The 65,659-nt window shown below is 41.7% G+C and overlaps 3 protein-coding genes and 1 pseudogene across 4 annotated transcripts; 3 read left to right on the forward strand and 1 right to left on the reverse strand.

The window, feature by feature from the left end:
• Positions 1-1,609: 1,609 nt before the first annotated feature.
• On the forward strand, positions 1,610-34,699 carry LOC122658806. 2 transcript variants are annotated; one of them, XM_043853927.1, is made up of 4 exons: positions 1,610-1,860; positions 1,940-2,173; positions 7,518-8,810; positions 33,947-34,699. In XM_043853927.1, the coding sequence occupies exons 1-4, from the start codon at positions 1,652-1,654 to the stop codon at positions 34,566-34,568; spliced, it is 2,358 nt and encodes a 785-aa protein (XP_043709862.1). In that variant the 5' UTR covers positions 1,610-1,651; the 3' UTR covers positions 34,569-34,699. The 2 variants fall into 2 exon arrangements, with proteins under 2 accessions (XP_043709862.1, XP_043709863.1); XM_043853928.1 differs by having other exon boundaries at positions 1,720-2,173; positions 7,541-8,810.
• LOC122658807 lies at positions 31,651-32,645 on the forward strand (annotated as a pseudogene).
• A 7,354-nt stretch (positions 34,700-42,053) lies between the features above and the next one.
• Positions 42,054-42,734, reverse strand: LOC122659339. Its single transcript, XM_043854461.1, has one exon. It carries the CDS (start codon positions 42,732-42,734, stop codon positions 42,054-42,056), a length of 681 nt encoding a protein of 226 aa, XP_043710396.1.
• A 14,445-nt stretch (positions 42,735-57,179) lies between these two features.
• On the forward strand, positions 57,180-58,022 carry LOC122659340. Its single transcript, XM_043854462.1, has one exon. It carries the CDS (start codon positions 57,180-57,182, stop codon positions 58,020-58,022), a length of 843 nt encoding a protein of 280 aa, XP_043710397.1.
• Positions 58,023-65,659: the final 7,637 nt, after the last annotated feature.

Here is a 65,659-nt window from a genome sequence, read left to right on the forward strand (position 1 = left end):
TGTGAGGGGCTTTCTTCACCGACTTCGCCTTAATGTGCGACTTCCTCCTAGTTGCCCTTGGAACATGGACCTTCTGATTGAACCATCTTGATTGGGTTCCACCGATTGGTGTGTCAGTGACACCCCACGTTTTGATCGGATCAACAGATCCACCGTTCTCCTGGGATGATGCGAAGGATCTCCTCGCTGGTGAGTTGAACTTGCGCGCCTTGCGGGTCTCTCCGATCTTTCACCCCCAGGGGGTGACCTCCTACGATTTTGCTCTTGTCGAGGGATTGACTCTGTCCTTGGTGGTGGCAACGCCCTCCTGCTGCAGGACATCGCCCGCTACCTCAGGTAGTCTCAGCAGAGTCTTTGGTCCTGGAGGATCTGCCACTGCAAGTCATTGATCTGACCTACAGTTGCTGGCGCGTTGGGGTCAGGTACTACCTGTACAGCTACTTCACCATTGAGGCTGACTATGTCGACGTGCTCGTTCTTCGGGTTCTCCATCTCGGGGAGTTCCTGGTTATTGGCTCTCCGACGAGAGCTCTCCGGTGATGATGACCCGTTCCTCTCCCTCGCAGCATTGGTAGAGGGAGCGGCCTTCTTACCCCGTGGTGCCATTGAATAGTTGAGGAAGCGAGTTAGTAGATACGTTGGCTAGCGTCGTTCCCATAGACCGCGCCAATCTGTTGCGTCAAGAAATCGCTGGTGGATCCTTCGGGTGCTGCAACCTGCAAAAGGACGTCAGGGATAAGGGAGAACCGGTGTGGCTCCGGCCTAGAAATCTCCAATGCCTAAGTTAGATCTCTCTGAGCAACAGCTGAATAACTGGAATTCAAGATGATTTAATGGGGTAGAATACCTGGGTATGGCGGTGTGGAGAGTCCAAGTAGTTAGTGATAGGTCTCCTTAGTAGTAGAGTCCATCACGTAGTAGATCACCTCCTCTTGGGAGGTAGAGTCCGGATAGGGAGGTTCACCTACTTTGGGATAAGGTTCCTTTGCCGGTAGGATGGTGTAGATCATTGTGGTGACGTCATGCTGACCTGTGTGGTGATCTTGGTCCTAGAGTGACCTATTGGGTCTCTTCCTCTTGGGCCAAGGATGAGTCTTGATGTAGCCGGCTTTGGGTTACCCCTCCTTCATGCCATGCCATGTGGCAGATTGGGGTTGGCCTGAGTATTTATGGTTTAGCAGGTCTCCAATGTCTCCCGATAATGTGTGAATCTCAAGAAACAAGGGTATTTATCAAGATCTCAAAGGTTTTTTCCTTTTTTTTTTGGTGCAATTGAAGGGCCGAATGGCCATCATGGCCCCACAAGGAGGCAAAGAGGGGACCCACAAGGGGGGTCAAATATGGTACCAACATGCTCCACTTCTCGAAAAGCAATTAAATGTGGACTAGGTGTTGCGGAGGAGACTTGAACCACCGATCAAGCTCCCGACGCTGTTTCTCCAATGGAACAACGAACCAACAGGGCAAGCCCTTGATCGACAGGTTTTTTCCTTTTACGTCTTGTAACAAAGCTTTCTTTGAGATTCCAAAATCTGTTGGCAAACCCATATATTTAGAGAATCATCTTTTTGAATTTAAAATGGGTATTTGAGCGGAAGGTGAGCCTTAGGTTCTTCAATATTGCTTAGCAACACTTCGGCAGCGCCCAAAAATGGCGAGGAAGCAGTGGAGAAATACGATTAAACTTCAAAACTTGTATCCATTGATGCTAGCAGCGCTTTCCAACATTGAGAGCTCCTCCTCTCTAACCCTTCTAAAGAAATGCCTAAAGAAACTCCATCTCTTCCTCCTCACGAGAAACCCCCAAATCTCAAACCCTTCTTCCTTCTTCTCTATCCTTCCGATCCTTCTCAGATCCAAGTAACTATCTTTCTTTCTCCCATTTCTCTTCCTTGTTAGATTCCTTTATAGTCGATTAATTCTTTGAATTCTTCAGCAGGTTCCCTGAGATTGCATCTCTCAGCGCTAAAATTGTTGGGGCTGCTTGCCTTTCATCGTTTGAAATGAATGAAGTGATTGCCTCTGATACTGCAATTGTTGAAAGTTTAGTGGCGGCTCTGTTGTGTAGGAAAAAATGGGTTTCGAAAGCTGCCTGCAATGCTGTCTTGGATCTTTCCACGACACCAATTGGGCGACAACGACTGTCTGAATTCTCCGTTGTGGAGAAGCTTATGTGAGTATCTTTTTTAATTTCTATGAGTTTCACTCTATTTCCTTTCACATGACTTTACATATTACGATTGCTTTTGCCTTCTATACTCAATTTGTTCTTACACTGTCAATAGAACTGTTTCCCATTATGGTTTGGTTTCTCATCTGAGTTGTTAATGAAAGAGCGATATGCTGATTCAACCAGTTAGTTCGCCTTCTATTGACATTTAAGATAGGTTGATGGATTTATGAGACATATGGAAGCAGCATATGATTATGCTATTCTGTTTCTACCAAAAAAAATAAAATTATGCAACTGTTATTCTTGAATTGCATGCCCACTGATCACTTTTGTTTATATTTATATTTAATTTGTGAGGGTCTTCTTCAATTCATCAAAGGCTTCATTTGAAGTGATGTCTGATAAATAATAATGTCATGTGGCATTTGAATTGCAAGTGCATCATTTGAAATGGAATAATTTCAGAGATCAAAATAGAAAATTTTCATTAGTTGAATATCTTGAAAGAATCATGTTTCAGATAATTTTATGTATATTAAATGGAAATTGGTGGCTGTCGTTTTTTCAATGAAACAGATCAAATGATTGTTGCTTAAGATGGGCATCAAAGTTTGTTACCGTGTAAAGGGCCATTACCTAGTGCTGGTCTCACCTTTGTCTTGGGAGGGCTGAGTTTAGAGTCAGTCCTAACTTTTGGTATTTTTGCACAAAGTGGCCACCCTTACTACTCAAACTTGGGCATTTTCCCTTGCAGCCAGAACCTTTTACCATTGCTCTAAGCAATGGCCCCTAAAGTTTGCTAATATGTATTTATGAATAACAACTGGTACAAAATTTTTAGCAGTATGAGTTTGTGATTATGGGGTGATAGTGAAAGAACAAATAGTGCACTGTTTATATCATCTTTAGATTGTGTGAATTAGGTCCAAATTACATCCGTCTCATTGGTGCCCTTCGAGATTTGTTTTTTAGATCCTGACTTCAGGATATTAGTGTGTTGACTGTACATATGATGCCGGGCTGTGGACTGGGTTCTCTTCTAACCACTTGCTTGAGTTTTCCTCTGGGAGCAGGTTAAAAGATGGATTGTCTATTTTCATGTGAGAGAAGTTCACTCTTATTGGTGAAAGCAAAGCTTTTGAGCCTCCCTACTAAATGGAAATAAGTTGAGTAGAAATGACCCAGAAGATTACATTATTCCACAAGACACCACACGTTATAGGTATGCACAAAAGATTACGGTGGCATAAGTAAATGAGTCCTTAAGAAAGATTAAAGCAGGCAAGACACCAGGCCCAGATGAGATTCCAATTGAAGTATGGAAAACCCTAGAAGGTTGTGGGGTTTATTGGTTAACCAAGCTGTTTAACAAGATTATGAACACAAGGAAGATGCCATATGAATGGAGGAGAAGCATTGTAGTCCCGATTTACAAAAATAAAGGTGATACCCAAAACTGTAATAACTATAGAAGCATAAAGCTAATGAGTCACACTATGAAACTGTAGGAGAAGGTTATTAAGGCTCGTTTGAGAAGAGAGACTCATATCTTGATGAACTAATTTTGCATTATGCCAGGTAGATCCACTGCAAAAGCTATCTACTTATTGAGGAGGCTCAAGGAAAGATTAAGAAATAGCAAAAAGGATCTCCATATGGCCATTATTGACCTAGAAAAAGCCTAAGACTGAGTCCCTAGAGATCTAATCCAACATGTTCTAGTGAAGAGAGGGGTATCAAGTAAATATGTGGATGCCATTAAAGATATGTATGAGGGTGTGGTGACTAGTGTGAGAGCTATGGGAGGTCAGGGCAAGGAAGTCCCAATTACGATTGGATTACATCAGAGTTCACCCTTAAGCCCTTACCTTTTTACGCTTATCATAGATGATATAATAAAGAGCTTTTAAGACGAGGTCTTATGGTGTATGCTCTTCGCCAATGATATCATTTTGGTGGACGAGACAAAAGGAGGGATTAACTCTAAGTTAGAGCTTTTGTTTCAAGCTAGAGATTTCTTTTTGCTATATGTGTACTCCAGCTTGAGGGGGAGTGTTGAGAAGGGGCCCTTGTGCCATGGGGGTACAAGGGTAGTTTGGGTAATTTACCATGAATAGGGGGTTTGTCCTTATCTTGGTTTCTTAGTTTGTTTCCACCGTTTTATGTTAGTTTCCTTGTTAGGGTTAGTTTCTTAGTTTTTTAAATTTCTTGGTTGTCAAGGAATGAGTTTCCTATTTTGATGTACTTGGATATTATTATAAATACAAACTGTGGGAGAGGAACTCAGTGCATCGAGTTCTCTTCTTTTCTTCCCCATCTCTTCTTCTTTTATCGTTTCTTCTCTAGTTTGTCCTTCTCTTCTCAGGATTCCTAACAATATTATAGTATTAATCTTCCGCTACAGTACTCTGATTCTCTTAATGATTAGTTTGATTATTAACTGTGAGGTAGGCCACAAAACTGAGATCCTGGTGGTTTTCGGGAATGTCAGTGGACATTTAGTCATAGAACCCGAGTTAGTTTGGGTGGGATGTGACAGATATCCCTTACTATCCTTTGAGCTCCAACTCCTGTCAGTACCAGGATTAGAACAGGTATATCAGGTCCCAAAGCACTGACGTGATGCAGATCTGCACGACCCGTACCAGAGCTATGTGATATCGGCAGGTCCAGGGGAGGATCAATAGCTAGTGTTGGGGGTATGAGTAGGTCGAGAGTCAGTATTGGGGCTGGTGGGTAAGGTCTCAAGAGTGGTGTGATGAGTAAAGTGCAAGGATGGTCAGGGTTTGACACAGCAAAAGAGTGAACACAGTTCCTGGAATAGGTGTACCTCAGAGGAGGGAGTAGAGAGGAAATCTGGGTTGGGGGATAGATGTTAGAGAGAGAGAATCGGGGGGAGGGGATCATGGGGTCGAGAGAGTAAAGAGAACGTCGTGGGAGAGTAGGGAGGTCGTGGAAGAGAGGTCGAGGAAGTGGAGAAAGGGATTTAGGGAAGGGCTTCTAGGGCTTTGATTCACTGGGCGGGGTAAGCAGGGGTTCCGCGAGTGGGAGAGGAATCAAGGTGCAAGGTGTTAAGGGAGTCCAAATCAGAAACCAGGTATAAACCTAGTGTGGTAACGCAATTGGAAGTTAAGCAAGTGGCAGGTAATGTCGTGAGAGAGGAATCAGAGTGCGCAGAGAGAAACTGAGGGGAGAGTGAGATATCGAGGGAAGTGAGAGAAAGATCAAGGGAGGAGGCAAAGAGATTGGGGGAAAGTTCGTGGGAAGAAGGGTGAATCGAAGGAGGAAGAGGATGGAGAAGGGGTTGAGGGAGAAGGAGAGAGGGGTATACCTACCTGGGAGCTGGGCTGTAGCTGCCACTGCTTGAGACGGTGTTGTAGCGCAGGTAAACCGACAGCTTAGAGAGGCGTTAGTGTTTTCGAGAGTAGATCAGAGTTGTTAGCGTTCTCTTTTCAGCAAAAGCTCCTGGGATTATCCAAAGAAAATTTATAGCAGTTCAAAATGCGATCCAGGTCCTGCATGCATTGGTAGATCGTTTGTACTTTTGTATCATGAGGAATCCAAGCTGTTAGTGTATTCAGGCCAATTGACATTAGTGAAGTGCAACTGTTGAAATCCATAATATCATAGGTTTAGACATCACAGCCAGTAGTTGGATGGGATGAGTTGATTATCGAAGGTGATGCTGTCTTGGCCCTCATTGAGAAATTTTCACCTCATTAAAAGGGCCAGATTTTCCTGCTTCTAGAAATATCTCTTACCAGTGGACATCTGCTTGTGGCCTGGCAGATGAGTCGGCTGAGATAGGGGTGGTCAGACCAAATCTGTATTTTGGGCCTTAACCTATCCTATAGTGTGTTGTTTTTCTGTTGTTCTGTAGCCTGGACTTCTTCTAGCTTTATCTTCCATTGTACTGCAATATCTTGCTTTGATCTCAATAAATTTGGTCATTTATTAAAAAAAAAAAAGTGTCTGTTGTACTAGGGCTAGTACCAACACTTGTTGTGCTATGCTTTTGCCCCAAGTGCAAAGACATATTACATATAAAAAGATATGTTTGTCTCGACGTTGAGCTAAATAAATTTCTTTTCATTTACAAGCTCTTCAAGAGAGTTAGGACCTTTGCTTAATAGTCAATGGCTGCGAAGACGAGGGCTGGATTATGTGCTGGAATATGCGTTTCTTAGTTCTTGATCTGTAGAACTCCTTCACAGATGAGCTTCATACCTAATCAAATCTTAGGAACTCTTAGTGTTGGTGAAGACGTGTGTTTCTTCTAATGGATCTTTTGGTGCTATTGGATGGGAAGAATGCTTGTTAGTCCAATTGTTAAGGGTCTTTACTAGACTTTTTCTTCTTTGTAGGGGATATGTTGTGAACGTGTAAAAGGTCCTTTATCTCAGAGTCATGGGCTTTTGTAGATTCCCAACCCCGAGTTAGTTGGTATCTCTACCTTTTTGTGGGTGATTGTCTTTTGTTCATTAATTAAGATATTTCCGTTGTGAATGATTTGATTTGCCTTTTTAACACTGTTGTTTATGTGGATATGCAGAAAACATGCATTTCCATGTGTATTGAATCTCTCCTTTTGTGATCATTTAGTAGAGTGGCTTGGTAGGTTCCCACTTCTTTTGATATATAGCTTAAATCAGACTTATATTGCCTGGATGTCTCAGGCAATAGATTGTGCAAGAACTTTGGCTTGGCCTTTGAGATAGATTATAAGCTTGTATTGCATTTTCCAAGCTTAACTGAAATCCATGTACTTTGTTTCATTTACTTCTAGTCCAGCTCTACTGCATTGGCAGACCAACTTTAAACTCTCTACAATCTGAACAAAAGAATTCTCTCTGTAACTTTCTGAACCTCTCTCACTGGATACGGTCTATTCTGTGGTATGGAGAGGCGAAGTAGAACATGCAAACTTGGTCATTTTTCCCTTCAACATGCAAACCTGGTCATTTTTCCTTCTGTATTGGTTGAGATGGGCAATCTGCATTGCTTATGGTATTTTACAGGGTTTTCATGTCTTCCTTTATTCTTTAATGAATGTTATGCCATAATTAATTGACTAGGGTTATTGACTATTCTAGAGAAAAATGAAATAAAAGGGCTTTATTTGGTTATATGTGTTTGCAGATCTATGTTTTTTTGTTTTAAACTTTGCGGTGACAGCTTTGTGGATTATCATCCTCTGGGGTGTGTGGTATAATCATCATGAACACTTTTTTCAGTCTTTTTTTTTTTTTGGGTATCAGAATTCATTTTATTGAAAAGTGTCAATTTTATTAAAAGATATGTTTTGTTGATCTTTTGTATTTTACTCTGATCTGACATCCAATAGGTCTGAATTTCTTCCGGTTGCAGACTGCCTTACAAGAACTGTTTCTCTGCACAGCACGGAAAAGGGATATGGTAACCATGGCAGAATAGGGTTCGTGATAGATGGACTTCCAGCATTACTTCTTGATGCATCAATAACCCACATCAACTCATGTGATATGGAGCAGTTGGAAATGATCCCAGTGAAGCTCTCTGAAACCTTCTTGAGTCATTTGAAACAGTTGTGGGTAAAAGCCCGAAATCAGATGTTGTGGGGTAGTGATGCAGGAGGCAGCCAAGATAGATATTACTATAGCAATGTAAAATTGCATGATCTAGCAGAAAGCATTTTCAGGCTTAGTATTGATCCTGGTCAACATTCTGCCACATGCTCATTGGAGGTGATTAAAAGAAACATATTTGGTCCAACCAATTCTTACTTTGAACATTTTGTGTTAAACTATTGGGAGGACTCACCCTATCTTTTGAGGGGGCCCTCAAATGGCTTCAATGATCATGGTGATTTTCTTAGTTTCTTTTTTGAGTCTTTGAGTTCTAAAGGATCAATTGATTCCATCCTTTTGTCCATGTTGCACACCTTTATTTCTTGCCCTCCTATTCTTTCTGACGAACTAGACATTCTTTCTTTCCTGAAAGAGGTCGAAGATGGAATGGGTTGTCCTATGGTATATGGGCAGGATGTCCGAGTCCTAAAGGCAGTGGATGTGACTTCTGACCCTAGGCAAGGGCAATTGAAAAGGGAAGTCCATTTTTTTGGGGACACCACAGATTCCAGCACTAATAATTCTCATTTTATTGATAGTTGCAACATCCAAAAATGTATGGAGGCATGTAAACAGGGCTACACAATAGCAATCCGCGGGATGGAGTTCCGCTCTGAGAAAATTGCTACTATTTCAGATGGGTTGGCAGTTCTGTTTGGTCAACCTTCAGTAGGTGCTAATCTGTACCTAACTCCACCCAGATCTCAGGGTTTGGCGAGGCATTATGATGATCATTGTGTGTTTGTTTGTCAACTTCTTGGAGTTAAGCTTTGGACAGTCTTCTCTAGAGTTGCAGTCCTATTGCCTCGATTATATGAACCTCTTGATAAGTTGCCAGGTGCAGAGGATGATAGTAATGCATCACAATACAAACAGTTCTTGCTGGGAGAAGGTGACATTTTGTATATTCCTCGAGGTTGTCCTCATGAGGCTCGGACAATCACAGATGATGGTGGACCCCTTGACAATGACTGTTCCACCGGATATTCCTTACACTTGACACTTGGGATTGAAGTTGAGCCTCCCTTTGAGTAAGTGATTCAGCACATTTTTCTTCATCAAGTTTTTAAGAATTAATTAGATAGTTCAGACTCTGTTCTCCTGTCTCTTAGAGGACAATGTTTTGTTTCATTGGTAATTGTGTTCCATTTTCTATTTTATGGTAAAAGTTGTTGCTGTTGCCACTTTTCCTTGCATCTGTAAATAGTGTTGCTCAAATAGTTGTTTCATTGAGGCTTACCATGATATAGGAAAGATGCGATAGCCCATGTGACTTGAAACATAATATTCAATAATGCTGAGCTGATAGGGCCCTGTTTTGGGTCATACCCTGCTATACTATTCGCATCTGTCTGGTCCAAGTGTCTTTTTGACTGAAATGTCTAGTTCAAAATGAAAACTGCAGATTTTTGTCTGACTAGGATCATTTGATTGATGTAATTTGTTGGGTCTTATTTAGTAGAATGGCCCATGAGTTACATTTTTTTTTTAAATTTCTAAAAGAATAATATATATTATTCATTATCTGGCTCAAAATTAGATTTACCTTTTCTAAAAAAAACTAAAATTTTTTACTAAAATATCCTATATATTGATGTCTATATGATAGACGTGGTTTATAACCCTCAAATGGTTTTTGTAACAGAATCAGAACAATATTAACAGCATCTAGAATGAAACAAGAGAAGAAAATGGAGGGGGAGAAGAGAGCAGGACTATTAGGGGAGAGAATACCCTGATCGGCTGCTAAGATTGTATTTGTAATAATGTAAATTTAAATATTACAAGAAGGTCCATGGCTTATGTATATTTACACATAAGTCCTTGAATGAAAAATATACAACAACAACAACAAACTAAGCCTTATCCCAACTTAATGGGGTCGGCTACATGGATCCAAACAAAACAAAATAGAGAAAACAAAGATATACTAAAAAGGACAAATGGAAAATGAGGAATAAAAAGGAAGATGAAAGATAGTAGGAAGAAAAAGGCACAACTAATACACTAATAAGTAATAACCACTCAAGATATAAACTATAGTCCCTTGAAGAAAAAATCAAGTTGAACACATTTCGAGCAACATAGTCTCAATCTATGACACCCAATAGATTCCACATAACATAGATCTTCCATAAATAGTGTCCATTCAGGCCTTTACATAGCATTTCAGACAAAACGGAGGAAAAAAAGAACCTGACGGTACCTGTCCAGCAGAGGGAAAAATGAGTTGTGCTCCCAAAGCACACACTTTCAGCAAAGGAGTCTCTAGGGACTGGAAAGCACACTCCTGGGCGATTCTAACAACCCTAGTTCCAGCCCAAATAGTGACTGAATGAGGGAGAATCGAGCCTGAGAAGAAAAAAAGCTGGCGGAAATTCTGTCTTTGGCTTCTAGGGTTCCAAACACATAAACAGCTCTCAAATCTCCTCCATTATATTTCGTTTTGGTGAATAAAACTCTAGTGAAGCTTCAATGTATAATATCTTCACATAGAGCAGCCTCTATTGAAACCCTTTACCTTTCTAGGGTTCCAAAAAGAGGTGTAGAGACACAGCGAGCTTAGTCGACTCTCAAACCAGCCCTAATACCAAGTTGGAAATCAGATGTAGGATGATTTAATCAATGGAGCAAGGAATGAAAGCTGGAAAAAAAGAAGAGGAAGAAGAAGAGAAGAAGAGAAGTATAGAGAATTGTGAGATAGGGAGAGAAGTCTCCTAACTCCTATTTACTTCACTAACAATTCTTAGGAATTACATAGGACTCCCTAAGGAGGTAAAAGATAAGAAAGAGAATAAAAATGTAAAATTACAACTCTATGACTTACAATAGAAACAGAGACAATTATACTCCTAACACATAAACTCTAACACAAAGAGCTGTCACAAATTGATCTGGATGAGGTTCCTAAAACTGCCGAAGTTTACTGGCACGATGAAATTCTTCTGTCACTGGCTAAAACATTGGGAAGACCGATCTCTACTGATAGAAGAACCAAAGGCTAGACCAAAGGTAATTGTAATCATGGAAGCCAAGAACTTGGAGAATGTGAGCATGGATGAAATGATGGGATCACTCCTTACACATGAAGTGTAACTAAACGAAGATGACAAGATCATAGAAATCAAGGAATCAAAGAAGAATTCAATAGCTCTCAAAGTTTCAAATGAAGCCGAGGAAGAGAGTGAAGACGATACCGATCTTGAGAAAGAAATGTCACTCATCACGAGGAAATTCCAGAAATTCTTAAAGAGAAGAGGAGGGAGAAAGCCCTATAGAAGTCAACAGTTTAAAGAATCCAAAGGTAAGAACTTTTCTAAAGAAAGATTCTACTACTAATTAAAAGGATGTGGTATGCTATGAATGTAGAAAGGCAGGACATTTCAAGAATGAATGTCCAAAGCTCAAAGAAAAGAAAGGGGCATACACAATAGAAACCACCTGAGATTCAAGCGATGATGAAGAGGACAAGGACGACTCCGAAGAAGAGACGACCAGCCTGGCCCTAATGGCTCATCTCAAAGAAACTTCTAAGGTAAGCTCTACTTATGGTAGTTCTAATTAAACAATAGACGACTTGGAAGATATAGATCTTGATGATGTTGATGAGGATGACATCGAAAAAGGATTTTAGAAGTTCTATTCAATACAAATTGTTGTCTAGAGGCTGCTAAAGTGACTAGGTAAGGAAGTCATTGTTTTAAATGATAAATTTAAGGACATGTCTTTTTTTTTTGGATGAATAATAATCTATACCAAAACCCCAAAGAGGGAAAGAGGAAGAAGAGAATACACAGGGAAGGGGAGGGGGGGGGGGAAGAAAACAAGCTTTAGACCCTAAGAAAGGGGCCCGAGAGAACGAAAAAGAGAATCACCTAAACCCTAAGAGACAACAAGAAGCCTATTCCTTGGGGAGTCAAAAAGCTTATTACATGGTAGTAAATGAAGCTTGGAGCTAACATCAAAGAAGATGACTTTCCAAGTCATGTCAATAGACCGAGAGTTGGAAGTCTATCTACAGAGATTCCGCCCCATCCAAATGTGAGATATAACCGCCCCAAACACAAGCTTTCCAGCAATATCGCAAATTATGCCACTATAGAAAGCATGTTACAACCATAAGGATTCCCTGGCAAAGGGGAGAGGTCTTCTACTACGAGGCCAAATGGAGGCTAAGACTTTATTCCAAATGCTGAGGGAAAGGGGGCTAGTGAAGAAAAGTGGTTGACATCCTCGATACCATTCCAACAAAGGACACAGAAGGGGGAAACGGGGATATGGCGATGAAGAAGAAATGGTTGGGTGGGGCGACAACAGTTAAGGGCTCTCCAAACATGAAGACTATGACGAGGAATGTGGCCTTTGAACCAGACTAGAGGGTGCCAAGGGACAGAGGGGACATGGGGACGGATGAAGTCCCAGGCAGATCTAGAACTAAAAGACCACTGGGAGAGGGAAGCCAAAAGACCTTGTCTGAGATTAAGGGGTTTGGGGGGGGGGGGGAAGGGGGTGGAGAGACTCCCAAACCTGAGTGAGTCAAGGGGGAAAGGGGAAGGGAGGGGACCAAGTACCTTGGGAAATGATATATGAGAGCGGGGCAAATTTGGGAACCAGAGGAGTAGATTGATCGGGCTCCTAAGAGATTGTAGAGAACTCCTAGGGGATGCCAAGGATCTAGCCAGAGGGAGGTGGAAGACCCATTGGCAATAGCAGAGGAGGTGGCAGAGAGAGCCGGAGAAGGAGGATTTTATGCCAAACCCCGGAAGGATCTACAGGGAGGGGGACAGTCCAAATGGGGTCATTTTTGAGGTGATAGGAGTAAATCCAGTTGACCCAAATGGAGTCATGTTTGGTGGAGATTTTCCAGATCAATTTGAGGATACCTACAATGTTATGGTCCCGGATCTTTCGGATACCAAAACCTCCTTCAGATTTCGGGATGCAGATAGAAGTCCAACTGATCCGGTGGAGGTAGTTAGAGGATTCCTTTCCTTTCCAAAGGAAAGAGCAGAAGAGAGATTCAATGGCTTTGATGGTAGACTTGGGAAGCCCGTAGATACCACACTAGTAGATATACGAGGATTGGAGCACAGAACGGATAAGCTCAATCTTGCCTGCAAATGAGAGAAATTTACCCTTCCAAAGCTGGAGCCTCTTATGGATAAAGTCAAACTTAATTTAGTGTGCGCGAATGCTGTCAAAATCGCCCTGGATGAAAATATTTTTTTGGACATCAACAAATGAATATTTTATCGCACTTTTGGTTTTTAGCAATGTTTTACATTAAGATTCATGGAATTTTTAAATTTGAGAAAAACCTCAACATTAGAAAGTTGAAAATTGCACCTACCGCAAAAAATCCAATTTTGTTCTTGAACTGGGGTTAACTTTTTATCCTTTTGGAATTTGATTTTTTAACTATTTTTATCGGATTCAAATAGGGGGTGTTTGCTTATTTATGAATAATATCTTAAGTAAATGAAATACAAATTCATTTACTTAAATGATATTAGGCATAAATTAGTGTATGCCCTAGTTTTTGGCATAAATAAGTGTCTGTATACCAATGTTTGCATAAATAGGTGTGTATACCAAGATTTCCCATTGAGATGACCAAAACCACTGAGATCTCGGCCAAGACATTGTAACTTTCCATTTTGACCTTCATCTTGTTTTAACATATTGAAATAGTGGGATCTCGTCGAGATCTCGCGAGTTCTTGTACCATGGTCCCGAATCTAAGTACACTATCTGCACTAACACCGAAATTTTTCTTTTTACCCTCTTGTACCTCCTTGGTTTTTACCAAGAATTGATCCTTGTTTTGTTTTGCCTTGATTTCATCCATTAAAGATGTCCGGACTATGATATTTGCTAACTGGGCTTATCATCACTGGTTATCACTTCTATGTTCATCCTCTTCAAGTCCTCAAGAAGTCATCAAGGATGTAGTTTTGAGCAGTCAACTTCATTGCTGCACAAGTTTGGGACTTTCTACTTGGTGTATCTGCAACCATATTTGCCTTGCCCGGGTGGTAATTGATTTCATAATCATAGTCTTTAATTAGTTCAAGCTACCTCCTCTGCCTCATGTTTAGCTCTTTCTGAGTAAAGAAGTACTTAAGACTTTTATGATCTTTTTCAATCTCATACATCTCACCATAAAGGTAGTCCCTCCAAATCTTCAATGCGAAAACTACTACCGCTAATTCCAGGTCATGTGTAGGGTAGTTGTGTTCGTAGTTCTCCAACTGCCTTCAAGCATAAGCCACTACTTCACCATTTTGCATCAACACACAACCAAGTCCTTCAGTGAAGCATCACTATAAATGACAAATCCTCCTGTATCAGTTGGGATTGTTAACACAGGAGCAATTACTAATCTCTTATGTTCTTAGAAGCTCCGTTCACATTCTTTGATCACAGAAATGGTACTCCCTTCCGTGTTAATTTGGTCATGGGTAAGTGTTAACAGGTCCGAATTTAGAGTTTGAATGGTTGGATGATCAAAGACTGATCCCAAGCTTTGTATTTATGACAAAGAATAAAGATTACATGGACAGAATTGCCCCTAACATAGCCGACTCTAATATAGAGTTGGCTGTACATAATAGAAAGCATAATAAAAAGGTAAAAAGTCTGGTATTCTGGCCCATACAATCCAACACTCCCCCTCAAGTTGGTGCATATATGTCACACATGCCCAACTTGAGTAGAATAGGATGAAACACTTTGCCACTCAGCCCCTTAGTGAACACAATGGCTAACTGATCTATAGACTTCACAAAGGGAATAGATGAGTCCGGCTTCAAGCTTCTCCTTGATGAAATGCCTGTCAACCTCCACTTGCTTAGTACGATCTGTTAGAGTTTATATGTTGTAGGGGTACTTTAGGAACTAGTTAGTTAACTAGTTGCCTTATATTGTATTTTTTCTGTTTTGCCTTTTACCTCTCTAGGGAGGTGTATGTAATTTCTTTTAGCTCATTAGTGAAATAATATAGGTCTGGTGGAGACTATTCTCTAACACACAACATTGCACCATTTTCTCTTCTTCTCCTTCTTCAACCTCCTACCTTCGTCTTTCCTTTGTTCACTTGCAGTCTTTAACTTCCAACTTGGTATCAGAGCTTAATTTGTTGGTTTGAGAGTCGATTCACCTTCTTTTTCTGTTTCTATCCTCTTTGGAACCCTAGGTTAGAAAGGGGTTCCAAGGAAGGAGTTATTATGTGAAAAGCTTGAAGATATGAAGACCATGGAGCCACAAAAGGAGGAGTTTACTTGAAGAAATAAGGGTTTGGAGCTCAACCTAGCTGTGCAGCAAGTTACCGTCAGCTTCTTGGTAATTTCTCCTCATCTCCTTCATTTGGTTGTCCTTGGAGCTGAGTTATAGCTCATTTGACTCGCCCTAGGGTCTACCTGAACCCCCCATGGTGTCGGTTCATATCCTCAAGAGTAGTTGCTTCAAAAATCTTCTTCTTGGATTTTAAGGTACCGCCAGGCTCTGTTTTCGTCTGTGCTGCTGGTGTCGATGAACTATGCTGCTTCTTGCTATTTGGTTTGGATGATTTATGTTGTTTGGGCTCTTCATGTTGATGGATGAGATCATTTTGCCTTGAGACATATATTTTGAGTTTTTCTTTTTGGAAGTATTGCCTGATTTGCTAGCTGGACTGTGGTTACCTATGTTTGATATCCTCTTTTTGGGTTGAGCAATGACTCCCCATTTCCTTTGGTAAAGAACTTGACCCTTAGAGGTCAAATCGATCACAACCAGCCAAGAAAGGATTATTTTTTGCCTGTAATATTGATGAGCAGTGTTGTTTGAGCTCTTGGTGTTGATGAGAAGTGTTGTTTGAGCTTCACTAGTGGCTGTGTGATGAAGATATGCCTTGACAGTCTTGTTGGAGTTGCTTTTCTTTGAGATGTTTATCTTGTTTAATTGCTGGACTGAAATTACCAGTGTTTGAAAAGCTTTGTTTTTTAGCTTGTTTGGGTAGAGTGTGTACTCCCCATTGGATTGGGTATCATTCCTATTTCTTGTGTATTCATACATTATGTCAGTTGTTAGAGGAAGAGGTCAACTTCCACCCCAAGGGAATGCCAGGAAAAGATTCAGCTGTGAGGACTGTGGGAAATATGGACACACTCAAGAGAGATGTTGGATACTTTAAGGCTATCCCCCTGATATGCATTGCTGTAGGAGAGGTGGAGCTAGAACATCTTTTATGAGGCTTGAGGTTGAGCCTATGGGTCTTCCATCTCGATTGCAGAAAGACACCATTCAGGATGATACTGCAGCCCTACACCGGATATTGCAGCCCCACCATTCTTCTTCTACTCCTGCAGAGTTCAATTCTTCGGCCTCTGCCGTACTTGTTTCTACATCTTCCCACTATTTGGTCATTGACTCTGGTGCCACAGACCATATGATTGGGATGTCTGAGTGTTTTGATTCCTACACCATTTGTTCTGGTAAGGATAAGGTTAGGATTGCTAATGATTCTCATTCTTCTATATTTGGTAAGGGTACTGTTCGAGTTATTTCTACTATTTCTCTTGACTCTATTCTTCATGTTCCTAACCTTGTCACTAACCTGTTATCTATAAAACATCTCTCCAAATCCTTGAATTGTTTGTGTTACATTCTTTCCTTCTCATTGTGTTTTTCGGAATTTGGTGGCAAAGAGAATTATTGGCAGTGGACGGGAGGAAAATGGACTCCACCTTCTTGATCTAGGATCATCACCCCTACCTACTGCTCAATCCTATGTATATGGGTGTAGCGACCATAGTACTGTTGTGTGATGTTATGGCATCAACGGTTGGGCCATCCTTCCTTTAGTGTTATGAGGCAAAAATTGCCGCATTTGTTTTCTTCCATTCCTTCCCATTTATTTTAGTGTGAACCATGTCTATTTGCTAAACAGTGTCGCTCTTCTTATACATACAATGGCAATAGATCCACGGTTCCCTTCCATATTGTGCATACTGATGTTTGGGGACCTTCTCCTACTACATTTTTATTTGGTTACCGTTATTTCGTTACATTTGTTGATGATTATTCTCGTTCCACTTGGATCTTCTTGATGAAACACAAAAGTGATGTTTATGCTGCTTTTACAAATTTCTATCAGATGGTTTTTACTCAGTTTGACACTAAAATCAAAATCGTTCATTCTGATAAATGAGGGGAGTACATGTATGGTGGCCTCCAAAACTTTTTCATTGATAATGACATCATCCATCAGGTAGCTTGTGTTGACACACCCCAACAGAATGGGGTGGCTGAGCGAAAAAATCACCATTTATTAGAGGTCACTAGGAGTCTTTTATTTGGCATGCATGTTCCTAAAACTTTTTGGTTCGAAGCCCTTCTCACTGCTGCCCTTTTAATTAACCGCATGCCCACTAAACTTCTTGGCTCCAAATCCCCTTTGGAAACATCGTCTCCCCAAACTTCTGCTTTCTCTCTTCCTCCCAAGGTCTTTGAGTGTGCGTGCTATGTCCATGTCAATAAATCTGCTAGGACTAAGCTTGGCCCCAATCATAGTTGTCAAGGCGTCGCCTAGGCGTCCAGGCGCCTTGGTCGCCTAGTTGGTGTCGCCTTGAACTTTAGCTCTCTCCACCGCCTTGGGTCGCCGAACTGCCGTGACAACTATGACCCCAATGCTCTCAAATGCATTTTCCTGGGATATTCCTCCTCTACCAAGGGGTGTAAGTGCTACCATCCCTCTTCCCGACGGCGCCTTCTATCTAAAGATATTACCTTCTTTGAGTCTATACCTTTCTTTACTTCTTCTCAACATCCTCTTCAGGGCGAGAATAGTGGTAATGAAGAGGCTGTTGATCTTCCCCTCCTACCACCTTTGCCTACTTCTCCATTTCTGTTTGATATTGGGAAACATATAAAGAAGGGACTGTTGGTGCTATTGATAGTTCTAGTTCAGGTGGTGGTTTTGGTTCTGGTAAAGAGAAGGATTACCATATTATGTACCATAGAGAGAAAACTAGTAAAAGAAGACCTGCCAAGAGTCCTCCTTGGATCCACATCTTGAGTTACATCCTCCTCAGTCAAGTGACATCCCTCCTCTTCCTTCTGATTTAGACCTTCCTATTGCTGTTAGAAAAGGAAAGAGAGCTTGCACTAATCCTGTAGCCCAGTTTGTTTCCTATAATGCTTTTTCTCCTATGGGTGTTGCCTTCATTGCTGCCCTCTCTTCTGTTTCCATTCCCAAAAATGTCACTGAAGCTATGTCTGACCCAAAGTGGAAGCAAGCCATGTCTGAGGAAATGATAGCTCTTGAGAAGAACTGTTCTTGGAAACTAGTTGACCTTCCTAAGGGGAGAGTGCCAGTTGGATGCAGGTGGGTCTATACAATCAAGTACCTATCAGATGGTACTATCGAGAGTTACAAGGCTAGGTTGGTGGCCAAAGGGTATAGTCAAGTGTATGGGATTGATTATCATGATACATTTGTTCTTGTGGCTAAGCATAATTCTATTCGAGTCCTCTTATCATTGGCAGCCAATAAAGATTGGCCTCTATTCTAGTTTGATGTGAAGAATGCTTTCCTCCATGGTGACTTAGAGGAGGAAGTGTACATGCAGCCCCCTCCTGGCTTCAAGTTCCCTTCAGCTGAAGGCAAGGTGTGTCTCCTAAAGAAGGCTTTATATGATCTCAAACAATCTCCAAGAGCATGGTTTGAGAGGTTCAGGCAGGCTATTCTGAAGAATGGGTACTCCCAGAGTCAAGCTGACCATACCTTATTTACCCGAAGAGGTAATGGTACCATCACAGCCCTTATTGTCTATGTTGATGACATTGTTGTGACTGGAAATGACAGAGCTGAGATAGCTAGGTTGAAGACCTACTTGGCACAATAGTTAGAGATTAAAGATTTGGGTCCCTTGAAGTATTTCTTGGGAATTGAAGTTTCAAGGTCCAAGAAAGGAATCAATATATGTCAAAGGAAGTTTGTCCTTGATTTGTTGAAAGAGACAGGGATGTTGGGCTGCAAACCAGCAAGTTTTCCTATTGAGTAGAATCACAAACTAGGAGAAGATTGTGGTACCTCTCTTTGTTTTTTGTTTCTCGATTTCTTATCTATTAATCCCATTTTCCTTAGTTCCCAATATTACCCTTTTCTTTTACTTTTATTCCCATCATCTATTATTTTCCATTTTGTTCCAAGTATACCCTTTACCCATTAAAAGTGCTATCCCACTTCCTGGTTTATTTTCTTTATTAAATTGATTTCCATTAATTATAGTTTTGCCACTCCTTCTTTACAACTTCAGATTAATTACAATTCTGTCATTGCTCTTATAAATCTTGATTTATCTACTAGTTTGCCATTCTACTTTGGATTTAATTACAATTCTGCCATGGTCGACATGATCGCCATGGCAATGCCATGGCGGGCGAAGTGTCGATATATCGATCAGACACCCCTCCACCCACTTGGATCGCCGTGACGCCGTGACAACTATGTTTGCAACCATTTGCTTAAATTCCTAAGCTTAGGCTGAGATGAGTTATAAACTAAGTAGTTGAAACCAAAGAAGAAAGGAGAAATGGGCAGATTCAAAATGGGTTTGATGGCCCACCAAGATGTGAGATGGAGGAGATGGTAGCAACGATTTGGTCCTTTCCCAGAACTTCTCTCTCTAAGAGCCAAGTTCTCCAAGTTTCCTCTCCTTTCTCTTCTTCTTCTCCAGAGTAAAATCAGAATTGTGTTTGAGTTAGAAATGAATTCTAAGGCTAAATCTTGTTTAAATAGATAAGGCTACTAAGGTCCGTTTGGTTTGGGCCATATTAGAATTAGTTTGTAAAAATAGATTCTATTAGCTATTTAAAAGGTAATTAACCCAAGAAAGACTTATAGTTAAGTCCTGGGAATGATATCCCGCGACATAAATGAGAGCCCGGCCGTGATGGTATACGGGCAGCTCAACCCAGACGGGGTATGTGGGTCCCACATGGGAAAAATTACATTTCAACCAATATTACACAAATAAGACATTAGTTTTATATAGCATTACAACGGGTTCTTACCTATGATCCAGCCTAAGAGATTGACAGGTTTTGCATATGCTCCACCCAGCATTTATTGCATGCAAAACTTATATGCGAGGTCCCGTCCGGTTCCTCAACTTCCAAAATAGCTACATCAGCCAATTCTTCGAAATCCATCATTGGGGAAATGGAAGATTGGTTCGAATCGTCAGCCGATAAAGCTCACAACATCGAGGCATATCTGGTTATTGAACCAGAACCTGAAATCATACACTTTCAGGTAGACCTGGTTTAGGGGTGGGTTTTACAACTTCGGCTTCTACAACCTGCTGATTCCTGCCAAAGAGAAATCCGACTTCTGGAATCCTGTGAGGGAAGAACAACAATGTCAAAGATACGTGAAAAATAAACCCAACCCTTGGAGGCCGTGCCACCAGAAACCAGGCAATGATCTGTTATCGCCCTCCTTGGATTCCTGCAATTGCTGCATTTGGAGGCTAGGGGAATACCAACCGACATCAAAGACTCATCTATGGGGATCCTTCCATTAAAGAGCTGCCAAGTAAAAAAGGCCACTTTTAAGGGCAAGGATTGATTCCAAATCCATTTCGCATAGGAAATCCTAGGCGACACACACCGCACTTCATTCCACGCCGATTTAGTTGTGAAACAACCATCGCTAGTAGGGGTCCAAACCAAAACATCATCTCTATCAGCAAGAGTAAAATTACCAAGAGATATGCAACTTCTTACCTCAGCTGAATCAATGAGACTCAAGATGCCCTGCCTCCAAGTGCCACCTTCCTCTAGTACATCGTTGACACACAGCGCCGTATCGACCTGTAGCCTGTTGTCAACATGGTCAATCAGAGGGCCAGCCCCAGCCCCAGCCCAATTATCAAGCCAAAAAGAAATATTGCCAGAGCCAATTAACCATCTTGACCTATCCAGCAAGAACTCCTTATACACCAGGGTACGTCTCCAAGACTTCGAACCAGCCCCAAGTGAACCAGCCAAGGCAATATTTAATATTTTTAAAGAAAGAAACGGGAATAGAGGACAACAGCCTACATAGGGCTGAGCTTGGACAGCAAGCCTGTGCAGGTCCGAGCTCCTCTTCCTTCCTTCCTTCTTCTTCTTCTTCTCCTTTCTTTCCTTCTTTCCTCTCCTTTTTCCGGTCCTTGGTTTGTAAGTTGTGTGATCTTAAGCTCCAACTTCTATTTATAGGCAAAGCCAACTAAAGCCTGTTTGCCTGGCCATTGCGTTTAACTGAAATCCATTAATTCCCTAGTTAAGCCATGTGGACTCACCACCTTAACCTCATATTAGGTATGCAGGTGAAGGTGAATATCGTAAGATGGGGGAACATGCGAAGGAAGATTGAATCCTAAGCACGGGCCCCACAGGCAGCAATCCCCCTTTTTGGGCCCCAAATAGTATCCGGATGAGGGTGGTCATTTGGAGATGCCCAATTTGCTGTATTTGACTGGTTTTCTCTCCAGTTCTTCAATCATTCTTGAAGGGGTCTATACACAGTAACAAGACACCACTTCTACCATGCATCCATTAATCAAGTAGTCAAGGTTGAAGTACTTGCTACCAAACATCCGGTTTGGTTATCTTTTCCTGCTTTCTTCAAACCATGATCAGGTACATGGAGGGTAGTCAACCATTTTACCACAATCCAAATACGTACCAGGTTTCTCAACAATAAATCTACGAGGCTCCTCGGCTGTTACAGCCCACAAGTCTTCGGTATCAACAGTTGCCGGAGTAGTACCTATGCACCAAGTTCAAATTAGACCTGGTTTGGGCACCGGTGTAACATGGATAATGTTGGAGACCATGGCAAGTCTATTTGAACCCAAACTATAGATGGTTCTATCGCCAACCAAATGAAGATGTTTTCCAAGAGTCCAACCAAAGTCTAGTGGAGGAGCCATCATCAATCAAAGAGGTAATAGAGTCGAAGGCAATAGGTCTTACGTTTTTTAAGTTTTCTCCAAACCTAAGAAGCATCTGAGGTGATGGGGGCTGTCCAGATAAAGTCATTATGAAGATGTCTTGAATAGACCCAGTCTACCCAAATACTTTTCTTTTTAGCAGCTAATTTCCAAATCAACTTAAGGATACCATCTGAGTTGAAATCTTTAATGCGCCTTAGATCCAATCATCCTTCCTTTTTTGGGAGGCAAAAAGTGGCCCAAGAGATGGGGTGGAGGAATCTAGAGCAATCAATTCCTTTCCAGAGAAAAGAGCACATAAGAGCTTCAAGCTTCACAATAACCTCCTTAAGAAGACCAAAGATATCGGACCAATAAATATGGGTGGACTGAAGGACCAATCTGATAAACTCTAGCTGACCTGCATAGGATAACAACTTGCCCTTTCAAAGCTGGAGTCTCTTGCGCATAAGGTCAAGCATAGGGGTACAATGGTGAGCGGTCAATTTGGAGGGGATCAAAGGCAGCCCAAGATATTTAACTGGGAGAAGGTCAAGAGAGAAACTAGTCAAGTCTTTAAGAAAGGCCTTGACCTCTGCAGCCCTAGAAATGTACAAGAAGGATTTGGAGATGTTGATACGGAGCCCAGACAAACGCTCAAACTGCGTCAAAATAGGACAAAGAAGATTCAAACTGAAAGAGGGTCGGCCTTGGAGAAGAGCATAAGGTCATCGGCAAATGCAAGGTGGGAAAGCTTTAAGGGCTTGCATTTAGGGAGGGGGAGATGAGCTGCTGGTCCATTGAAGATTGGATGCTCTTCGAAAGGACTTCAAGGGCTAAAGTGAAAATGCAAGGGAAAGGGGCAACCCTGGCGAATGCCAAAAGATGAGGTAAAGAAACCAACAAGATTCTCATTGACAAGCATAGAGGAATGGAGGAGTAAATGTTGTGGAAGATCCAATTGGTGAAGGCAGGGGGGAAGGACATCTTTCAGAAATGGAAGAAACACCCTCTTTTTGGGGAATAAGACAGACTTGGGGATCACTAAAAACTTCTCAGCAGAATTATCTACTCTTTTTATGATCGTAAAATAGCAAAGGATAAATGATATCGTAGATTGTGGATAGAAAGTGATTCTAATGCTCTGGTGCTGTGTACATGGATATCATACAGATGGTGGTGGAAATGCTTGCAAAAGAAGCATTTTTTTCTCGAAGTTCTTCTATATAGGAGTCCCCGAACTTTTGCACCTTGACATTAGTTGGGATGCCCAAGACAGACCACGGTATCAGTTCTGCTAATGGCCTCTTGTCTATTTCCATGTGGTTCTTTCTTTTGTTTGATTTGTTTCCTCTGCTGATGGCCATGCCGAAGGGGTAAATTCAAATTAAATGTGTATTTGTATTGGTCAATCCGGGTATGCCTGGACGTTAATCCTCTATTTTCTTTCCCATTTGATATAACCTTTTGCTAACCTTTATTCCCCCCCCCCCCCTAAAAATAAAAAAGGGTAAACATATCACCAGGCTGATTTGCAGAATTAACAAAAGGAGTAGAGAGCAACTGCCACATTCCAAGTTTCCAACATCTTGAACGAAATGACAATCAACCTCTATAGGTTGGTCCACTCGTGGAAAACTAGAATACTAGCAATATAAATAGCTGGTTGATTGTCATAGAACATATCAATAGGTCTATTAACTGAAAATTCAAGCTCCTAGATAAGGGATTTCAGCTAAATGAACTCAGCTGCAATAAGAGCCATAACTTTGTACTCAGCTTCTACACTAGAGCTAGCTATTGAATTAAGTTACTATATATTGTTGGAATATGTACTCCAGAATACCGTGGGGGTATTCTGGTCTTTTTGGAGTAGTTTTATTCTTCTTATATAATTAAGTTTATATCGGCTATGTGGGTTTTAGTCCCACATCGCCTAGTTTAGTCTCTTTGTAATTTCCCCTCTATTATAAATAGAGGGGCTTACTTATCAATGATGATATGACATTCTAAGCTATTATTTTGTCTCCTTCTCTCTTTCTAACCCACGATTCTGCCAACATGGTATTAGAGCTAGTCTGATCTAGGTTAGAAAAAGAGAAAGAAAACCCTAATCCATCTCTTCAATCGACTTCTCCCTTCTTCTCCCTTTCTCGGCTTCTCCTTCTTCTGTTTTTCTTCTTCTCAACCTTGTAAAGGGGCAGCACTAATGAGGTAAATACAGCATACCAATGATTTAGTTGCTGCCCCCTTCCCTTTTTACCTTCTTTTATTAAAAAATTCTGTTCGAAATCTACTGGAGCCATACCTGCGATATTGGAGCTGTCCAGAATTTTTTGGAGATCTGATTTCTACCTAATGAAGACTGATCCTCCATTGTTGGAGCCTCCTGTGCACCCTTTTCCAGCACCCTTCTACCCTATTCCATTGTCTTCCTTCCCTTTTTTCTCTCTCCATCTTTTATTAACTTTTCCAGCCCCCATACCCAAATCGATCTCAACTTGTCAGGGTTTTTCAAAACCTTGACGCCAATCAATTTTAGGGTTTCCTTTTTCAGATGCAGTTGATTTTTTGGGGGTGATTCCCTACTACTACAAGCCCTACTCGACCTAAGTTTGGACCCTTTCTGATGGCTGGATTTGTTTCTACAGCAAAAATTCCTTAACCTACTAATTTGGTTGCCTGCCAAAAACTCTGACTTTCAGGTTTCAGTTTTTGCTAATTTTTGGAGGGCTGATTACTCCCACTTCAAGGACCAATCGACCTCAATATTGCACCTATCCAAGTTTTTTGAAGACCCCTACCCCAATCGATCTCTTCCTTTTAGGGTTTTCCAAAACCCTGATAAAAATCGATTTGGGCTAGGGATGTTTGCTGTTGTTCGAGTGCTTTGGAGGTGGTTCTAAAGAGAACTCTCCTTCATCAGTTCAAGGCTTGAAGAAGGTCCTTTATGCTGGTGTAGTGCTGTAATACTGCTCTGCTCTACTTCTGCGATTTTTTAGAGTCTCTCCCCTTTGAAGATTAGGTCTCACTCTTACTGGAGATTGATTGTTCACCTTGGAGGTTCCATTCTAGCAGCCTTGGTCAGCATCTATTACATGTCTACATCAGCAATTACAACCCCCTTTCCCTAAATCGATCTCAATTTCAGGGTTTTCTAAAACCCTGACAACAATCGATTTTAGGGTTAGGGTTTTCCTATCAAGCTCATATTTTGAGGAGAGTTTTATACATATCAAAGGAGTATTCAAGCCATATTTCAGCATCATTCATCAGTTATTTTTGGAAAAAATTCAGGTTCATTCTTATGGCTCGATTTTTCCAATTATCAACCTATTTTCCTTGTTCTTATGTGGCTGGCTGCTTCAGCTACTTATGGATCTGTTGGGTTATTTAATCTATATTTGCTGGTTTTATTGAGCTTTACTACATATATTGCTGGTTTTATTGATTGACTTCTGTAAGCATGACTGGTTGACATGTTACTGTTACCTTTATGAGGACTACTGCTGCCTTGTTATTAAGACTGAGTATCCTACTATTGGAGATCGAATTTCTTTCATTATTGAAGACTCGAATCTACTACCCTGGAGATCAGCTTATTTGGGATTACAACAGTGTGTTCCAAGGTTATTGGTTGCAACTACGAACCTATTCAGTTATGTGAAGCTTTTCTGGTTCATATCCGGCTTACTTTGTGAGCTTGATCCTAGCATTGTTCACAAATTCAGATCTAATCCAAGTTTTTTGTTGAAGCTTCTTACATCCATTGCTGTCCAAATATCTTCGTCAATTCTATTTAGCATGTGGGAGTTTATAAATTGGAGTTTTGCACACTTGTTCTTCCTTGTGTAAAGATCGATCAAGTTTTTGAAGAATAGTGCCTTCTCCTTCTAAAATCAGACCTGTTTTTTTATAATTCAGATCTGATCATTGGAGATTGGTGTTTTGGACTTAGTTTGATCGATTGAATAAGGTTGAAGATTACTTTGTTGCATTGTTTTTGTCCATGGTTCATTATCCCGTTGTTCTTTTCACTTCACCACCTCCCAAAACATACCTTTGGCATATACCCATAACCACTTTGGACGATACTAATTTGCCATTTCTTCCTTTTCCATTACACTTAGCACCTCTTGGAAAATTCTGGAATATTAAGTTTTTGCCCTGTCTTTTACATCATCTCTGTTATATCCACGTGTACTACACGTGAGGGGGGGATTATGTATAGTACACCTGCAGACATTGTAGAAGCAGAACTTGCAGGAATACTTGGTGCAAAACATAGAAGATCAGAGTTTCCACCATTGCCATTGCCATCTACTTTGTTATTGGGTTGAGTTTGCTGTAAGGGGGAGATTGAAGTATTAAAGTATTGAAGATGTTTGGTTATTGCCTGCCTATATGAGGTTCTACAGTTGGGTTGATTTTTTCTACTGCTTGATCTTTTCTGCTGCTTGATTCATTTGCTCGCTATCCTAGTTACTTATCTTCAAGATTATCATTCAGAGATTCATCACTGGACAGCACTAGAAGATTGGTGAAAGCTGCTTTTTTTGGAAGACATTCCAGTCCCTGTTTGCTGATCAAGTCTGCCTAAGTTTTGAAGATCTATTTTTTCAAGTTCTTGAAGGTTTATTTGGGAGCTGCATTCATATGTTAAGCTAGATTCTACCGCAACTTAGTTATTTCCCATTTTGTTCAAGTTGGGCAATAGTACCTTGTATGTGCCAACTTGAGGGGGAGTGTTAGCATTATTAGGAGTTCTTTTTTTCTTTAGTTCAAGCTAGATCTTCTTTCTTTACTTATTTGTATAATCCAGCTTGAGGAGGAGTGTTGGAATATGTACTCTAGAATACCGTGGGGGTATTCTAGTTTTTTTGGAGTAGTTTTATTCTTCTTATATTATTAAGTTTATGTCGGCTATGTGGATTTTAGTCCCACATCGCCTAGTTTAGTCTCTTTGTAATTTCCCCTCTATTATAAATAGAGGGGCTTACCTATCAATGATGATATAACATTCTAAGCTATTATTTTGTCTCCTTCTCTCTTTCTAACCCACGATTCTGCCAACACATATATATATATATATATATATATATTTTAATGGTAACCAAGTGACTATATTACTCCCAATGGAAGTACATTAAACAATTGTAGGCCTCCTATCACCTTTAGCTCCAACCAGTCATCATCAGAATAACCAAAAATATCAATGTGATTATGAGGCTTATAAATAAGACCTTTCCCTTGATTACCCTTTAGATATCTCAAGATGCTGAACCTACTTGGACTAGCCTAACATGCCAATCTCAGCAAGAAGATATAATACATATTTCCTCTGAGATAAGCCAACACCCGAAATGCTTTGAACAAATTCCATTCCCAGATTCATCCAAAAAAAAAATTCCATTCCCAGAATATATCTGAGAGCTCCCAAATCCTTCATCTGAAAGTGCTGCTACAGATATGCTTTGGCATGTTTAGCAGTACCTACTAAATCGGTACCACGGATGATAATGTCACTAACATATACAACATACACTATCACCTTGGAATCCTGGTGACGAACAAAAGCAGAATGGTCAGAATAGCATTATGTAAACAGTAAACCCATAACAAGTTTCAACCAATAAGCCTTTACGCATCTCCAGGAGACGGCATGCGTTCACTGATGGACGTTAGCGCTTTACTTACACTAATTGGCGGGCCAAAGGCCCCTTTCTTTGTGTTGTAGTAGGGCCATTGTTTGTTGGATTGTTGGCTCAATAAAAGTTAGAATAATGAAAGCCCAACATGTCATTTTGGTCGTAGATCAGCTAGTAGCACCCCTTTGGAGCCTAAGTTACATCTTCAACAAGTTGTTGATCCTCTCTGTCTGCCTGTCAGTTTGTGGGTGGAAGCTAGTGGAGAAATGTAATGCTGATCCCATCAGCTTGAACAACTTCATCCAAATATCAAATCAGAACCAAACCAGAATCATATAGCAGAACCAGTGCCAAATCGTAGGAAGACACCATAACCATATCGCAAGAAAGTAACAGATCTGGTACCAAACAAGGTGTGATGACTCTGAAATTGAACTGGAAGAGCAATCCTGCAAAGTATGGATTGATTCTGAAAAAAGAAAGTAGTCTTTTTGAATAGTCCTACTTGTATAATGAATTTTAAATTACGGCATCAAAACAGATTTGATGGGTCTGAATTTAAGGTCAATTGACCTATCTTGTTAGTAGAACAAGTGATGTAGATTGAAGCGTGAAGAAGAGAACAGTCAAGAATTACTGTTCACGTGAACAGGTCACAGCCCATATTGCCTTGATGGAAATCCTTCTAGAAGACCCAACTTGAAGACTAAAACACTGTTGACATTACTGTTCATGTGAGCGGTGTCAAAGTCAAAATTTGCCTTGTTTGGGATTGACTTTTAGAAGATCTTGGGGGCCCATCAAGTGGAGGAATATTCTATCCTAATGTTGCCATAGTTCAGTTTCTATTTTCAGTTTATATTAGGTAGTTTGTAATTTATATTAGTTTCTAATTTGGTTATCTTTGCATGTTTAGAAGGCAGAGTTATAAAGCCTTTAGTGGTTTCTAATTTCATTCAGTTTCTCTGCCCATTAATTATGATTTTCATTCCACCATCATAACTTCACACCTATCCATCAGGACCTCACCAAACTTGCAGCAAAGTCTCCCTTAATAGGCCCTACACTCAATCCAAACTTGAGCCCCAACTGGTGGCTGGTTTGGCCTGCAGAATTTTAGCTTCTAATTTTGTGTTGCAGCCATATCTTCCAACTCAACCATCAGAATCAATTGAAACTTTCAGCAGTGCTGCTCTTCCATACAATCACCAATCAATCCAAGTTTGGTTACATTCTCATGGCTGGTTTGGGTGAAACCCTAACCTTCTAATTTTGTCCTTTGTTACTATTTTGGTTTTGTGGGTTATTAGGACTAGTATTCTAGTCTTACATTATTTGGTATCAGAGCCTACCGTGGCCAGCCATGAAGATGCTAAATTCTGTCATTGTAGGTATAGAAGTTGACCCCTATGTACAGATTTGTGAGCCTCAGTTCGATGATGATTGGGCAGTCAATGCAGCCCTTGATGGTGACAATGATGATGACCTCTTGGATGATGAAACTGAAGAGATCTATGAAGTCAATGTGGTGAATAAAATTTTGGTTACAGAAGCAAAAGATGATGATTGGTGCCGACATTGTAGTTTTTATACTTTAATGACTAGTGGACCTTTGACATCACAGGTGATCATGGATAGTGGAAGCTGTGTAAATGTTGTATCTCAAGCCTTTGTCACAACAGGAAAGTTGAAAATAAAGGCTTATCCACAATCTGATAAAGTTTTCCTCCTCAACAACACTTTGGAGGTAAATCAACGATGTTCGGTACCACTGAAATTGGGAGAATATGAAGAAGATGTTTGGTGCGACATCATACCCATGGTATTGACTGATGTCTTACTTCGACGACCAAGGATGTATGACAATAATATGCTGGTGGGAGCTAACAAGAACCAATGTTTCTTTGATTTCATGGGAAAACCATTGGTACTTAATCCACTCAACGTGCCAGCCATGAAACTAAAATTGAAGGTTGCCCAAGCCAAGCGTCAACAACTATTGAAGCCTATTCTTGAGAAGCCACCAGCAAAGGAGGAAAGTAAACATCTTCCACAGCATACAAGTGCAATCACGAGTAATGGGAAGCATGTTGCAAAGCCATTACTAGTAGTATCTCACACGGAGTTCTTGAGAGCTAGTAAGGAATCAGATGTAGCACCTTTGTAGGAAGAGTCCAAGTCTGAATCAGAAATGGTTGACGACACATATATGGATGATCCCATGGATATGTCTGAGGATGTTGAAGTTGAACATGTGGAATTTGTTATTCCACCAAAGTACACTGAAGAACGAACTCCACATTGTGTAGACTACATTCATATCTTCAAAGAACTACCTGAGTTCTGCTACGGGCTGAAGACAGATGTGCACAACACGAAGATCAGCCCCTACTCTTCTCAAAATTCGATGTCGAATTTTTTTTAAGAGGGGGAGGGTTGATGTAGATCGAAGTGTGAAGAAGACAACAGTCAGGAATTACTGTTCATGTGAACAGTGTCACATCCCATATTGTCTTGATGGAAATCCTTCTAGAAGACCCAAGTTGAAAACTAAGACACTGTTCACGTGAACAGTGTCAAAACCAAAATTTTCCGTGTTTGGGATTGATTTTTAGAAGATCTTGTGGGCCCATCAAGTGGAGGAAGATTCTATCCTTATGCTGCCATAGTTTAGTTTCTGTTTTTCAGTTTATATTAGGTGGTTTCTAATTTGGTTATCTTTGTATATTTAGAAGGCTGAGTTATAAAGGCCTTTAGTAATTTCAAATTTCATTCAGTTTCTATTTCCATTAGTTACTATTTTCATTCCACCATCATAACTTCACAGCTATCCATCAGAACCTCACCAAACTTGCAGCAAAGCCTTCCCACAATAGGCCATACACTCAATCCAAACTTGAGCCCAACTGGTGGCTGGTTTGGTCTGCAGAATTTTATCTCCTACTTTTGTGTTCGTGCCATATCTTCCAACTCAACCATCAGAATCAATTGAAACTTTCAGCAGTGCTTCTCTTCCATACAAGCACCAATCAGTCCAAGTTTGGTTACATTCTCACAGCTGGTTTGGTTGAAACCCTAACCTTATAATTCTGTCCTTTGTTACTATTTTGGTTTTGTGGGTTATTTGGGACTAGTATTCTAGTCATACATTAACAAGTCTGCAAAGTATGGGCTGATTCCAACAATGGAAAGATGCCCTTTTGAAAAACCTACTACCATAAGGATTTTCTAACGATTCAGATTAGCAGAAAAAATTTCAGATGAACAGACTGTATTGCAGGAGAATGAAGCTGGTAATGCGTAGCTTGCATGAATCACAATTACCAACCAGATCCAACACACAGTTAGTCTTCAGAGCCACAAGCATAGGCACCTGATCACGGTATCAAATCACACACCAGATCTGGTGTACACGACTACATCATAGATCAGAACACATACACGAGATCAGCCACATCGATCAGGCCACACACTGTACTAGATCGTCACAGCTACAAGTCGATCCCATGTTTTTATTATTATTTCTAGTAACAAGGGAACCACATCACTGATGCTAGAAGCAATTGTTGCAGCATCCACCATACGTCTTGCACTGAAGACTCTCAAATCAAAATCGATAGGTAAAAAGAAGAGAGAACACTGATTAATATTCCTCTGATACCATGTAACAGAATCAGAATAATATTAACAGATTTTAGGGGAAAACAGGAGAAGAAAAGGAAGAAAGAAAGAAAGAAGAGAGAAAAATAGAGGGGAGAAGAGAGCAGAATGATTAGGGAGGAGAACACCCTAATCTGCTGCTAAGAGTGTATTTAGAATAATGTAATTCTGTAAATTACAATAAGGTCCATGACTTGTGTATCTACACATAAGTCCCTGAATGAAAAATATAATAAAGAAACCCCCTGCGACACATAATTTAATCTTAACAGTTTTGCCAATGGGTATACTTGTATGCACATTTTCATGATGCTCTAGTTTTGAGAAACTAACCTTTGGTCTAAATGCATGTGATTGCTTTTACTTCTGCTTTTGTGTTCCTGCCATATCTTCCTACTTAACCATCAGAATCAATTGAAACTTTCAGCAGTGCTTCTCTTCCATACAAGCACCAATCAATCCAAGTTTGGTTACATTGTCACAGCTGGTTTGGTTGAAACCCTAACCTTATAATTCTGTCCTTGGTTACTATTTTGGTTTTGTGGGTTATTTGGGACTAGTATTCTAGTCATACATTAACAAGTCTGCACGAGACTCTCGAGAGCTCCACTTCTTTCCTAATTCCTTCTATTTCAAAGCAAAAAACCTAAACCTACGAAGCAAGGGTTTTTCTTTTTTCTCTGCAGAAAATTTCTCCCTCTCGGTCACCATGCCGCAAGGAGATTATATCGACCTTCACCGCAAGCGACATGGCTATCGCCATGATCACTTCGAGCGAAAGAGAAAGAAGGAAGCTCGTGAAGTTCACAAGCAATCTTCTATTGCTTAGAAGGCCTTGGGTATCAAGGGTAAGATGTTTGCAAAGAAACGGTATGCCAAGAAGGCTTTAATGAAGAAAACGCTGGCTATGCATGAAGAATCATCAAGTAGGCGTAAGGTGGATGATGAGGTTCATGAAGGAGCTGTTCCTGCTTATCTTCTGGATCGTGAAACAACAACAAGGGCAAAGGTCCTTAGCAACACTATTAAGCAAAAGAGGAAAGAGAAAGCCGGTAAATGGGATGTTCCACTACCTAAGGTGAGACCTGTGGCTGAAGATGAGATGTTTAGGGTTGTCAGGACTGGTAAACGTAAAACAAAGCAATGGAAGAGGATGGTAACCAAGGCCACATTCGTGGGGCCTAGTTTTACAAGGAAGCCTCCAAAGTACGAGCGATTCATTCGCCCGACAGGCTTGCGGTTTACCAAAGCCCATGTTACACACCCTGAGCTGAAGTGCACATTTAACCTAGAGATAATAGGAGTGAGGATAAATCCCAATGGTCAGATGTACACTTTGGGTGTTTTCACCAGGGGAACTGTCATTGAGGTGAATGTTAGTGAACTTGGTCTGGTTACTCCAGCTGGGAAAGTTGTGTGGGGAAAATACGCTCAAGTTACAAATAACCCAGAGAATGATGGTTTTATCAATGCTGTTCTGCTTGTCTAGAAGAGTTATTTTACGCTTTGTACCCTTGTGCCCTTATAGAGAACTTTTGTAACATGAGAGCAGTCCAAACTGTACTGAACAATACAGATTCTCCTGTTCCAGTTCAAAAAAAAAAAAAAAAAAAACATTAACAAGTCTGCAAAGTATGGGTTGATTCCAACAATGGAAAGATGCCCTTTTGAAAAACCTACTACCATAAGGATTTTCTAACGATTCAGATTAGCATAAAAAATTTCAGATGAACAGACTGTATTGCAGGAGAATGAAGCTGGTAATACGTAGCTTGCATGAATCACAATTACCAACCAGATCCAACACACAGTTAGTCTTCAGAGCCACAAGCATAGACACTTGATCACGGTATCAAATCACACACCAGATCTGGTGTACACGACTACACCATCATAGATCAGACCACATACACGAGATCAGCCACATCGATCAGGACACACACTACTAGATCGTCACAGCTACAAATCGATCCCATGCTTTTTTTTTTTTTTTTTAATTATTTTTAGTAACAAGGGAACCACATCACTGATACTAGAAGCAATTGTTGCAGCATCCACCATACGTCTTGTACTGAAGACTCTCAAATCAAAATCGATAGGTAAAAAGAAGAGAGAACACTGATTAATATTCCTCTGATACCATGTAACAGAATCAGAATAATATTAACAGATTTTAGGGAAAAACAGGAGAAGAAAGGAAGAAAGGAAGAAAGAAAGAAAGAAGAGAGAAAAATAGAGGGGAGAAGAGAGCAGAACGATTAGGGAGGACCCTAATCTGCTGCTAAGAGTGTATTTAGAATAATGTAATTCTGTAAATTACAATTAGGTCCATGACTTGTGTATCTACACATAAGTCCCTGAATGAAAAATATAATAAAGAAACCCCCTGCGACACATAATTTAATCTTAACAGTTTTGCCAAGGGATATAAGTTTACTTGATACTTGTATGCACATTTTCATGATGCTCTAGTTTTGAGAAACTTACCTTTGGTCTAAATGTTTGTGATTGCGTTTACTTCTGCTTTTCAGTGGAATATATTCTAGCTGTTTGGAACATTGCTGTGAAGTAAATTAGAAACCATAATACATGTAATGATGGTGCTTCTTCATTCCTATGTATGTCATGTGGGTTTGTTACTTGCCATGGACATGAGATTTTAGCCCTAGTGTCCAGAGAAAACTTTCTCCCAGGCATGTTTGTACAATTAAACTACTGTGGATGCAGAATGTTTTTCGTGAAGTATTATATTAACTAGGATAAAAAAAAATGAAGTACAAAATACAGTAATCTAATCCCATAAACTTGACATCCTTTTTTGATGTACTGTAAAATTTATGTAATTATATGGGAACCTTATATTATCTCTAATGTTCTTGTATGGTGTACTGTCCACAGGTGGGAGGGATTTGCTCATGTTGCGCTTCATTGCTGGAACCAGAACCAGCAAACTACCCCAACAACGATCGATGGTGTATCTTTGGATGTTCTTAATGTCGTGTCTGTAAATCTGTTGCACATTGCAATCAGACTACTAGGAGAACGGGATCCTACCTTTAGAAAAGCTTGCATGGTTACTGCATTTTCTCTGCCATCAAATACCACAAGAAAATGGTGGTTTCACACCCCTGAGCTGAACCATAGAACAACTTTCAGTTATGTAATTGATACAATTGACAAAGAGTCCAAGTTCTCTGAAGTGTTTAAAACAATTGAAGCAGGTGTTCAGAAGAATGAAGATCCGTTTCGACAGATGGGATGGATGCAACACCTTTGTCAGGATGGAGTAATAGTGAAAGAACTAGACTGGAGTCGATCTTCAAGTAAATACAAAGATTTCCTTCTTTTATGTACTGGACATAGAGAGGAAGCTGAGGTTGCATTTACACAGGTTAAATGTAAATTCTGCAGGGATATAGCATACGATGATGCATGTGAGAACTTTATGATACTGCTTGAGAAGTACAGGAAAACCAGAAAGCAATACATGAATGGGATGCTTTCACTGCATTGTAATTAGATACGTATCACCTGTTGCCTTGCTCCCCAAATCGGATCTTATTTTTTGAGATTATTACTCTTGTTACTTTTGAGATCTTGGTTGATGCTATCTGTGAAATCAGCCTCACAAAGTAATATTTTTTGTTCTTATAAATCTTGTTTATCAATGACAAGTCTTGCATCAAGAAACCTCCGGTGAGTTCTCCCAGAGGTAAAGCCTGTATAGAGGAGCAAACAAACAAGGGAGATGAGTGCCAGTGGGGTACCGACGTAGGGCTCTTCGATGCCTAAGTTAGGTCTCTTTTAATAAACCGATGAAACAGTAGGAGTTTCAAGAGTGTGATTGATGATGTGCCAAGGCCTTTGTTGAATAATCACGCTTAGTGGGTGATGATGTGACAGGGCATTTGTAGCTTATCTTGGTCTAACTTATTGACCCAATAGATGAGCCAACTGTTTTATGCTATCTCGAGCGGTCCTCGGTTGCTCGGGATGGATCTCGTGCAGGTATGATTTCCCTAGTTGATCCGGGACATCTTTGTTGATGCCATGTGTCCTGCTATTATTGGGTGGCTATTATAGGGTATAACATAAAGCCCCCCACTCTGACGGAGCCAATCTGGATGCGTTGGAGTAGAAAAGTCTTCTTGATGCTTGTACGTTTTTGTGTGTTCCTTGTCCATGGAAAGTGCCATTGTCACGCCCCTAACCCAAGCTTATGCCATAAACACAGTCAAGAGGGTGATTAGGATGACCCACGTCACCCCAATACCTATCAGGATCAACGACACAGTGTCCTAGCGCATAGTCACCACCCAAGGGCCACCCAAATATGTACATTTGAGCAAAAAAGAATAAATATTCAAATCATTGTCAGAGTTATAAAGAGCGAAAGCAATATTTACATAAGCAGTTACAGTATGTTCAGCTATCTGGGTGATAATGTAATAGTTAGTACTGACATCAGCTGACCATGACATAACTACTTAAAAGTATAATAAGTTATTACAGAAAATATTTATAACAGGCACACCGCCCCAAAAGAATCAAAAGGTGGGAAAAGTCCCCAAGTAACATTGGTGCCCATAAGCACAATCATCACAGGGGCAACCATCGTCGTGTTCCTCTGACACGTACCCAGGCTCCTCTGTGCCAATACCATCATACTCTGCCGACTGTACATCTAGGCCGGCCAAGTATCCATCACCTGCATCAAAATCTAAAAGTTGTGTACACAGGGGGTTAGCTCCACTGAGCCAGTGAGGGGAAAGGGAAGTGCACATACACACAATCACACATAGTCAATGATGGATGAAATGTTAAATACATACTTTCCACCTAACAAACAGTCTAAGTCATGGCATATGCTACTGTGATAACTCGGGAGACACTGAGGGTCACTTATCCTATCACCCCAGTGAAACCTCAATTATCACAAGGGACCTACGCCGGTAGAAGCCATAGGCCACCCAGTGGTAGACCCCATATAACCGTTACTACCCCTGACCTGGCCTCTCCCACCTCCACAGACGTTAGGTGCTCTGACTATCCAACACGTAAACCCCTGTTGGCAAGGGTCGTAGCATAAGGGAGTATAAATCCTAACCACAGATATACTACATACAATTCTATCGTCCCGAGAGGTATTCCGGGTGCATCAACGTCCCATTCCATCTCGTACCCGGGTACCGGCATGGCACGACACATACAGACCAAGATGACAATCAATGAATGTGACAATAAGAAGCTCGAGGCCCCGGCACCGGCATACCCGGCACTGTAACCCAATATAACAATGTAAAACATCATATCAACATTCCATCAAATCATATCCAACATGGTTTTATATGCAAATGCAACATGGCAAGAATGAATGCAAGCACATAAACCATTATGTATTCCATATGATTATATTTATATAAGTATATGTCAAGCCCAAACATCACCCAAAACCCACTCACAGTTTGTTTGCTTGTCGTTCGGAGAGGTTTGCTCTAGTGCACGCACTCCTCTACAGATTCCAAAGTCTGAGGGTGAGTGAAAGGAGTGTTAGAAGTATATAGGTGGGTCCCACAAAGGGTCCCAACAGATTAAATGAAGTTTGGGCCAAGACAGTAGGAGCGGATGAAGGAACGGAGTCAGCTAGGTGAGTTCGATCGTGGATCCGTCCAGGCCACACCCAGAAAATATATGGAACGGACTCACGGGCAGACACGGAACATGGATCCGCTCGTGCATCCGTCCAAAACCTGAGACACACCTGAGAGCATCCTGGGCTACGGGCAGATTCACCTAGGTGGGTCCACTCGTGGCTCCGCCCAGATTAAACAGCCAGGTTAGGCTGAACGGACTAACGGGCGGATACACGACAATGAGTTCGATCGTTCTTCCGCTGCCATTCCTTTGGAAGCTGTGAAGATTATCACCTCCAGCCGTTCATTCATGGATCCATAGAGGTCCTAGGGTTGGGGAGGTGAGCTCAGACCTTCGTTGGAGGTCCAATACACATGGTCCTTTAAGGAGGTAAGGGGGTTTAAGGGATTTGGGTCCATCTCCAGGGTTCTTCCCAAACCTAAGCTAGGCTTCAAATGCTTGAACAACATTTGGGTCATCCAAGCCATGAAGGCATTAAGGAAAGGGAATGTGAGTCTCAAAGGAGCATTAACTAGGGTTTATTGGGTTTCCAAGAGAAACCCCAAACTTGGAATCGATCCCAAGGGGATTCCCAATGTTTAAAATGGAAAAGAGAGGGAGGAAGGTGAAGATGCCTACCTCAAAGATGGATTAATCAATGCTTTCCACCTCCACATCCTCTCAAAACCCTTCTTCTCCAAGCATTCAATGCTCCCACAGCTCCAACGTTTTGGGTAGGTGAAAGAAGTAATGAGACTTGAGGACTAAATCTTGGTTTAAGACTAATCTCCCACTTAGGGTCTGTTTGGATTGGACTTTTAGAGCCAGAACTCATTTAAGAGGTCTACCAAACCATTGGGTCCACCAAATGGTAAACCCACAAGTCAAGGGGATCAAGGATGAGGCTAACCTCGTCCAAAAGACCAAAAGAGTACCTGAGGCACGGGGTGTGGGTCCCACACAAAGAAAACACACAGAGTCCAAAAATAGCACGGGCGGACTAACGGGTGGATTCAGTCTTGGTGAGTCCGCTCATGCGTCTGTTGCTGCTGTAAGGGTAGAAACTTAAGGAAATTGATCGGGTTTTGGCCCACACTTCAAAGTCAACTAGAGGAAGAGTACAATAACATTCACAAGGTCAGTATCTTACCCTTCGACCGTCAAGACGTGTCCTTCTTGATCTCGCATAGTTTCCCAATCGCGATTCTAAGCTCATCACCAAAGGAGGTATCTAGCTGTGGGGACACAGGGAGCGCTTTTCGGTACTCCTCGCTTTGTGGACTCGTGCTAGGAGGATGATCGATGAAGTCATCATCGATAAATCTTCCCCATTACCGGTTAAGGAACCTCTCCTCCACAGGCAGACCCGTGAACTGGTCAATGATCTTGTGGCTAGGTTTGACCACAAGTGAAAACAACTCGCCAGCATACACGGCAGTAGAATCTATGCGTCACACAAGAGAAAATAATAATTAATAATAAATCCGGGCGCGGATGTAACATCCTCCCCACCTTACAAAAATTTCGTCCCCGAAATTATTATACCTTGTAGGAACCCAAGGGAAGGGTACTTTGCTCGCATTTCCACCTCGGCTTCCCAGGAGGCTTCTTCTTCTGTGTGATTGCACCACTTCACCTTTACATAATGAATAGGTCTATTATGGAGATTTACCACCTTATTGTTTAAAATCTTCTCAGGCTGTTCTTTATAAGACATATCTGTTGCCAGCTCTGGTGGTTCCTAAGATAGAATATGACTGGGGTCATGCACATACTTCCGCAACATAGACACGTGGAAGACATCATGCACGCCATCTAAGGATGGTGGAAGCGCCAACCGATAAGCCACCGGCCCAATCTTTGCAAGAATTTCATAAGGTCCATTATATCTCGGGCTTAACTTGCCCTGCTTGCTGAACCTCATCACACCCTTGGTAGGCGACACTTTAAGAAATATTTTATCACAGATGAGGAACTCCAGATCCTTCCGCCTTTGGTCTGCATAGCCCTTCTGCCTAGACTAGGCAGCTTTAATTTGCTCGCGAATCAAGTCCACCTTCTCACAGGTTGCTTGGATCAATTCTGGCCCAAGGACACGCCACTCAGCTACTTCGTTCGAATATAATGGAGTATGGCACTTTTTCACATACTGAGCTTCAAAGGGTGCCATTCCAATAGTAGCTTGGTAACTATTATTGTAGGCAAACTCGATAAGCGAGATGTGCTCATCCCAGTTGCCTTGCATATCAATGGCATAAGCTCAAAGCATGTCTTCCAACGTCTGTATTGTCCTTTGCGATTGCCCGTCGGTTTGTGGATAGAAGGCAGTGCTAAAACTCAATAGGGTACCCATAGCTCTCTGGAATCCGCCCCAAAACTTGGACTTGAATCTGGGATCCCGATCTAAGATAATGCTAACTGGAACTCCGTGTAGGCGAACCACGTTATCAATGTACAAGCGGACCAATTTATCCATAGAATAGGTGACTTTGATTGGGATGAAATGGGCCGTCTTTGTCAGCCTATCCATAATAATCCATATAGCATCAACACCCCTAGGTGTACGGGGTAATTCTATGACGAAGTCCATGGTGAAATGCTCCCATTTCCATTCTGGCATGGGCAATGACTATAATAGCCATGGGGCCGTTGTCTATCTGTTTTCACTTGCTGATAAGTGAGACACCGGGCCAAAAATTCAGCTACATCTCTCTTCATTCCACTCCATCAGTAATGTCCCTTCAGGTCCTTGTACATTTTAGTACTACCTGGGTGAATTGAGTAGGGAGATTCATGTGCTTCTGACAACACTTCTTTTCTGAGCTAATGGTCCTTAGGGACACATAGGTGATCTCTAAACATGAGAACGCCGCTATCGCTCAATGTAAAATCTAGATCTCATTGCGTGTCACCCAGGATAGCTTCAATAATCTCTTGGAAGCATTTATCTAAAGCTTGAGCTGCTTGAATCTTTTCAACCAAGGTTGATTGTACCGATAAAATTGCTAGGGATAGTGTAACACCCTCTACCAATAACTCCAAATCCAGCCTTCTAGCTTCTTTTATAAGCTCCTTACTGACAGCTAAGGATGCAATGGATGAGGTCTGGGATTTCTGACTGAGAGCATCCGCTACAACATCTGCCTTTCCCTGGTGGTAATGAATGGTGCAATCATAGTCCTTCATGAGTTCCAGCCAGCGCCTCTGTCTCATATTGAGTTCCTTCTGAGTAAAGAAATATTTGAGGCTTTTATGGTCGCTGTAGATCTCACTCTTCTCTCCGTACAGATAGTGTCTCCATATCTTCAGAGCAAAGACCATAGCTGCCAATTCTAAATCATGAGTCGGGTAATTTCTCTCATGTTCCTTCAACTGACGAGAAGTGTAGGCTACCACTTTATCACCTTGCATCACAATAGACTACCATCCCTCTGGTACCATTTGGAATGGTAAGTACCGGAGTCGAGATTAGTCGTTGCTTCAGATCCTGGAAGTTCTTTTCGCAGTCGTCCGACCACTCAAATTTCACTCCCTTTCGGGTCATTCGAGTCATAGGGACAGAGATTTTTGAAAAATTCTCGATAAACCTTCTATAGTAGCCGGCCAGACCAAGAAAATTGCGAATATCTGCAACATTCTTAGGTGTCTCCCAGTCAACTACCGACTGTACCTTGCCGGGGTCAACTTCAATGCCTTTCGCAGATACCAAATGGTCTAGAAAAGCCACTTGTTGTAACCAGAATTCACACTTGTTGAATTTAGCATATAACTGCTTTTCCCTCAAGCGTTGTAGCACGAATCGAAGGTGGTCAGCATGTTCTTCATTGCTCTTAGAGTAAACCAGGATGTCATCAATAAATACAATAACGTACTTATCCAACACATCATGAAACACCCTGTTCATTAACTCCATAAAAGTTGACGGGGCGTTAGTTAGCCCAAAAGACATGACCAGAAACTCTTAGTGTCCATATCGCGATCTGAACGCGGTCTTGCTAATGTCACTTCCTCTGATCTTTAGCTGATGATACCCAGAACGGAGATTAATCTTGGAGAATACCCTCACGCCTTGCAATTGGTCGAACAAATCATCGATCCTAGGCAGCGGGTATCGATTCTTGATTGTAAGCTTGTTAAGTTCACGGTAGTCAATGCATAGACACATACTACCGTCTTTCTTCTTCACAACAAAATAGGTGCGCCCCATGGGGAAACACTTGGCCTGATAAAACCTTTCTTTAGTAGGTCATTAAGCTATTACTAAAGTTCTTTCAGTTCTGATGGGGCCATTCTGTACGGTGCCTTGGACACTAGAGTGGCACTGGGTACCAGATCAGTCATAAATTCCGTTTCCCGATCCGGTGGTAACCGTGTGAGGTCTTTCGAAAAGACATTAGGAAAATCCCTTACCACACTTATCTCTTCCATAAGTGTAACCATGGCTTCAGTATCCATTACAGAGGCTAAATAACATTGGCAACCCTATGCTAAGAGCTTCTGAACTTGGAGAGCCGATATGATTGGGTTCTTGGGCTTCTTACTTTTACTACCCTTGAATACGAACTCGTTATCCTCTCCTGTCTGGAAGAGTATCTTCCTCTCTGCACAGACCAGGCTAGCTCCATGGGTGGATAACCAATCCATTCCCAGAATCACATCAAAGTCTTTCATATCTAGGATGATCAAATTGGCCTCAAGCCCGTGGTCGCTTACTCGAACAGGGCAAGAGTGGAAGGATCGGTTAAGCTCAACTTTGCTTCCAGTCGGCGTACTAACTGTCAACTTTTACTCCATCTTGGCCAATTCAATAGGTAATTTCTCGACAAAGGAGGGGGATACAAAGGAGTGTGACGCCCCCAAATCAAATAACACATAAGCAGGTAAGGAGCACACAGAAATCATGCCTGACAAACACCGAATAGCCAAACATGATAATCTCAACATAAATGATTTGATTAAGGTGGTTGAGTATAATAACTGTGATAACACCGGGGCCAGATTGGGCTTCCTCATGAGTAACAGAATAGACTCGCCCCTGAGTCTTACTCACTGGAGAAGGAACAAGTGGGCGAACAGTAGTCCTTGCCAGGGGTACTTTGGAAGTCACAACTGGCCATGAACCAGATTGTCGTGGTTGTGGACAATCCTTGGCCATATGGCCAAACTCCTTACAGTTGTAACCAATAAGAGTCTGAGCCCCATAATGAGAAGCAAGTATAGCTCCAGGCACTTGAGCCACGTTAGGTCTACGGGACTGAATTGGGGCTGCATTGGTATAAAACCCTCTCCCCTGGAACTTGTTGGGTCCCCTAGAGTCATGAGATGGCATTGGCCTCTTGCCTGCCTGTATAGCCCGATAATTTTCCCTCTGCTAGTCTTCTATCAGCTTGGCTGCTTCAACCACTTCTGCATAGGTGGAGTACTTGTGTAACACCACCGAAGTACTCAAGCTGGTTCTAAGCCCTCTTTCAAACCTTCTTGCCTTCACATCCTCAGTCTTAAAGTGAGTTGGAGAAAAATAGAAATACTCCTCACAGAGTTGTTGATAATCAAGGACCGACTTGGATCCCTGACTGAGGTTCATGAATTCAATTTCCTTCTTTTCCTGAAAATCCCTTGGAAAGTAGTTCTCAAGAAAAGTTGCCTTAAATTGAGCCCAAGTAGCATTGGGATATTTGACCCAGAAATGATCCTTTGAGGAATGCCACCATACATCAACGTCACCCCGGAATTGAAAAGTAGCACATCGGATCTTCTCGAGATCACTGCACGGTAGCACCTCAAAGATTCTCTCGAGATCCCGTATCCAAGTAACCAGGAACATAGAGTCATGGATCAACTTGTAAAAAGTAGGAGGATGATGCTTTTGAAACCTCTCAGAAAGTTTGGAGGCATCAACCCATTCCGGTATCACATTTCTGACCGGTAGGGTAGCCGGAGGAGGGGGAGGTGGATCTTGGTTCACCTGCGCTACAGCGACTTCATTCGCAGCCTGCCCAAAAGGAGGAATGACTGGAGTGGTATTAGCCGTGGGATTTGGGACTTCGTGCATCGGAGGTGGTACTCTTGGTCCTTCCCGACAAACATTTTAAAGCTGGGCAGTCACATTTTGCATAAAAGTGCGCTGCTCATTTTGGGATTCCCTTTGTTCTCTCTACATGGCGCATAAAATATTCCCTAAGAGCACGGCGACATCTGTATTGGTGCTCACCAGAGGTGGTGCAGGAAAACCTTCCTCGAAACATCACCGGCGTCATCCCTAGGAGGGGAACGATTCTGGTTGTGAGTATTAACCATGGTTTAGCACCTGATTAAAATTAGATGCCTCACATGTTACCACAAGGAAGAGAGGAACAATAACTACAATATAGAGGAAGAGTATAAAAATGTATACAAGGTGTGTGTTCTAACACACAGAAGTGACTAGAGTCCTAAGAAGGAGGTTGAGCCAAAAACATAGGCCAATAGCCCTTTAGAACACGGGTAGATCCACGGACGGATCTACTCCTCTGAGTCTGGTCGTGACTCCGCTCGCAAAGTTGGCTTGGTCGGATTAACGGGCCGATGCGGAATGTGAGTCCGCTCGTTTGTCCATTTTCAGGGTGCCCATTGGCCGAGAGGATTTGAGTCAAACGGATTAATGAACGGATCCTCGTATCGTGGTTCCGTTCGTTTGTCCGTCCAGAGCTGAAAACGAAAGGTTAGAGTTTCTAGGCTTAGCGGATTAGCGGATTCACGATAGTGAGTCCAGTCGGGCGTCCGCTCGACAAATTTTGACAAAGACAGTAACCGCGCAGTTCCTTTTCATATTTTGAGTGTGTTGGTTAGAAGCGGAGGAATAGAGCAGAGTTGTCCAAGCTTCGTCCGCCCCAATTTCCTTGCCCAAGAATTGTGGATTTAGACTCCTTTACTCTCAATCCCAACTCCCTACTTCAAGGTATGAGATTCTCCAACCATTTTGGGTTCCTTGGGTTGTCTTAGTTCCTCTTCTAGGGTTTTTATTCAAGTTTTTCTCCCTTTTCTCTCACATTGGGTTTAGTTGCTTGAAAATATGTGGAGATATTATTTTCTCTTGTTTCTTTAAGTTCCAAACCTAGTTATAATCATGGTTACACATGTAATACCCATCGATTGGGGCTAGGGTTAGTCAAACCCTTGCCAAAACCGAAATACCCCACTTGTTTTGGTGGTGGTTACTTACTTATTCTCCCCACCTTACATGGGGTTATTGTAAATATTTATTTATTTTTGTACCATTTCTTGTTTAGGACTATTATTAATGTCTCCATGGAAATTTGAAGAAATTCCCAATTTTATCATTTGAGAAAGAACTATCCTTGATCTTGATTGTATATGCATTACTTTTACTTCAATTTCTTTTACAAGCATAATGCTGACATAGTTTATTATTCAATTCTTAGTATCATGACAACCCCCCACAAGAGTTCATTATATTTTTCTTTTAAATTTTGAGTTCAAGAAGACTATTGTTCTTCAAATTTCCTTGTATCAAATCTTCATGTTCTTATTAGAATTGGAGTGATCAATCACTCACATTGTCTCTTTTAATTTATTTGAATGTGTGTAGGTTAAGTCAAGGGAAAAATGGCTCCCAAGACAAGAGGAAACAGGGCTTTTGCGGCTGTAGCAGCACCGGTCCCGGTCCAATTCCCTTCGATGCCAACTTCTTTGTGTCTGCAGAGGCAGAGAACTTATACACCAAGACACTACGAGAACGGAAGATTGAGACAGGGAGGGATGTCATTGCTGAGGAGCTCGTGGCCTTCAAAGTGAGGCCAAGATTCGAGCATTTGGGATGGTCAAACATGCTAGTCTTGCCCAGGCACTACTATATCAAGCTAATTGGTCACTTCTATGCTAACATGACAGTAGTCCAAGAAAATGTGGAGATGCTTCGAATCAACTCTTTTGTGAAGGGAGTCAACATCTCCTTCAATGAGGTAGAGTTGGGGGTAATCCTAGGAATCAGTTCTCTTGGGCCTCGAGTATATCACCCGCCTGTAAGAGATCCTTTATCTTGCATGTCTTTGGTAGAGTACAATCATCTATACAGGACCCTAACCAATGACAAGCGCGACAGCCGGGTGAACCTACCTGATTTTGGCTATTCTCAGAGAATTTTGACCATGATAGTCAAGTCAAATCTGGTGCCTGTCAAAGGGCACAACACCGAGCCTTCTCTTATGTCTGCCACCTTAGGGTACTGTCTGCATCAGGGTAACCAAATAAGTCTGCCTTATGTCATCATCAAGCACATGGAGCAAGTCCAATTCAAGTCCAAAATTGAGAAAACCCTTCCCTATGGGAGGCTTCTGACTCGCATCTTCCAGTATTTTCATGTTAATCTGAATGATGAGCCTCCATGTGAAAGCTTCAAGGAACCATTTGGAAAGAATTCCCTAGCCCGCATGAAGATCGTAGTCAATACATATAGCGATGGAGAGCCAGTGGTCCCAGCAGATGGTGGAGATGCAGGTGGAGAGGCCAGTGATGAGGATGAGGGAGAGGTTCCACTGCAGTATGCTGCTGGTGCCTCCAGTTCTGGAACTTCAGAGATGGGTGCAGTTCTGAGTGCCCTAGATCAGATGAACCTCAACCTGGCTAGGCTAAATTCAGAGATGTTGGATGGCTTTGCAGATATCAGTGGACAGTTTGCCTCTCACAACTATCGCCTTGAAAGAATGGAGAAGGATATCCATGACATAAATGCATATCTATACTATGAGGGCGATGATGAGGGAGAGGAGGGCAATGATGATGGAATGGGGGATTTGACCCCAAATCTGATGAAGTTTCTGTTGACTTTTCTTAAGTTTAGTTTCTTTTGTGGTCTGGTGGGAAGTTGTGAACAATATTTTATTTTGCTGTTTACTTGTTCTTTTCTTTCCTTTTTTCTTTTTTATCATGTAATTATGGTTCTGTTGGCTAGAGTTTTGGAACTTTCTCTTTTTGGGTCTTTATGTGGTTTGCTCGCCTCCTCAGGAGGTTTGAGTAATAGACAGCTGGAGGTGTATAGAACTTACATGAATATATATATATATTTAACTCTTTAACTCTCATGTTATCTCTATTATTTGCTATGTTTTCGGATTGCTCCCTAGCTAGTCCTCTTCCTGTGTTTCGCATATATTCCAATTATGTTTGTTAAAAGCTTTTAATTCAGACCCTATTATGTAGAGTAAATCAAGAGTCCTTGGTGGACCATGTCTGGTGTAGAGCATCACGCTCTGATACCACGTTGTCACGCCCCTATCCCAAGCTTATGCCATAAGCACAGTCAAGAGGGTGATTAGGATGACCCACGTCACCCCAATACCTACCAGGATCAACGACACAGTGTCCCAGCGCATAGTCACCACCCAAGGGCCCACCCAAATAACTACATCTGAGCAAAAATGAATAAATATTCCAATCATTGTCAGAGTTATAAAGAGCAAAAGCAATATTTACATAAGCAGTTACAGTATGTTCAGCTATCTGGGTGATAATGTAATAGTTAGTACTGACATCAACTGACCATGACATAACTACTCAAAAGTATAATAAGTTATTACAGAAAATGTTTATAATGGGGACAATGCCCCAAAAGAATTAAAAGGTGGGGAAAGTCCCCAAGTAACATTAGTGCCCATAAGCACAATCATCACAGCGGCAACCATTGTCGTGTTCCTTTGACACGTACCCAGGCTCCTCTGTGCCAATACCATCATACTCTGCCGACTATACATCTAGGCCGGCCATCCATCACCTGCATCAAAATCTAAAAGTTGTGTACACAGGGGGTTAGCTCCACTGAGCCAGTGAGGGGAAAGAGGAGTGCACATACACACAATCACACATAGTCCATGATGCATGAAATGTTAAATACATACTTTCCACCTAACAAACAGTCTACGTCATGGCATATACTACAGTGATAACTCAGGAGACACTGAGGGTCACTTTTCCTATCGTCCCATTGAAACCTTAATTATCACAAAGGACCTACGCCGGTAGAAGCCATAGGCCACCCAGTGGTAGACCCCATATAGCCGTTACTACCCCTGACCTGGCCTCTCCCACCTCCACAGACGTCAGGTGCTCCGACTATCCAACACGTAAACCCCTGTTGGCAAGGGTCGTAGCATAAGGGAGTATAAATCTTAACCACAGATATACTACATGCAGTTCTATTGTCCCGAGAGCTATTCCGGGTGCATCAACGTCCCATTCCATCTAGTACTCGGGTACCAGCACGACACGATGCATACAGACCAGGATGGCAATCAATGAATGTGACAATAAGAAGTTCGGGGCCCCGGCACCGGCATACCCGGCACCTTAACCCAATATAACAATATAAACCATCATATCAACATTCCATCAAATCATATCCAATATGGTTTTATATGTAAATGCAACATGGCAAGAATGAATGCAAGCACATAAACCATTATGTATTCCATATGATTATATCTATATATGTATTTGTCAAGCCCAAACATCACCCAAAACCCACTCACAGTTCGTTTGCTTGTCATTCGGAGAGGTTTGCTCTAGTGCATGCACTCCTGTACAGATTCCAAAGTCTGAGGATGCGTGAAAGGAGTGTTAGAAGTATAAAGGTGGGTCCCATAAAGGGTCCCAACAGATTAAATGAAGTTTTGGCCAAGACAGTAGGAGCAGATGAAGGAACGGAGTCAGCTAGGTGAGTTCGGTCGTGGATCCATCCAGGCCACACCCAGAAAATATATGGAACGGACTCACGAGCGAACACGGAACATGGATCCACTCGTGCATCCGTTCCAAACCTGAGACACACCCGAGAGCAACCTGAGCTATGGGTGGGTTCACCTAGGTGAGTCCGCTCATGGCTCTACCTAGATTAAACAGCCAAGTTAGGCTGAACATGTAGGCAATACTACAGTCCAGGGATCAAGCCATGGTTCCCTAAGGAAACCAATATACTACAAAATTAGGATTTTGCACGCCCTAGGTTATCCCATGGTGTCCCATGAGTGCCCCATTTGAATTTTAGGGTTTCCCATGGTTGCCCATGGGAACCCTGGTGCATCCCAGTTGGGGTTTCTCCTTCCCTCATGTGTCCCACACAATTATAGTACGCGTTAGGGACAGAGAAACAACATCTCTAGTCATCACATGGCAAGAGGGATCCATCCCATACTTGAATGCGCAACGGAAATAAATTAATTCGAGTTTCTTTCGCATCCCATAAATATTAAACAATTAAAACAATAGGAATTAATCAAGAACTGCTAATCTAGTGAGCCTCAAGTGTTGCTCCTCCAATAGACAGTGGTTCTTCCTCTAAGAAGCACTCAAAGCAGACAGATCTGAACCTCTAATGGTGCTACCAAGGTTCTCCAAGCCAATCTGAATATTTCTCCAACCAGATCTGGGTTTCTAAAACCCTAGCTCTCAAAACTAGAGAGCAAGAAGAATAAATCACAAGAGAGAGAGAGAAGGAGAGCCAAAACGTGGGAGGGGTGGCTGTGAAAAACGTGGAAGCCTGCCTCCCTCCTGCATTTTGGGTTCCATTTATAGATGGGTTTCCAAAACCCAGATGGGAAGAATCCCTGTGAGAGTCTGACACTCTCTCCTGATTTACTCTATCTGTTTATCTCAGATAGGCTCTATCTGTTTACGAGCACTTGTATATAATTTTTCCTAGCACAAGAATCTCAGATAGGCTCTATCTGTTTATCTCAGATAGGCTTTATCTGTTTATCTCAGATTGGCTTTATCTATTTATCTCAGAGTCCTTTGCTTAGTGAAGAAGCAGAATCTAATAGGGAAAGTATTAATTAATTACTTTATTTAATATCTATGGATAATAATAATTATCACCATATCCATTAATTAAATAAAGAACCAATTAAAATAGTAAATTCCAAATAACTCCCTATATGATAACAATTTATCATATACAACCGCCCACTAATCAACACCATCATTATGGAATCTAGGGCATGTACACATGTACTGCCAAACCCCAATCCATAGTACATGTCCATATACGAGCGTCTGTGCATCTAATCGGGTCCCGCAAAAAAATCGACAAAACACTTTGTTCAAATAATTATAAATAATCTATCATTTTATATAAAATAGATTTTTGCAAAACCATTTCCAAAATGGCACTGGATCCAGATTCTGATCCGACCATACACAGACAGTCTCAATCTAGGTGTTCCCCAATCGGGCATGTTGGATAACTCCTTCACTCACAAAGTGTTCACGCATTCCCAGAACACCGGCTTTGACTCACTTGAGTCTCAGTCATTGATGAACCAAAGAATGCGATCACATTTTACAGCGATAGGGTTCCCTCAGGCATAGGGTGTCGGTGACACATGTCTATCCCTTCCTACATCTGGCAGTAATACATGAGGGAATAGATAAAGTAGATTCTTCGCCAATGCACACATCAAACATGTGAGCACTCGCATTCATATCCTGACATCACATGTCTAGGCATACCCAATGCGACGACCATATGATAAGGGTGCTCAGCCCAAACCCTAGTCGTGACTACTATTTTAAGTAAAACTTATGGACACATAATGCTCAAAGAGTTTATATCGCATGTGACAATATCAAACTAAAATGTATAAATGTTCAATACAAAGGTGAACTGGGTTGAACCGGACCGAATCGGGTTTGATGGACATACACTTGTCCAACAAAATGGAACGGGCGGATACACGACAGTGAGTTCGGTCGTTCATCCGCTGCTACTCCTTTGGAAGCTGTGAAGATTATCACCTCCAACCCTTCATTCATGGATCCATAGAGGTCCTAGGGTTTGGGAGGTGAGCTCAGGCCTTCGTTGGAGGTCCAATACACATGGTCCTTTAAGGAGGTAAGGGGATTTAAGGGATTTGGGTCCATCTCCAGGGTTCTTCCCAAACCTAAACTAGGCTTCAAATGCTTGAACAGCATTTGGGTCATCCAAGCCATGAAGGCATTAAGGAAAGGGAATGTGAGTCTCAAAGGAGCATTAACTAGGGTTTATTGGGTTTCCAAGAGAAACCCCAAACTTGGAATCGATCCCAAGGGGATTCCCAAAGTTTAAAATGGAAAAGAGAAGTAGGAAGGTGTAGGTGCCTACCTCAAAGATGGATTAATCAATGCTTTCCACCTCCATAGCCTCTCAAAACCCTTCTTCTCCAAGCCTTCAATACTCCTACAGCTCCAACGTTTTGGGTAGGTGAAAGAAGTAATGAGACTTGAGGACTAAGTCTTGGTTTTAAGACTAATCTCCCACTTAGGGTCTGTTTAGATTGGGCTTTTAGAGCCAGAACTCATTTAAGAGGTCTACCAAACCATTGGGTCCACCAAATGGTAAACCCACAAGTCAAGGGGATCAAGGATGAGGCCAACCTCGTCCAAAAGACCAAAAAAGAGTACCCAAGGCACGGGGTGTGGGTCCCATGCAAGGAAAACACACAGAGTCCAAAAATAGCACGGGCGGACTAACGGGTGGGTTCAGTCTTGGTGAGTCCGCTCATGCGTCTATTGCTGATGTAAGGGCAGAAACTTAAGGAAATTGATTGGGCTTTGGCCCACACTTCAAGGTCAACTAGAGGAAGAGTACAGTAACATTCACAAGGTCAGTATCTTACCCTTCGACCATCAAGACGTGTCCTTCGTGATCCCGAATAGTTTTCCAATAGCGATGCTAAGCTCATCGCCAAAGGAGGTATCTAGCTGTGGGGACACAGGGAACGCCTTTCGGTACTCCTCGCTTTGTGGACTCGTGCTAGGAGGATGATCGACGAAGTCATCATCGATAAATCTTCCCCACTGCCGGTTAAGGAACCTCTCCTCCACAGGCAGGCCTATGAACTAGTCAATGATCTTGTGGCTAGGTTTGACCACAAGTGAAAATAACTCACCAGCATACACGGCAGCAGAATCTACACGTCACACGAGAGAAAATAATAATTAATAATAAATCCAGGTGCGAATGTAACAGCCATGATTTCGCTCGTTCACCTTTTTTATAGGCCAGCGGGATTTCATTTTTTCGCCCATGCTCGGGCTGGCGTGTCATTCCTGATCAAGCAAACTATGAGTTTCCCAATCGTTGCGAACCTTAATGTTGACTATGTGATGCTATCAGCAATGACCCTTTGTAACATGAGTGTGTAACCATCATGTCGTTATAACTTCCTTGGGAAAATGATCCTTACTCCATGCATTTAATGTTGCGAGAATCCATGCGTTGAACTTGTGGGAATCTGGCGTTTCACATAGCAGTCTTTTTCAGTGAATCTTCATCAATGCTTTTATTGGAAAACTTTGTCGTCCCCGGAGTTCCAGGCGTTGGAGTGGTAGTCCTCCAATGAGGAATTGTCATGTTGCCTATGGTAATTATTCTTCTTCAGATCTAGGGAGCGCTTGACCATCTCACGATCTGGGTTGTTCCCTTATTTTTTTTCATCTAGGTCGTTCCTTTCTCTATTTAAGGATGGCCTCTTCTTCTCCATACTTCACCTTCTATATCTTAGTTTTCTATTCTTGTCATTGCAGACGCCATGACACCTTCTTCTCAGACCTTTATGCTAGGTCCTTGTATCCGTTGCTCTAATCTAAAATTTCTTATTTTAATGCGGCATCGTTTGAGACATCTTCTTAAAGGAGGTTACTGTTGTATGACTCTGCGCGTTTCTGCCATGCTTGTCCTGTGGGTTGCCTTTTTGCAATCCGCTTCTCGGACCTTATCTTTTGATGGCCTTACAAACCCAGACCTTATCTTCAGATGGCGCTTAGCGTCACAGTGTTGATGGTGAGGCCGTGTTGTTGTCCCCCCTAAATCACCCCAAGGAATCACCTATGACTGGTCTACTCGGAAGGGGAAGAACACGTGCCCCGCGGCCTGCCTGCCACTTCTCCAATGGATGTAGTCTCTCTTTCGAGGCAGGTGTAGTGCACCAGGGATGCTGGAGAATAGCTGGTCCTACTGTGGTTCCCATGGGCATAGGATCAGCTCGGTCTGAGGCTGGCCACTTTCTGCGTTGATCATCCGGGGAGAGCTTCAGAGGTTTGGTTGACCTTGGAGGCTTTCACTTATTGGAGACTTGGGAGAACTGGATGACCGTCTGACTTTGAAGACTCTAAAGGCCTTGAAGACTAGCAGGACGTTGAAGATTTTTCATTTAGGCCTTGAGCCTCCTTATAACTGTAGTATCTTCCTGTAATAACCGTTGTCGTTCGACGTTGATCAATAAAGTGGTTTTTTTGTTATATCTTCGTCTTGATTCCTTTTCTATTATTCTCAATCCGTTGGGTAAGTTACTGGATAATCATCGCTTTCAATAATTTCAGACTTAGGGCTTTGACCATATTTTCCCCTTTTGAGCGGATCCAAGTGGTGTGGGTACCTCCTGTGCCCCCCAAGGCTCGGGTGAACGGCGAGAGGTGCTTGTATTACCAAGCCCACAAACGAGCGTCCCGAGTCTAGTGTAACTATGTCAAACCGCTTGGTGTCTTTGATTCTTGCTTTTTTACTCTTGTTAGAGCGAGGATGGCATTGTGGATTGTTGATGCCTTAGCTAGATTTTTTAAGTCTTACCCCCACTACTCTTGGTCGAGCAGTAGGGATGTCTTGGACTACCAATGCCCTCGACTGAGTGTTTTATTTTTTCCTTAAAATCTTACCATCAACACTCTCAGTCGAACGGTGGAGATGCCTTGGACTACCAACACCCTAGACCATGCATTGGATTTTTGTCTTGAAATCTTACCCCCACCACTCTCGGTTGAGCTGTGGAGATGCCTTAGATTATCAACGCCCTGACCGAGCGTTGGATTTTTCTTTTGAAATCTTACCCCCACCACTCTCAGTCGAGTGGTGGAGATGCCTTAGATTGCCAACGCCCTCGATCGAGCGTTGGATTTCTTTTGAAATCTTACCCCCACCACTCTTGGTCGAGTGGTGGAGATGCCTTGGACTACCAACGCCCTCGACCGAGCGTTGGAGTTTTGTCTTGAAATCTTACCCCCATCACTCTCGGTCGAGCGGTGGAGATGTCTTGGATTACCAACGCCCTCAACCGAGCGTTGGACTTTTCTTTCGAAATCTTACCCCTACCACTCTCGATCCAGGGGTGGAGATGCCTTGGATTACCAATGCCCTCAATCGAGCATTGGATTTTTGTCTTAAAATCTTACCCACACTACTCTCGGTCGAGCGGTGGAGCTATCTTAGATTACCAACACCCTCAACCAAGGGTTGGACTTTTATCTTGAAATCTTACCCCCACCACTCTTGGTGGAGCAGTGGAGATGCCTTGGATTACCAACGCCCTTGACTGAGCGTTGAATTTTTCTTTTCAAATCTTACCCCCACCACTCTCGGTCGAGTAGTGGAGATGCCTTGGATTACCAACACCCTCAACCAAGCGTTGGATTTTTCTTTTCAAATATGAACCGCTGACATTTGGGTTGCCTAGGAATTCATCATTGTTGCACTATTCTCCAGCGTTAGGGTAGGGTGGGAGGATTTTGCTTGTCATTTCTTGTGTCGCTTGGTGGGACATGCGTTTGCTTAGTGGATCAATGATCATGTGCCACATCCTCCCTTGCACTGCACACTATCGGGGGAGACCAAAGAACGGCAAGTCACCCACTCTCATCTTTTCAATGTCTGGTGTAGCTTTTGGGGGCATTAAATGCCTCTTAATGTTTTACCAAAAAAAAAAAAGGCCTCTTGATGAGAGCGGTTTAGGGTTCTTCATTTAAAAACCCTTCCTCTTCAGTAGTCAAGTCGTGGAATCTCACAGAAAATCAAATGGGACAAGCATTCCTTTACTCGTTAGCAAGATCGGCTAGGAGGTGGCTAACCCAATTGGACCAAACTTCGACTCAAACTTGGTCGGCGATTGTGAACACATTCCCTAAACAGTACTCTTACAACACTGAAGTGGACATCACCCAACGAGAGTTGGAAACCCTGAGGGAAGGAGCCGATGAGGAATTTTCTAACTTCATCATGAAGTTCTGTGAAAAGGTATCCAAGATGTGGAACCGCCCAAATGAATCAAAACAGGTTGAAATCATATTGGAAAACCTATATGGAGAAAACTATGATCGCCTCTACTGTCAGCACATCAAGACCTTTGAAGCACTCATAGCCATTGGGAAGCGCATTGAGGACAAGCTCTTCAAAGGGAAACATGCCCAGACTTTAACCAAAGAGACTTCTGGATCTTATTCTGGCAAAAACAACAGAGGAGGAAGAGGGAAAGGCCCCGAAGTGAATGCAATTACTACCGTTTAGTAAACTGAGAAGCAAATTTCACCAACAGGTGCTCCTCCTTTGGTGATCCAAGCTGAGTAGTCAACTCCTCCCAGACTGTTCACCTTTGGCAGTATGAAACCCACTTGCCTTTTCTTCAAACTTAAGAAGGAAGGGATGTTGGATGTTGTACCACAGTGGCCCGTGAATACAGCCAATCCACCTTCAGGGTATAAGCCAGAGTGGCACTGTTATTACCACAATCAGAAGGGTCATCAAACAGATAGACGTATACACCTCAAGCATGCAATCCATAACTTGATAGATGCGGAAAAATTGAATTGAAGATGGGCCAATAGCCCAATGTAACTACCAACCCTCTACCAGATCATGGAGTGAACATGTTATAAGAGGATTCCCTTTAAGGACCCGACGGTCCTTATTCAACCTGTGAAGCAAGAGTAATTGTTGATGGACGCTCGAACCTATAGGGCTATCCTAGCCGCCCAAATTGAGGAGAGTAAGAAGAAAAGAAAAGAATTGGAGGCGTTAAGGCAAGAGTCGAATGAAGGATTCTCTGACTTCATCAGAAGGTTCCATAAAGAAGCCGAAAGGATACAACCCCCTCTAACGAAGGAAGAGCAAGTGGAGATAATCCTAGAGAATCTACATGGAGTGTATCATGAGTATCTATAGCCTCAGTGGTGTGAGATACTGGAAACATTTGCCACCCTGAATGGTTCGCTTGATGAAGATGAACTTGACTCCCCAAGATCGTCCATGGGATCTGTGAATGCTTTGGAAGAAGGGACAACGGGTTTGGATGAGCCAGCTGAAAATCAGGTATTGTCGTATTGAGCCAGCTGAAAAAAGTACAAGCTAACATCTCCATTTGGGGATTATTGATGGCCTCCCCGTTGCATCGAGAAGCAATTCTGAAAGCACTCAACATGGTTCAAGTATCCATAGAAATGGGTCCGGAAGAACTCTCACACATTATAGGGGCCACCTATGCCATGCAGTCTCTCTCCTTCTCGAAAAATGATCTCCCACCTAGAGGAAAGGACCATAATTGAGCTCTGCACATTACAATAGAGTGCAATGGGAATCGGGTCCCTCAAGTTCTGATTGACAATGGGTCAGCTCTCAATGTCATACCTCTCAAGGCTGCAAGCTGTATAGGGTTGGATCTGACCTAAATGAAGCCCTCTGCTCAGACAATCTGAGCATATGATAACACAAGAAGGAAGGTGTCAGACCTGCTCTGTTCACTGTGGAATGTCAAGTGATTGACATCCAAGCATCATTCAACATGCTATAGGGACGACCTTGGCTGCATTCTGTAGGAGTAATACCCTCAAGCCTACATCAGAAAATGAAATTTGTCTATGAAGGGAAAATGATCACTATCTTTGGAGATCTAGAGATTATCCACATCTTGGCAAGCATCAAGTAGGTGAGGAAGCCCTGGCAAATATCCAGTTGGAAGGATTTGAGATTGGAACAATCAGTGTAATGGCCTTAGAAATGAAGGAGATAATTCCATTTAGTTACCCATTCGCAAGGAGCGAAACGATTTTGAGGATGATAAACAACATGAGGTATTTTCCAAGACTTGGATTAGGAAGGAACCAAGCAAGCGATTCCACAGTTCCCTGACTTTCCTACCTATACAACCATCGAGAGCTAGAAGTAGAACAGATGAAATTGAAAGCTACTGAAGAAGAACTAAACATCAGAGGACTGTTTGAAATAGCTATGACCTCTGCAGGGGGAAGAAGGGCCAAAACCTTATCTGTTAATTCACCTTGTCCAAGAGCCAATTGTGAACTGGATTAGTGTCCCTGAAAGGTTTAGTAAGATAGTGTCTTAGGGAGTGGCCAGCTCCGATTTAGTCCTGTCTGTCGATGAGTCTGTTGTAATCAAAGAGGGTAGTACCTTCAAGTCTATCGAGTCTGCTTGTATTCCTGCTCTTATCATGAATTAAATCAACCATTCCGAGTATGTCTCATCTCCATCTAATTCCTCTTTTGATTCTTCTTCCGATGACGAGGATATCCTCGAACATCATCATTTAATAAAGCAATTAAAACAAAGAAAAGCCCAACATGTCTAAGAGGATGTATGCCCCATAAATTTGGGAACTGAACAATGCCCACGAATTGTTAAAATTGGTGCCTCACTCAGCAAAGAGGAAGTTGGTCAAATGACAGCCTTGTTGAAAGAATTTCAAGAAGTGTTTGCTTGGTCATACGAAGATATTCCCATCATCGATCCAAAGATAGTGCAACACCAACTGCCTACTTATCCAGATGCATGGCCGGTCAAGCAAAAGCCCAGAAGGATGCAACCTGAATGGAGTGAGAAGATCAGGGAAGAAGTTATAAAGTAGTGGAATGCAGGATTTCTACAGGTGACACAGTACCCTCAGTGGTTGTCCAATATTGTTCCCGTGCCTAATAAAGATGGGAAGGTGAGAATGTGCGTGGATTTTCGAGACCTCAACAAAGTCAGTCCCAAAGATGACTTTCCCTTGCCACATATTGACATATTGGTCAACAACACGGCAAAACACGCCTTGTTATCATTCATGGACGGGTTCTTCGGATACAATCAAATCAACATGTGTCCAACGGACAGAGAAAAGACAGTGTTTACTACACCATGGGGAACTTATTGTTACAAGTTTATGCAATTTGGTTTGAAGAATGCTGGGGCAACATATCAAAGGACGGCAATGGCCATTCTCCATGATATGATACACAAAGAAGTGGAGGTATATGTGGATGACATGATTGTCAAGTTAGTCACTCGACAGGGGCATTTTGCGACATTGAGGAAGTTCTTCGAACGAAATAAAGAGTACAAGTTAAGGTTAAACCCTCAAAAGTGATGTTCGGAGCATCAACAGGGAAACTCCTGGGAATTCTCGTCAGTGAAAGAGGGATAGAAGTGGATCCCGACAGGATAAAGGCAAATGGTAGCACCAAAACCAGAAAAAGAAATCTGGGGTTTCTTAGGACAAATTCAGTACATAAGTCGGTTCATAGCCTGCTAACCACCGTATGTGAACACATCATCAAGCTCCTAAAGATAGAAGAACCAAAGTAATGGAACGACAAGTGTTAAGAGGTGTTTGTAAGGATAAAAGAATACCTAATGAATCCACCTATCCTTATTCCGCCAATATTGGGCAAACCACTGTTGTTGTATTTGTCTGTCGGCGAAACATCAATGGGATCCATGATGATGCAACAAGATCAAAAGAGTGGGGAAGAACACGCGGTTTATTACTTAAGCAAGAAACTGTTGGAGTATGAAACTCGTTATACCCCATTGGAAAAGACATGCACTGCTTTAGTTTGGGAGACCAAGAGGCTGAGACATTACATTATCGCACATCAAATCCAGCTCATCTCAAGGATGGATCCGATTAAATATTTCTTTGAGAAGCCAGCATTGACAGGAATGATGGTCAAATGGTTGTTGCTATTGTCAGAATTTGACATAACATATGTCAACCAGAAATCCATAAAAGGACGAGCAATCTCGGACTATCTAGCTGGATACCCAACCAGGGTGGATTCACAGCTGCTAGAAGACTCATTCTCAGATGAGTATTTGACATATGTGGAGGACGAAGACTGTGAAGACTGGTGGCAATTGTACTTCGATGGTATAGCCAATCAGAGAAGATATGGGGCCAGAATGTTGTTAATAACCCTAGATGATCTCTATCTACCGTCTGCATTCCGGCTAGAATTCCCTTGCACCAACAACATTGCAGAGTATGAAGCATGTGCAATCGGTCTCAAAGCCGCCATGGCAATAGAGATCAAGAAGCTGAGAGTCTATGGAGATTCGTCGATCATAATTTGTCAAACCCAAGGGAAGTGGAAGACAAAGGATGCGAAGCTAAAACCTTACCAAGAACATTTAGAGAAGTTGATCAAGAGCTTCGATGAAATCAACTTTGAATATTTGCTGAGGGATAATAACAGCTTCGCCAACGCCCTGGCTACTTTGGCTTCAATGGTTGAATGCACTCCAAATACTCATGTTTGCCCAATTTGGTAGATAGAAGGCATGGACCAGCATATGAGGAATATGTAAATTCTCTGACAACTGATGGGAGGTCATGGTTTGCATCCATCATTGACTTCATTAGAGAAAGGAAACATCCTCCGAACTCCACAGCCAGTGAACAGGAGGTTGCGAAAGCATGCCATGTAATTTGTACTTCAGGCAAGGTTCTAAAACTCGGGTTTTGACTAGCTTTCGACCAGCCAGAAAATGAGTTTGTCTCGATTTCGACCATATCTCGGTCGAAACCTGGGACTTTCTCCAAGCTAACTCGAACCTTGGTTTCGAGGCCTAGAAGTTGTTTTTTTGCCCTGATTCTTATTGTGTTGCCTATTTTTGACATTTTAAACGCAATCCATGCATTAGGTTCACATAGAGATCACTAAAAATATTACATGTGGTTTTAATCCAAGTTTGACACTGTATATTGTTCTTGGACATGGTATCGAATAAGATTTGACCAGAACATAACTCCAATATAAATGAGATTTAAGCAATCTTGAATTTGTTAGAAAGCTTTGTTTTGATAGCTTTCCAACAAGTCCAAGATTGCTTAAATCTGATTTATATTGAAGGAGTTATGTACCAGTCAAACTTAATTTGGTGTACGCGAATGTTGTCAAAATCGCTCTGAATGAAAATATTTTTTTGGACATTAAAACAAATGAATATTTTCCCGCACTTTTGGTTTTTAAAAATATTTTATCATATTAAGATTTATGGAATTTTTAGATTTGAGAAAAACCCCAGCATTAGAAAGTTAAAAATTGCACCAACCATAAAAAATCCAGTTTTTGTTCTTGAACTGGGGGGTTCACTTTTTTCCTTTTGGAATTTATTTTTTTAAGTATTTTTATTGGATTCAAATAAGGGGTATTTGCTTATTTATGAGTAATACCTTAAGTAAATGAAATACAAATACAAAAACATTTACTTAAATGATATTAGACATAACTAAGTGTCTGTCCTGGTTTCTGGTAGTTTCTAGCATAAATACCTGTCTATCCTAGTTTCGAGCCAAGTTTCCCCTAGTTTCGATGGGCATATGTGTCAAAACCATCGAAATATAGTCAAAATTGGTCGAAACCATCGAAACCCAGTCGAATCCAGGGATTTTATAAAATCCATCTTCAACTCGTCTCGAAAACCTGCGAAACCAAGTTAACTTGGTGGTTTCAATAGGTTTCGGTCGAGTTTTTCTTCCATGACTTCAAGGAGACCTGCTATACAAGACGTCCTACGATGGTATACAACTACTATTCGTAGACGAGGAACAGGCCCAAGTCATCATTGAAGAAATCCATCAGGGAATCTGCGGGCCACACATGAATGCCAGGATGCTCGCCAAGAAAATCCTCAGAATGGGATATTATTGGACAACCATGGAAATTGATTGCGCATCATTCGTGCGGAGATATCACAAATGCCAGATATTTGCCAATATCATTCTCATTCCTCCAACGGAGCTCCATTCGTCAAACCCTCCTTGGCCATTTTCAACATGGGACATTGATATAATTGGGAAAGTCAAGCCAAAGGCATCCAATAGACATGAATTCATTTTTGTGGCCAGAGATTACTTCACCAAATGGGTGGAGGCACAGTCTTATGCTATCCTAACAACTGCAAAGGTAGCAAAGTTCATCAAGGAGAACATTATATGCAGATATGGAGTGCCACATGCCCTCATATCCGATCAAGGAGCACATTTCTAGGGAAAAGCTGACAAGTTATGCACCAAGTTTAGTATCCAAAGGCATCGTTCTACGACTTATAGACCACAAACTAATGGGACAATAGAAGCAGCCAACAAGAATGTCAAAGTCATACTGCAGAAAATGGCTGATACCCATAAGGATTTGGCAGATAAGCTCCCATACCCATTATGAGCCTATCGAACCTCAATTCAAACCTCTACTGGGGCAACCCTCTTTTCCTTGGTTTATAGGATGGAGGCAATATTACCAGTAGGAATCCAAGTGCCGTCTCTCAGAGTATTGATGGAAAGAAAATTGCCTGAAGAAGAATGGATGCAAGCAAGACATGATGAGCTTAACCTACTTGATGAAAAGAAGATGAAAGTTATGGATCACCTCAAGAAATACCAACTCAGGATGTCCAGGGCAATTTTTCTTTTCAAACATTTTGGACCAGGAAACATCCTGTCTTCCAAAAAAAATTTTGGTCGTGATGCCGTCTTATCGTTACAATTTTAACAATCCGATCGCGATGCCATCTCATCGTTACACTTTCAAAAATTCGGTCGCGATGCCGTCTCATCGTTACACTTTCAAAAATTCGGTCGCGATGCCATCTCATCATTACTCATTAAAAAATGCGATCGCAAAGCCTCTCATCATTACACTTTCAAAAATTTGATCGCGATGCCCTCTCATCGTACATTATCATCACTCAGTCACAATACTATCACATTATTAGAAGTATAGGCGACCATTGCCTAGAGATCAGGTTCCCGCCAAGCAACATTTGAACACCAGGAGGAAATTCGATCGAGCAATGCCCAAAGATCAGGTTCCCGCCAAGTAATGTTCGAACGCTAGGAGGAAATTCGGCCGAGCAATGCCCAAAGATCAGAATCTCCACAGGCAAATGTTCTAACGCCAAGGACAAACCCAGCCGAGCAATACTGCCCCATCAGGTAAGCACACGCTCAAGTAATGCCATCTGAAACCTCAAAAGGATTTACCAAATGGTTTGCCAAAGTGTTGTTTAAAAATCTGTCGCCCATGAGTAAGGTGATGGTAATTTTTGCTCACCGAATGGTTTTGCCAAAACACGGTTTTATCATTCAACTCCGTCACCTATGAGCAAAGTGGCTGTGATGCATGCTCCTGGTGATAAAATCAAGTGATCTTTTAGCTTCGCCCTTCGGCTATTGGCACAGGCCTCGGCCAAAGAGGGGCAAACTGTAAACGCTGAATTTTGTCATCCTCCAGAGATGATGACGATCGGACGCAGATGACTGGCAATGTCCTCAAAAATCCAATACTATATCAGAAAACATCTTTACTCGCCCCATAAAGCGTACATCGTGCGCACGACCCTCCAAACGGCCTTAAATAGTCCATGCAACCCCACGATGCAGTATCATGGTTGTAGCCTCGCAAGGCAGTGCCTTGCACTACGTGGCCTGCCACATGGCACTACAGCCTGCACGTGCGCTGCGACCCTGCCCTGAGGGCTGCGGCCCTGCCGTGCGGCGCCGTGCGGTGGCCAAAATTTGGATTTTTTTCCCATTTTTTCTCTGTTGTGGCCCCGTAATTCGGCCCCGCAAATTTTCCATGACACCACCAAACCCAAAATTGACTTATAAGAAGGGGTCACCCCCCCCCCTCATTTGCATTTGTGGGAGAGGGGGCACCCCCAAAGCTCCAATTTTCCAATTTTTTCCTTGTTTCCTTGTTTCGGGGCTCTTCTCCAATCCAATTTCGAGCTTTCAAGCCTTGTCCCCCTGTTTGAAGTCTGAGTTATCCGAGCCCGACTTCCTCGACTCTTTCTTGCCCAAATCTGGGAAACCTCCCATGGCATAGCCACTTTGTCCGACCTTCGAGCCCCTAGTTTCCAAAGCCTTGGAACACCATTATTCTGTCCAAGATCTTAAGATCTGACACTCGCAAGCCGTTACTCTGTCCGACGAAGGGACAAAGCTAATCTTTTGCCTCCACTTGAGCTGGAGTGTGATTTCACCTAGAGGGGGGTGAATAGGTGAAACTAGCAGGTAATAAAATCTTTTGCGGTATTATACATTATTAATATGAATTAAAACAATTGCACAAATAACACAAAGATTTTATAGTGGTTCGGCCAAATCTTGCCTACATCCACTCCTCTCTAACTTAGAGAGAATTCCACTAATTAAACAATCTTGATAGAGAGCAAGATGACTCTTACACAACTCTTGATTCTGAGCAAGAGGACTCAATCAATCTTGATTCAAAGCACGAGGACTTAATCAATCTTGATTCCAAGCAAGAGGACTTGACCAATCTTGATTCCGAGCAAGAGGACTCAACTAATCATAAATAACTACTAAGCAAAAGTATTACCTAAACCTTAGTAAGAGTGTGTGCTACCTTCCAACTGTGAAGCTTGAAGCTTGATGTGGTGGAGGAGCTTGAGTGGGTGAGCTTGTGATCAATGAATGCTTGCGATCAATGTATGCTCACTTGAGACTATGGCACTTAGAATGATAGAGCTTATGATGATGTCTTTTAGTAATGGTGATAGATGGCTTTAAAGCTTGGGCAAAGAGGCTATTTATATATTTGAGAGCTCAAACTAATAGAGAGCTATTTTTTAGTTCGGATTCAGAAACAGCATCAATTTGGTATACTAATTTCCAATTCGGATGCCGGATCACCAAAATCACATAGGAATATAGTCGTTGATCCAACAATCAGATTTTCTAATTCGATGTGTTGGATCATGATCCGGTATGCCGGATCCAATCCGGAGCAAGCCATTTTCTCTCGGGAAAAACATGTTTGATGTTTTTACAGAATCGGTATGCTGTTTTTGAATTCGGTATGTCAAATTAGCATTTTTGTTGAAAAAGGTTTAAGTCCCATGTTGGACTGACTTAGAGCGATTCCACTAGTCTTGACCATATGGAATGAGTTCAAATAAACCTTCTAAGAACAAATTCATAATCGGTATGTCATTCTATATGTATGCATGCGTGTGTAAGTGTGTGTGCATTACATCAATTGTGACCTAAGAACAAATTCATAATTTAATACAAATTTAAGTTTTCAATACACTTCAAGTCTTAAGCTCCATTGCTTCGCTTGAGTGTTTGACTTTATGATGTGTTCTTCTTACTTCATGATTCTATGATGTCTTGAAAGCTTGGGCTATGGCTTCAATTGCTTTGATCATCAATCTTTTGAAATTGAGTGCTCCCCCTCACTTGGTGCCATGCTCTTGTATAGGGATTTTATGCATCTCAAATAAGAGTTAGTATAATTTGGTTCATTTGTTATCATCAAAATTTTGATAACATCACAGTGGATGATGGAGTTAGTGTGTAAGGACTTTCCCTCAACAATCTCCCCCTTTTTGATGATGACAAATACTAACCAATAATAATACAATTTGCAAAAAAAATTTCAATACAAGACATTAATTATAAACTTAAATTCATTGCATAAGAGTTTCAATACATGACATCAATTGCAGAAATTTAACTTCAATGCATAAGAAAAACAACTAATACATGACATCTTCTTCTCCCCCTTTGGCATTATCAAAAAGTAGGGTGAAATATGCACACAGTTTATGGATTATAAGCATCGGGATTATGTTGGTCTTGAAAAGGCATCCCGAGAAATGGAGGAATGGAAGGAATGGAAGATGTTTTGCCGGGAAAAGTTGCCTTAAAAGGTGGTCGAAAACCTTGAGGGGTGAAACTTGGAGTTGAGCAGCTTGAGAGTAGCACCCGAAGTATCAAGAGAGAGAAAACCAAGGTTAAGAGACAAGGTTTGGACAACATTGAGAATGCTATCTTGTCTAAAATTCATGGATTCAAAACCGGTCTTCATTTCTTGACGCAATAAGGTGACATCATATTGAAGTTGTTGTTGCCCAAATTCAAGTTCCATGACCCTTGTTTCTGTTTCTTCCATGTAGGTATCCATATTGGAAACCCAATTTTGAAAAGCAGCTGGTGCCCAACGTTGTTGACGTTGCCTTCTTGGAGGTGATTGCACTCTTTCTTCAATGTCTTCATTGCTTGACTCTTCATCATTGCTTTCTTCATAAAGCTCATCGATATCCGAAATGTTGATGGTATGAAATGAATTTTGAGTTATAGGAAGGGAGTTTGAATCGGATTCCACTTCACGATCAAGATTAAGATGAAAGGCTCTGAATATGCAGGTAAGAAGACGCCCATATGGAAGATTTATTGTCCACTAAGGGTAGCCAATCTTTTCCATATACCGCATAATGAAGTATGGAAGATACATAGGTATGTTTGTAAAAACAAATAAGTAAGGTAAGCTTGAGGGGTCAAACACTTACTTCGATTACCTCCTCTTGGAATGAAGTTGTATTGAATGATATAGGAGATCACATGAGGAATTAACTTGAACCTGCCAATGGGAACGGAGGCTTCATTTTCAAGATATTCTTCAAGAATGTTGGAGTAAACTTCTTCATGATTGATGAGGTCTCCAAAATTGGCATTCTTTGGAGTCCAAAAGATACATTCACCTTCACTTGAGATGCAAAGAATCCTTGCAAGATCATCAATGGAGATTTCCATGTGTACTCCTTTGACAAATGAAGTGATCTTAAAACTTCTCTTCAATCCACTAAACTAAAGATTGTTGTAGAAATATTTGACAAGAGTGGGGTAGCAAGGTTCTGTTAGATGAAGGAGAGAGTCCCATCCGATGTCCTTAAATTTCTTTTCAAGTCAAAGACTATAGAAGGAAAAAGCATCAACATCTCATCCTTATTCAATTTTTCTTAAGAGAAAAAGAGGCCAAGTTTCACGAAAGTCGGGTGAAGGAAAGAGTTGAATAGGTTGATCTTCAATAGAGCCGCCTTGTTGTCTTGATGAAGCGCCACGAACTGGAGTGAATCCTCTTCCTCTTCTACCTCTTTTGGATGGTTGGTCTTCTTCAACCGTGGGTTGCTTGTATCTTCTACTCATTTTGAAGAAAATAAAGAGATATAGATGGAATGTGGATAGATCAATTAATCTCAGAGAGGGATAGGAGAGTGAAAAAATATGCGAAAGAGTGGGCAAAAGAGTGTCTTTTATAGGCCTAAAACTATGCCCAACGGATAGAAAAATGGCTAGTTTTTTTTTGCGATTCGGTATACCGAATCAGAATCCGGCGTGTGTCGTCTCCTCTCAGGAAGCAATATATCTGATAAAATTATGAAATGGTATACCATTTCCAAATCCGGTATACCGAGTAGGGTTTTTCAACAAAAAATTCAGATTTTTAGGCAGAATTAATTTATTCAGAAGGGTTACAAATGCTCAATTCTCTTCTTAACATGCTAAATCTTTCTTTACTTAGGGGTTTGGCAAAAATGTTGGCAAGTTGCCTCTTTGAGCAATATCACGTAAAAAGTGATGACCAATGTCAATATGTTTTGCTCGAGAGTGTAAAATAGGATTCTTACTGAGATTGATAGCACTTATGTTATCACATTTGATTGAGGAAGTGTCAAACTTTATTCCATAATCTTGGAGAATTTGCCTCATCCATAATCTTGGAGAATTTGCCTCATCCATAACACTTGTGCACAACACCGTCCAGCTGCAATGTATTCGGCCTCGGTGGTTGACAAAGCAACAGAGTTCTATTTCTTGCTAAAGAAAGAGACTAAACACGATCCTAGGAAGTGACAAGTTCCACTTGTACTCTTCCGATCCACATGACACCCAGCAAAGTCGGCGTCGGAGAAGCTAATCAGGTCAAAGTGTTGGTTCATTGTGTACCAAAGGCCAATGCTTAGAGTCCCTTTCAAGTACTTGAAAATTCTCTTTACAGCACTTAAATGAGATTGCATAGGTTTAGCTTGAAACCTAGCACAAGCACAGACACTAAACATTATATCCGGTCTACTAGCTGATAAGTATAGTAAACTTC

This window comes from Telopea speciosissima, chromosome 4 (genome assembly GCF_018873765.1).
Source record: "Telopea speciosissima isolate NSW1024214 ecotype Mountain lineage chromosome 4, Tspe_v1, whole genome shotgun sequence".
In the NCBI taxonomy this organism is placed as follows: domain Eukaryota; kingdom Viridiplantae; phylum Streptophyta; class Magnoliopsida; order Proteales; family Proteaceae; genus Telopea; species Telopea speciosissima.

Excerpts from the sequence above, each read along its gene's own strand:
- LOC122658806 (XM_043853927.1), top strand. The coding sequence starts at position 1,652 with ATGGCGAGGAAGCAGTGGAGAAATACGATTAAACTTCAAAACTTGTAT. Across the intron at positions 2,174-7,517 it reads TCCGTTGTGGAGAAGCTTAT|GTCTGAATTTCTTCCGGTTG; the intron begins GTGAGTATCTTT and ends GACATCCAATAG. Across the intron at positions 8,811-33,946 it reads GAAGTTGAGCCTCCCTTTGA|GTGGGAGGGATTTGCTCATG; the intron begins GTAAGTGATTCA and ends TACTGTCCACAG.
- LOC122659339 (XM_043854461.1), bottom strand. The coding sequence starts at position 42,734 with ATGCACGAAGTCCCAAATCCCACGGCTAATACCACTCCAGTCATTCCT.
- LOC122659340 (XM_043854462.1), top strand. The coding sequence starts at position 57,180 with ATGGGATCCATGATGATGCAACAAGATCAAAAGAGTGGGGAAGAACAC.